The sequence below is a fragment of the Bufo bufo genome, chromosome 10 (assembly GCF_905171765.1).
Source record: "Bufo bufo chromosome 10, aBufBuf1.1, whole genome shotgun sequence".
Taxonomy (NCBI): Eukaryota; Metazoa; Chordata; class Amphibia; order Anura; family Bufonidae; genus Bufo; species Bufo bufo.
In genome coordinates this window covers 128,532,065-128,604,153 of record NC_053398.1, presented here as the reverse complement: position 1 = coordinate 128,604,153, position 72,089 = coordinate 128,532,065, and the positions used below count along the sequence as shown (strand labels likewise).

The window sequence follows — 72,089 nt, the reverse complement described above, 5'->3', positions numbered from 1 at the left end:
TTGATATATGCAAATGAGCCTCTAGGAGCAACGAGGGCATTGCCGTTACACCTAGAGGCTCTGCTCTCTCTGCAACTGCCGCGCCCTCTGCACTTTGACGGACAGGGCCAGGCGTGATCACATTTACAGAGAGAGCTGTGATCCTCTTACATCATCCTCTACAGCTCCCGAGATCTCACGCATGCACTGTGATAACCAGGGCATCGGCTCAGTTTGCAGCAGTGCGCATGCGCGCAAAGCTGATGCCCTCAGTGGTAATCGCAGCGGGCCCGGCTGTGAACTGTGAATGCGCGAGAGGATGACGTAATATGATTATAGGCCTGGCCAGACGAGGCTGGGGAGGAGTTAGGAGCGCAAGACGCCAAGGGGCCTGGGCACTTACAGCCATAACGCTGCCCCTGGGCACTTGTGAGCCCTCACTTGCATACCATTAAAACCTTGTTTTTGCAGCTTTAGAAAATCGGAACTGTTATGGTCGTTTATGTGTGTGTGCGAGAAGGCAATATAGGCAGTGTAGAACGTGAAAGTAGGGGCAGGCTCCCTTTAATAGTCCAAAATTGTGGTGACAGATTCCCTTTAAATGTAAGGTCTACAGAAAAAAATAAAAACGCATGGTATAGGAGAGCACAGGTGAAGCTGCCGGAAAGGGATCGCAATCCAATAAAAGGCTGAAATCTTCACCTAAGATGCCGCAAAAAACTACTTATCAGGAAGCGACGAGGAAATGGAGCCTGCTTGTCACCTTCATCTCCCGCCTGTCACTCTTCGCGCTCTCATCACTGCTGTCTGTACATCTATCTTTTAATCTCCGTGCCCTTGACAACTGTCACTGACGGATATTGTGCATTGTGTTTAGAGGACTAGACAGTTACAAGAAGAGCGCAGTCCACCCCCGATCTGGGCTTCACATGAGCGCACATCCTAGAGCCACAGGCGCCACCCTTCTTCCCCTCTCTGACCCGCCTGCTGCCATGCAGGACAGGGGCAGCTGAGCAGATGTTGCCTGCCACTGGCACTCTCTAGCCTGGGCATAGCCACATCACATCACATTATGCCAGAGCGGCGCACAGCATATTCTGTCTGTCCTCCACACCAGCTGAAGGATTCACGGTGCCCTGGGCACTAATACTACAAAGGGAGAGACAGGGCTGAAAAACAAATCTCTCCACCCGCCTCCCATTGCCATGATAATAAAATGAATGCATGCACTCACCTTGTATACATAACCTCTATATAGTAAAGGCAGTTCTTGGCTCTTCCTGTACCTGTAGTGCACCCGATCTGGAGCACCTCCTAAGCTTTATCCTTAGACTTCCAGACATCTCATTTCTTCTCAGTAGCAGCGTTTCCTGCATCATTTCGGTGCCAGTGTTCATCGTCCATAGTATATAACATGGACGTGCTTCCTATCTATATCACTTTAAGGGCACAATGCAGCGGATTCAGATGGCAGCCCTTCCTAAGGTCATAGCCATAGGGATGGCAAGATAATAATTGCGGCCAGCCCCTGACATCTAAGGGGCCCATCGTGTACCAAGTCTCATTAGAAAGCAATATGATCATGTTCTAAATATAAAATAAAGTAATATATGCATTATATAGATTGTATATGGCATGGCATGATTCGATCAGATGTGGTGGCATGAAGTCATGGGCAGCAAAGTGAGGGTATTCACACTGGAGTCCAGTGGACCTAAGCCAACAGGACGTCATCCTCAATATAAGAATGCAAGGCTTCTTCTAGGTCTAGGCGGACCTCTAGTTGTCAGGCCTTGTTTTACCTCTAGGTGTCGGCACTTCTATGAAAGCTCAGTGCCCAATGTCTCTATACATCTAGATGCAAGCACTCAGAGCTGTCCAGGATTAGAAAGGCATGGCGGGCTGCTTTCTTCCAAAACCAGTGCCACCCCTGTCTACAGGTTGTGTCTGGTATTGCAGCTCTGCCCCATTGACTCTAATAAAGCCAAGCTGCAATACCAAAAACAACCCAAGGACAGGTGTGGTGATGTTTTTGGAAGAAATCAGCCATGTTTTTCTCGCAGATCTCCTAAATATAGGCCCTTCCTGGACATGTGCGATCCCGATTTAGTATCTAGTGACAGTGCATCCTAGATTGTAGACATTGTTATTATGGCAAAATCCATTATTTATTTTAAAAATCCACTTTTTTGTGGCAAGACTTAGTAAAACGCTTAAATTTACTCATTTTATACATATTTTAAAAGGGATTTTCAAGGACTCGAAGGGCCTTTCCGGGATCTGGTCCCTTCTTAATTAGCTCCTGACTGGGTACAGCGTAAGGGCTCATGCACACGAATGTATTTTCTTTCCGTGTCCGTTCCGTTTTTTGAGGACCGTATGCGGAACCATTCACTTCAATGGGTCCGCAAAAAAAACAAAAAACAGAAGTTACTCCGTGTGCATTCCGTTTAGGTATGTCCGTTCTGCAAAAAAATAGAACATTCGGACAAGGATAGTACTATTCTATTAGGGGCCAGTGGTTCCGTTCCGCAAAATACGGAATGCACACGGACGTCATCCGTATTTTTTGCAGATCCATTTTTTGGCGGACCACAAAATACATACAGTCGTGTGCATGAGCCCTAAGGAAGGACACATCCTCACTTGTCACACGAGTCATTTTTAGGGTCCATTCACACGTCCGCAAAACACAGACACCGGCGGACCGCACATGCCAGGCACTTCAAATAGAAATGCCTTTTCTTGTCCGTGTCTGCGGACAAGAATAAGACATGTTCTATGTTTTTGCGGAACGGAAGTGCGGATGCGGACAGCTAACTGTGTGCTGTCCACATCTTTTCCAGCCCCTTTGGAAATGAATGGGTCCGCACCCGTTCTGCAAAATTCGGACCCGTTCATGCGGACGTGTGAATGGACCCTTAGGAGGATGCTCCAGGATTATTTTATGGAGAATACAAGTATTTGGGGACAGGTAGTTGTTAAGTGCATGGGTCTCATCTTCAGTACCAGATGCAGCCTTATGGGAGAAAGTGATGCTGCAACCCCAAATCCAAGATAACTGGGATACAAAATCTTGAGGAATAACCCTGCAATCACATTGTGCATATAAGACAAAGCAGGAACATCACTGTCTATGTATCACCGTCTAACGTTATGAGACCACCCATTTCAAAATAGGAGCCTTGGAGGTTTAAGGAGTGGGGGAAGGTGGTATGCTATTCTTATATCGTACTTATGCTGGTATGTATAGACATACAGATGAGGACGGTGCCCTAAGAAAAACAGGCAGAAGGGCATTAATGCCACCCCCCTTTACAAAGTACCAGAAGTATACCGTGTGTTGTCAAGGGAAAGAATCCTGTGAGGATAGGATGAGCTGCACATATAGCAGTAATAAAACCAGCCGAGCCTGGAATTTTTATCTGGCAATAAAAGATAATGTCAGCTATAAAGAAACTTGGAAGCCCAGCACCCCCCGGGCACACATTCCACCGTCTGCTGATTGCTGCAAACACAGCACGGGCAGAGCATAGGGAGTGTGCACAGCAGAATACAGGGAGCAGACAGCAATATAGCGGGCACACAGGACACAGGGCAAAACGCCACGGGAGCAAAGAGGGAGTGACCTCTGAGCCAAAAGTGTTCATTTTGACAGACAAGTAGGGCACAGGGCGCACAACGGGCATATAACGGAGTGAAGAGTGCAGGGCTATAGCCTGCAGAACACAATGCGACTCCACATGGGGGGGGGAGGCGGGTATATTGTAAAAGGATAAGCATGTCCACAACAAAAGACAAGCGTCACTAGCTTAAAAGAACATTACACCAGGAATGCTAATAGATACAGCAAGGGCAAACTAATGTCATCAATCAGGGCATGGACGTTGACGATTCACAAATGATAATGCCATGGCATGAAACAGGGGGCACTCGATGCCACACGCAACAATGGGCATGAAAGTCATGACGTCAACCATGCAATCTGTAGAAGGTTATTAAAAAAGGCACAAGAAAACCCGGTTGCATGTAATTTATTGTTCCCTGGAATCGGTCATTTCAAACCAGGAGAACCTGACATCTAGAAAAATGATCCTCCCCTAGGACCACATATTCAGTATTCGGACCCATTACTTAGGACTATGTTGAAGCCCATTTGGCACCTTCCAGCCTTCAGTCTTCTTGGGTATGTACGATGCCACAAGGTTTTACACCTTCATTTGGGGATTTTCTGCCATTGTTCTCTGAAGATCCTTTCAAGCTCTGTCAGGTTGGATGGGGACCGTCGGTGGACAGCCATTTTCAGGTCTCTCCAGAGAAGTTCAATTGGCTTCAAGTCGGGCCTCTGACCGAGCCACTCAAGGAATTTATAGAGTTGGCCCTAAGTCGCTCCTGTGTTGTCTTGGCTGTGTGCTTAGAGTTATAGTCTTGTTGGAAGGTAAACCTTCGGCCCAGTTTGAGGTCCAGAGCGCTCTGGATCAGGTTTTCATTAATAATATCTCTGTATTTTGCTGCTTTCAGCTTTTCCTCAACCCTGATCAGTCTCCCTGTCCGAGTCCTGAGAAACACCCCACAGCATGATGGTGCCTCCGCCATGCCTCATGGTAGGGATGGTATTGGGCAGGTGATAAACAGTGCCTGGTTACCTCCAGACATGACACTTAGAATTGACGCCAAAATGTTTAATCTTGGTTTTAGCAGACTAGAGAATCTCGTTTCTCACAGTCTGAGAGTCCTTTAACCCCTTAAGGACTCAGGGCGTACCAGTACGTCCTAAGTTTAAATCGCGATTGCGGCGCCGCGGGGGTTAATCCGAACAGGATGTCCGCTGAAATCATTCAGCGGGCATCCTGTCACATCCTGACCCCCCCCCCCCCCCCCCCCGCCCCGCCCCGGCGATCGCAGAAAACCGCAGGTCAATTCAGACCTGCGGTTTGCTGCGTTTCCGGTCCATTCGGGTCTCCGGTGACCCGGAAAAAGACTGTGATCGGTGGTGTGATTACACACCACCAATCACAGTACGAACATTTGGGAGAGGCGGTGCTGGCCGTGGTGCTGATGCCTGCTGTCCAGGGTGCTGATTGGTGCAGGGGAGAGAGGCGCGAGATTCAAACTTCCTGCGCTCCTCTCTCCCATCCTCTTCCTGTTCAGCACCTGCACCCTGCAGCACCGTCCTCACCAGGCTCCTGCTATCCCCCAATCGGCACCTATCACCCTCCAGGTAGGTTAGGGTCAGTGAGGGAGAGGCACCGTTAGGCAGGGATAGAAGGGAAAAGTTAGTTAGGAAAAAAAAAACTTTTATCTAAATTTACTAATTTACTGTTTTCCAGCTTTGAGACCATAGCAGAACTGATGCATGAAAAAAAGCTCATGTACACAGAGCCATTGAAATGAATGGGTCAGTATTCAGTGCGGGTGCTGCGTGTTCACGTCACGCATCGCATCCACGCGGAAAACTCTTCGTGTGAAAGAGGCCTAAAGGTGTTATCCCACGATTAATGGATCCAGAGATCTCCACATTCATTGCTCTGCTAGATTTCTATTGAGCTGACAGCTCAAGGGGGGTGTCTTATCTGCTCCAGCTCTGTCCTTATCACAGCACAGGAGGTAGTTGAAGGATGAAACTGAGCATGTGCGACCATCTCAGTGAGCAGGACAAAGAAATAAGAAAAGAACAAAGAGCAGGTGGCGCTATACAGGCACATTTTATTGAATAGCTTGGTGGCTATACTAAATTTTTAATTAAATGCAAGTACAAAAGTATTTAGATCCAGGAGCTGGTTTGAAAAATGCTGAATATTTTTCGTGGGTCTCTTTGCACAGGATAGGCTTCTTTTTGTCCTCTGTGCCATAAAGCCTTTGGGGCACGGCCAGAGACACCATTGGCCTGATTACTTAGTTTGGTGGGGCAGCCAGGTCTATGGAAAGTCCTGACTGTTCCCAACTTCTTCCATGTAAGAATTATGGAGGAACTTTGGGAAGTTTCAGCACAGCAGAAATTTTTTGTACCCTTCTCCAGATCTGTGGCTCAAGACAATCCTGTCTCTGAGCTCCAAAGGCAGTTCTTTCCTCCTCATGGCTTGGTTTTTGCTCGTATATGCATTGTCAGCTGTGAGACCTTATATATAGACAGGGGTGCGTGTTTCCAGTCAATATATTTACCACAGGTGACTCCAATCAGTGTGTTGAAACATCTCAGAGATGATCAAGAGAAATGGCAGACCCCAGAGCTAAATTTCAAGCGTTGAAGCAAAGGGTCTGAATACTTATGTCCATGTGAAATGTTAGTTTTTCCTTTTTAATAAATTTGCAAACATTTCTAAAATTCTGTTTTCACTTTCTCATTATGGGGTATTTTTTTTTGGGGGGGGGGGGGGGTATTTTTTTTTGGGGGGGGGGGGGGATTTTATCACAAGGAGCAACATAACAAAATGTTAGTCCTGTCGAAATCTGAAAGGTTTGGCCAATGTAAGACATCTGCTCCTCGGACCACTGAGCAGTGTTAATAAGAAAGTGAAGGTTGGACTGCACAGAGATATTGCAAAATTTCTGAAAATCTCCTTGTGCAATATAGGAAGACTGCAATCAATAGGCAGTACAAGTGATCAACAAAAGTCACAAAAATTTGGATCTGAGAATACAGAGACATCTGCTAGAATGATATGCCATCTTTAAGAAGTACAAAATCTTTTTGATGCAGATGTTTTACTTGTTTTCCCTAGTTTTTCAGTCCTATAGATCAGATAATGCATTAAATTGTGTCCAGGAAAGCAGAAGAGCGTTATACAAAGCCTGGGCGACTCTGTAACTATATGTGGCTCCTTTCTGCTGAAAATGGATGCTGTAAAATAGACAGTCCCTGAATCAAGTTTCTGGAGGGAGCATAAATGACTGACATTGGAAAAAAATACAGCCACAGACCGAGGTGAATCATCAGCAGCGCTACAGATTGTGGTTTTAGTTACCAGTCATGTGCTATAGGTCATCATTTTTTTGTCCACAAATTTTTTTTAAAGAGTTGTTCTCATCTGGGACATTGATGGGATATCACTAGGATACGCCACCAATGTCAGCAGCGTGTCTCAGTGGTGGGACCCGCACCTGTCTCCAGAAAGGGATCCCGAACGTTTCGAGAGAGTAGCACATACAAGGCCACCCCTCCGTTCACCGATATGGGAGTTCCGAAAATAGTGGAGCTCGAGTTCGGCTATTTTCCACAGTCCCATAAGCGGTGAATAGATAGGTGGTCACGCTTGGTTGGCTATTTTCAGAAGTCCCACCGCAATGGACGGAGAGCAAGCCACGCGTGCGCAGTGTGCTCTCCTTCACTTGCAGGACCCCGTTCTGGAATGGAAGTAGGTTCCAGAAGTGGGACCAACACCTACCTGACATTGATGGCATAGTCTAGTGATAGGTCATCAATGTCCCAGATGGGAATACCCCCATTGAATGCAACATACATTACTCATGGTGGGTTTTGAGACAATTTTGTCGCATTTCTTTGCACTTAGGTTATGCCTAATGCAGGGTGCGAGAGGGGCAGCAGATGGCAGGGATTCTTCCTTTGTATCCCTGTGCACCACGTAAGATCTGCATTAGACATGACACATTTTGCTTGGCGTGCTCCTTTAAAATTGGACAAAAAACAAAACAAAAAAAAACAGCTCAAGGACTTGGGAGAAGCTATTTCTATGCTGGAGACCTGAGGGTCCTATTGACTAGTGTATTACCAAGTCGAATTGCACTGTATTATGGGATTCACAGCCCTGGACGGTGCATGTCATTACTCTTGCAAGAATTAGTCCTGTCACTGGTCTAATGGGGGAAGTGGCATGTCACCAGTGCTGTGGCTAGGTCAGAAGGCTAATTGTAGCATGGAGGGCCAAACACTCCCACTTTAGATCCCATTTATCACAACTGATTCATCTGGAATTATACTAATGATTCGGACCCCCAACCCCCCCCCAACTCAAGAGACAAAGAAACGCACATATTCCCCATCATTACCTACGGCTGAACTGGCCCAGGGATGGATCGTTAGCAGCCGGCCGGCTATTTATTCCCTGCTGGGTCCTGCCTGTCACAAGAGCAGTTATGAATGAGCCTCTGCTGCTCCGTATTGATCAGGCTGCCAAGTCCAGGAGATGTCACCAAAATCAGGGCCACACTGGGGACCAAAGCCAGGGTATTAACTCTTTGCGGTGCTCAGGAAAGCAATGGATTAGTTATATGATGATATTTGCCATAATGAAGTATCCTTTTTTTTTTGGGAGCGGTGTTAGTCGTCTGGCACGACTTGTCTTGATCACACAGAATTACCTATGGTTTTACATAGGACTGCAGGTAAACCTACTGTCATCTTAGTCTAGAAAGCTAACACAATGCACAAAGGCATGTAATAGGACTGCGATTACAGCGCACTGCACGCTACATGTCTGATTTACGGCGTGTACATAATGTTCCATGTTACATGTTTTGTAATTGCAGAATAAAGCTTAATGGTACTTGTCGTATATATAAAAGATATGACAGCTTTGTGAATAATTCCAGCGCAAGTCTGGGATAATTACAGTACAGAAACGCTCTGCAGGTAATTAGGGTATAATGCGCTCCATGTTGTCCGGCTGCTCTGCAGATAATTACGGTATAATGTGCTCCATGTTATATGACTGCTCTGCAGGTAGCTATGGTATAGCAGACTCCCTGTTGTATGACAGCTCTGCAGGTAATTACAACATAATGTACACCATGTTATATAACTGTTCGGCAGTAATTACAGTGTAATGGCCTCGTGCTCTATAACTGTTCTTCAGATAATTACCATATAATGTACTCTATGGTATAGAACTGCTCTGCAGGTAATTATGGAATAATGCACCTCATGCTATATAACTGCTCAGCACATAATTACAATATGATAGAGACCATATTACATACCTGACCTCCAGATAATTATAATATATTATATAGACCATATTACATACCTGATCTCCAGATAATTATAATATATTATATAGACCATTTTACATACCTGATCTCCATATAATTATAATATATTATAGACCATATTACATACCTGATCTCCAGATAATTACAATATATTATAGACCATATTACATACCTGATCTCCAGATAATTACAATATAATATAGACCATATTACATACCTGATCCCCAGATAATTACAATATATTATAAACCATATTACATACCTGACCTCCAGATAATTATAATATATTATATAGACCATATTACATACCTGATCTCCAGATAATTACAATATATTATATAAACCATATTACATACCTGATCTCCAGATAATTACAATATATTATAGACCATATTACATACCTGATCTCCAGATAATTACAATATAATATAGACCATATTACATACCTGATCTCCAGATAATTACAATATGATAGACCATATTACATACCTGATCTCCAGATAATTATAATATATTATAGACCATATTACATACCTGATCTCCAGATAATTACAATATATTATAGACCATATTACATACCTGATCTCCAGATAATTATAATATATTATAGACCATATTACATACCTGATCTCCAGATAATTACAATATGATAGACCATACATAACTGCTCTGCAGATAATTACAATATAATATTCAGACCATATTATATAACTGCTCTGCAAGTAATTATGGTATAATGTACCCGATGCTATATAACTGCTCTGCATGTAATTACAATATAATGTACACCATATTACATAACTGTTGTGCAGGTAATTGCGTGATGTACTGCACTATTATATACCCTCTTTGTAGGTAATTATTGCATAATTTACTCTATGTTATACGACTGCTCGGCAGATAATTATAGTATAATTTACTGCATACGGTCTGCAAAAAAAACCTGAATAGACACGGAAAGAAAATAAGTTTGTGTGCATGAGCCCTTATTCACACGTCAGTGATTCTGAGCCAAAACCAGGTGCGGCTCTAAACACAGAACAGGTGCAGATCTTTCCCTTATACCTTGTGTCTGTGGAGGCTCCACTCCTGGTTTTGACTCACAATCACTGATGTGCGAATGAGGCATAAGACTTTTCCTGTCCCTATGTCAGACAGCAAGTCCCTATTGGGTTTGGGTTTTCTAATATGAGCAGCAAGGAAGAGTCAAAATCGGCACTCACCACTTATAAGCCCTGTCCCTTTATTCTTCACATCAAACCATTAGGCGCACATAGCATGCGGCATTGCAGCAGGGCCGAGGCGACGGCCGCTTAGTTTCCTTAGGCCGAAGGTGGCAGCAAATTTTCTGTTTCCTCCTATTTGAGATGATAACATGTGGACTGTTTTCTAATACAACTCAATGCAAATCAATAGTCTCTTAATTGCATGTGTACTTACATTGGCGTGTGATTTATATTTGTGGCTATAACCTAAAAGAATAGGCGGCTGAAGAGATAATGACAGAACACCTGTAGTCCCATCTGCATATTTCAAAATAGATCTCAAGGGGGGGGGGGGACAGGTTTTATTCAAACATGCCCTAATAATGGGCATTTCTGGGACGTCTAAAATATGAAAATATTTTGTGACCAGGGAGTCAAATGTTAGATCATATGAACTTGTATTGGATTACGGCTAGGGATGAGCGAACTTGTGTTTCAAGTTCGGCGTCCAAGGTTCGGGTTATCTAAGAATTCCATCATGAATGGTCCTTGGTAGCGGATTCCATAGATAACCCGAACCTTGGACGCCGAACTTGAAACACAAGTTCGCTCATCCCTAATTGCGGCTTTGTGAGCAAGGCCATAGGGCGCACGCACACGGCCATTGTCGTTTCTGCAGTCGGCAAATTGCAGAGCCGCAAAATAATGGCCACATGTGTTCCACATTTTGAAGAACGGAAAGTCCTGCCCTCTGTAGAACTGTCCGATCCTTGTCTGTAAAACAGACAAGAATAGGACATATTCTGTAATTTTGCGGGGCCATGGAACGGACATATGGATGTGGACAACGGAGTGCTGTTCACATCTTTTGCAGCCCCATTGAAGTGAATGGATCAACATCTGACCTGCAAAAAAAGTGGATCAGATCCAGACCAAAAATCTGTCCGTGTGCATGAGCCCTTATGCTGTATTATGCTAGAGGGTGGTCACCTGAAAATAATGGGGCACATTTACTACAGTGTCTGCGCCTTTTTTCAGGTGTTAAATGCTGATTCAGACTGTTATTTTTTAAGTCTCATTTACCCACCGATTTTGCATCTGTTTAGGTGGCATTTGCACCTTGTTCGTCTAATTCTTATTTTAAAACTAATCTTGGTCTTCGTTTTGCGCCTTTTTTCCGATGTATTTATGTCGAAGCACCTCTTTTGCGCCTGAATACAGTCTTTCTACTCCACTCCTGACCGGGCTTATTTTTCCCGTCTGTTTTGAAGGGGAACTTGCACAATTCTTTACACTGAACAAGACATGAGTTAGAGATGAGACTTTTTTTTTCCTGTCATTTGCGCATTTTTTTCATGCGCAAACCAATGTTTAAAAGTCTTAGTGAATATGAATCTAAAGAAAACAATCACTAGAGGTCAGACGTAAATCAAATACAATTTAAAGGATGTCATATTTTAACTCAAAATTACATTTTCATGTATGTTGTTGCTGCTGTGGTGATCATCCATAATCACCAATTATTGTGTTCACATACCACTTGTTTAATAAGATTCCGTCCATAGCAACCGCTCCTCACAAGACTTCTATCTGACTATCTTCTCATGATGGCCGCCGATGCCCTTACCCTGAGGCTAAGACCTCCCTCCCAAACTACCCAGAATTCATTCAGCTCATCTCGGGAACGTGCAGCCTCGCCCCAACCAATCGGCTTTCTCCAGACTTAAACACGCCCTCTTCCTCCTGAGTAATCGCAAATTTTTATCGCGAATATTCTAATTGAGAATTTTTATTCCAAATTTCGGCACTATCCCGGTCCGACGGGAGCGCGCGCGCAGCGATCGGGACTGCCCACTACCAGTGATGGCCAGTTCGCAGTATTCGCCAGCGAACACATGCGGGCTGCCATCTTGATTCACCCGTCCGGCGATGCAGAGGTAAGCCCTTACATGTGCCTGTGCGCGAGCCGGTCTGAAACAAATGCGGTCACCGGGAGCAGGCAGTTCCGAGAACACCCGCCGGGGGCGTTCATCTGGTTGTTCTCGGAACTGCCTGCTCCCGATGACCGCATTTGTTTCAGACCAGCTCCCGGCACAGGTAAGGACTTACCTGTGCATCGCCGGACTTGTGAGTTAAGATGGCAGCCCGCATGTGTTCGCTGGCCATCACTGCCCACTAGTACGTCCTCCGTCTTCTGTATATAGAAGATAGGAGACAGAGGAAAAAACGCTGTTTTAGCTGCACCACTGAAATGCCTGGGGGAGGGACGAACATGCTGCAATTACTAGGTAATTCAATACCTATACAAAAGTATTTACTAAGGTAAACTTAGTCAGACCAATCCAATTACATAAAAAATATATATATATATAAATATGACAGTTACCCTTTAAGGGGTTGTCTCATCTGAGACAATGGGGGAATATCACTCGGATATGCCCCTATTGTCTTAAGGGTGTGTGTCCCACCGCTAGGACCCGCACCTATCTCCTAAACGGAGCCACGAAAGTGGTGCACGCGCAGCCGTCCTCCATTCATTTCTATGGGGCCGCCAAAAATAGCGGCTATTTCCGATCGGACCCATAAAAGTGAATGGGAGTTGTGGCCGAGCATGCGCGGTGCACTCCCATTCACTTCTATGGGGAGAGCGCTTAGAGGTAGCCGGACCCAAGTTCTCCAGCCACCACTTTGTCCGCTCTGTTCTCGATATAGGTGCGGGTCAGAGCGGTGGGACCCGCACCTATCAGACAATGGGGGGTATATCCTAGCGCTATGCCCCCATTGTCTCAGATGGGAATACCCCTTTAAGCTGATTTATAAAGGGATCATAAATTTGAGACAATTTAAAGACACTGGCGTTTCAAATACACCAGTCTTTTTTTACTCCTGAAAAAAGGCGAGCTTAATAAATGTGCCCCGATGCCCAGTAATCAGCGGCAATCTGTGAAGTAACATAGCAGCAGGTGCTCAATTCCCCTGCAGGACCACCTCAGAGCACATGATGTATTGCATGCCCCCCATTGAAATCAATGCTGTCCATGTAATGCATTAATGTGCAGAGTGGCAGTCTCGCAGCCTTGGTCTTGTATTAGAGGGTCTCGAAGCCTTGGTCTTGTATTAGGGGGTCTCGCAGCCTTGGTCTTGTATTAGAGGGTCTCGCAGCCTTGGTCTTGTATTAGAGGGTCTCGAAGCCTTGGTCTTGTATTAGGGGGTCTCGCAGCCTTGGTCTTGTATTAGGGGGTCTCTTTGTGCCAAACCAACAGGAATGGAATTTCTCACGATACCAAAGTTTCTGAGCACAATTTCCTTCCCTCCGCACACAGTTGTAATAAGTACGGCTTCGCGTCTGTAAATGCTTAATGATGAACATATTTATTTTATTTTGCTAATATAGTCAACTATCATTTCAAATTAAATTTAATAAACTATGATCGGTCTCTTTATTATCATTTGTTTCTGCCATCTGTGTCTCTGATGTAAAATGTTCTGTCCCAGGGAATGGTGAGGACTGTGCGTGCATGGCATCACCCGCTCTGCTGGTGTACTCTTAAAGGGGCATTCCCACGCTGGACATTTACAGCATATCCACGGGGACATGCCATACACATCTGACAGATATGGGCCCCACTTCTTCAGACAGAGACCCCAATTCCCGTCCAAGCGTGCACCCACAGAAGTGAATGGAGAAAGCTGTGCACGTGTATGGCCCCCCTCTGCATGCATTCTCAGATTGGATGTGGCATCCAGCGAAAGAAGAGGGGCCGGTGGACTTATGTTCTAGAAACAAGTGTGGGTCCCAGAGGTGGGTCCCTTTTGTATCAGATAATTATAGCCTATAACCCGATCCACGTTTTTTGAAAATCGCACGTGGACCCTTTCATTTCTATGCGGAGAGCACAAGCATGTCATCCATGTGCTGTCCGCATCAGTGCCACCATCCCACCAATTATAGAGCATGTCCTATTCTTGTCCGTTTTGTGGACAGCAATAGGTATTTCTACAACAGTGCTTGTGGAAAGTGCGGGATGCACGCGGCCACTGTCCAAATTTTGCGGATCCGCGGTCTGCAAAATGGCAACAGCTGCATGTAGGAGGCATTACTAAGGCCTATGGGAACAGTGGAAACAGCAAAACAGTTTCCGGAATAAAAACAGCGAATACACTGTTAGGCATCTTTCACACGTCCCAGTCGGTGAGGACATCTGTGACAGGATGGTCAGTGGTTCATCTGTGAAGTTGTCTGAGAAAAATCCACGTGGCGTTTTCTGCTCTCAGTGTGTCGTCCCTATTCCACGGACACTGCTAGGCTAAATTTCCAAAGCATCTCCTACCAATGGTCCATGGTTTTCACGGACCAAGTACGGATGGCATCTGTGTTGCGTCTGTGGTTTTCATGGGCCCATAGGCTACAATGTAAATGAGGGATCCTTAAACCCATGGTCCGTATGTGCGAATACATATATTAACGTCAATGGGCACGAATGACATGTGAAAGAGGCATGAGGTGATGATAGGAAGGGAGTCAAAAACATGAAACAATTTCCAAATAATTTATAAAAGCTGTTTCCCTGCGATATTTAAAAAAAAAAAAAAGTTTAATTTCCAAAGAAAATTTTGAATATACTTACTTAAAGGGACACTTCCATAATTTTTTTTTATCACATACTTACAACCTATAAGTGAATATTCTATGACATTTGTTTGTTTTTTTGTAATAAAAACCAGCTGGATAAATTTCTGGATATAATTAGGTGAAATCTCTCCATGTATTCCACTTCCTGTCCTGGCTCTTTAGGTTCCTATTTGTTTTCACGGCTCATGCCCACGAACGTAAGAGCTCCATGCCCGTGCAATTCACGGGCACGACCATGGGGCAGCCGCACGCGGATCACAGACCCATTCACTTGAATAGGGTCCACATCGCAAAAAAGTTGTATATTGTGTTTAGATTTTTTTATATTTTTTACTTTCAAATAAAAGATGGGTTTCCAGGAATTAAATTTTTTTATAGACTACTTGAATTCAATTTGCAATCAGTGCAAACCCCTAAAAGGTCACATTCACGCAGTGATTATAACGGAGATCCAATACTGTGATTTGGGTCAAAGAAAAAAAAAAAAAAACAGATGGTAAGCTCATGTGCGGCAGACTGAATGCAGAAATTGATCTGTTCCATACATGTAAATAGATTAGTGTCGGCAGAATGTGCAATTTTCGGATTTCTGAAATTCCGATGAGTGGGACATTCCAGCCTTTGTTTTATATCTGCTCTATCTAGCATAGTAGTAAGATAGTGCAATGTGGCAGAGCACAGCTCCTTGAGAGAAGAGAACAAGTACAGCACTCAATATCTTGTCTGGGAGGTACAGATAAAGCAGAGCTGAGTCTGTCACTTGGCGCAGCTCTTGGTGATATCTTGATATGTTCCCAGTGGTGTTTCCAAAGGATTGCGGAGAAGCCTATGGTTTTATATTATCGCCGCGCAGGTGGTGGAATTGCAAGTTCAGCTCTGCTCCATCTGTATACTGTCTTTACAGTATTCTTTGTAGACCCATGTATACTTTCCTTGATGTGATCAGTGTGTGACAGATAGACTTGATGCGTGCGCTGTGTGTTCAGGCGGGTATATTCTGATCCCCCCTCCCTTCTCACTGTGGATAGAAGAGAGCCAGCAGTTGTTTTTTATTGATTTTTCCCATCTGGTTTCGGGGAATTTCTTCCACCCGGATGAGCTCGGCAGGAATGCAGTACGGGGCCATGACTGCCCTAAATAAGAGAAGAGAACAGGGCTTAGACACATGAATCACGTATGTGCTGGGTCTGACGTGTCTGTAGAAATACCGGAAACCTATGGCAAGCCACAAGAAAGCTGCTAATGTAAAAGTAAAAAAAAAGAGACATAATGAAACATATGAGTGAAACACCCAAAACAGTAACAGTCTTTAACGCGGGGCAAAAGGGGCAGCTGCCTCTTGAACCCCGCTGGCCACTGGTGATGTGGGGGGTGGCAGCAGGGCACAGAGAGATGAGCGCTTCCATTGTGGCAGCGCTCATCTCCATAGTCATCTGTATCGCCGTCCTCAGGACAGCGATACAGATGGAAGTGCTGCTGCGGGGCAGGGGAGGGAGAGGCGCCTCCCTTCCCTGTTCCTCTGATAGGCCTATCAGAGGGCAGTGCAGGCGGCGCGATGATGTCATCGCGCTACCTGAGCCGTACATCGCGGAACACAGGCCGGAAGAGTCCTGCATTGCATCGCTGCCAGCCTGATGGAGGTAAGTATAAGTGTTTATTATTTTTATATGGTACTACTACTGGCACATGATTGGGGGGCATCTATGGGCATACCTGTTACTGGCACATGATTTGGGGGCATCTATGGGGGCACCTGTTACTGGCAAATGATTGGGGGGCATGTATGGGGGCACCTGTTACTGGAACATGATTGGGGGGCATGTATGGGGGCACCTGTTACTGGAACATGATTGGGGGGCATGTATGGGGGCACCTGTTACTGGAACATGATTGGGGGGCATCTATGGGGCACCTGTTACTGGCACATGATTGGGGTCATCTATGGGGTACTTGTTACTGGCACATGATATGGGGGCACCTGTTACTGGCACATGATTGGGGGGCATCTATGGGGCACTTGTTACTGGCACATGATTGGGGGGCATCTATGGGGTACTTGTTACTGGCACATGATTGGGGGGCATCTATGGGGTACTTGTTACTGGCACATGATATGGGGGCACCTGTTACTGGCACATGATTGGGGGGCATCTATGGGGCACTTGTTACTGGCACATGATTGTGGGGCATCTATGGGGCACTTGTTACTGGCACATGATTGTGGGGCATCTATGGGGCACTTGTTACTGGCACATGATTAGGGGGCATCTATGGAGGCACTTGTTACTGGCACATAATTAGGGGGCATCTATGGGGCACTTGTTACTGGCACATGATTAGGGGGCATCTATGGGGTACTTGTTACTGGCACATGATATGGGGGCACCTGTTACTGGCACATGATTGGGGGGCATCTATGGGGCACTTGTTACTGGCACATGATTGTGGGGCATCTATGGGGCACTTGTTACTGGCACATGATTAGGGGCATCTATGGGGGCACTTGTTACTGGCACATGATTGGGGGGCATCTATGGGGTACTTGTTACTGGCACATGATTGGGGGCATCTATGGGGCACTTGTTACTGGCACATGATTGGGGGGAATCTATGGGGCACTTGTTACTGGCACATGATTGGGGGGGCATCTATGGGGACACTTGTTATTGGCACATGATTGGGGGCATCTATGGGGTACTTGTTACTGGCAAATGATTGGGGGGCATCTATGGGGGCACTTGTTACTGGCACATGATTTGGGGGCATCTATGGGGGCACTTGTTACTGGCACATTATTGGGGACACTATAGGGGCATCTACTGAAGCCACAAAGAAGGGATATTTTATATAGGGGGGTCTGTATAGGGGTATTTTATACTGGGGTACATTATGGTGGGTACTATAGGGAAGGGGGAGAGGAGTACTATGGGCTCATCTATGGGGGGCACTAAGAAGGGGTATTTTATACTTGCAAATTATGGGGGACACTGAGGGCATCTACTGGGGCACTATATATGGGGCATTTTATACTGGTACATTATGGGGGCACTAGGAAGAAGGGGGAGAGGAGCACTATGGGGGCATTTACTGGGGGCACTATATAGGGGTATTTTATACTGGCACATTATGGGGGCACTAAAGGGACATTAAAAGGGGGTATTTTTTGCACTGGCACATTATAAGCAGAATTATTACTCCTGGGGGGGCATTATGATGGGTTTTATTACTACTGGGGGTCTATGGGGAACATGATTACTAGTATGGGCACTATGGGAGCATTATTACTTCTGGGGCACAGTGGGGGCATGTTGGGGACACTGTAGGAGCACTATTACTACCATGTGTGCGCTAGCAGAGAATTATTCCTATTGGTGGGACTTTTGGGAGCACTATTACTGTGGGGGCCCCTTGGCACAGTCAACTTACCACAATTATTTTTTGGGGACGTTATGATTACACTATTAGTGTCAGGGGCACTATTTGCTGGGCGCAGTTATTTTAGGGCACTGTGTGCCAATAATTATTGAAGGGCAATATCTGCATGGTACTACTATTATCAGGGGGTTTATCTGTTTCTGCAGTATAGTATTGGGGAGCACGGCGGCACAGTATTGGGGGTGGTAGGATGATTTGTCCAGAAGATGGGAGGATGATGGAAAAGTAGTAAACTAAGATTTTGTTTGTCAAACTGCAGAGACGAGAAATGGCTGAAAAAAGGTGTCTGGTCTGAAGGTCTGAAAGGAGAAGATGAGGAAAGAGATCATCTACATCAAAGAGACGTCACTGGATGTAAGAGGTATGGGGCGCTATATTACCCTGTATCTAGGGGTGGATGGAGGGGTTAGTAGTACAGTACTATCTGCACATTGTAAAAAAAAAAGTAATCTGCAAAATACTATATATTTGTGTCAGAAGTTGTGCTTTTTAAATTTTTAGAATAATGATACAGCTGTTTTATTTGATACTTTTGTGCTGATTCTTTTTTTCCCTCTATATTAAGGGACACTATGGTCACCAGAACTACAACAGCTAAACGTGGTAGTTCTGGTGTCTATAGCATGTCTCTGCCAAGGAAACGCCTCTAGTGGCCACGCATCATTATTAAAGTTTACTACTCTACAAGGTGTGTGGATTATTTTTTGTGTGTGTGTTGTGATGGAGGGCGTGATTGCATGCTAGGGTGTGGGATGGCGGGATCCAGGGGGCCCAAGTAAATTCTTGCCCAGGGTCCAATCAATATTAAAGACGGCCCTGGTAACAGCTGCTGCAGGACTACAAGTCTCAGCAAAATCACATTTTGTCTAATGCCAAGTATACTTCACCCAATTCCACTGCTCATTCAGGCAATGCACCTGGTAAAACGCAAAGGTCGCAAAACAGATTATGTACGAGAGATGTGCAGCAGCTTTCAGAGGTTGGGAGATGAAGAGCTCAACTGTTCACAAATTCATCCGTCTTGATGCATAGATTCACTATTGGACATGGCTGGTATTTTGTGATGCTGAGACTATAGGCAAGCTGCAGGGGGGTGACAACTAACATGTCCATTCTTAGGGCTCATGCACACCAACGTATTTTCTGTCCGCTTCCGTTCAGGTTTTTTTTGCGGACCGTATGCAGAACCATTCACTTCAATGGGTCCGTAAAAACAACGTAAGGCACTCCATGTGCATTCCGTTTCTGTATTTCCGTTCCGCAAAAAAGTAGTGCATGTCCTATTATTGTCCGCAAATCGCGGTCCGAGGCCCTATTCAAGATAATGGGTTCGCAAAAAATACAGAACGCACACGGAACACATCCGTATTTCATCCGAATTTTGCGGACCCATACTGTAGAAATGCTATGCCCAGCCCATATTGCTCATGTGTTTGGTGATTAATAAGTTACTGTTTCAGTTTCCGATCCGCAAAAAAACGGATCGCATACGGAAACCATACCGATATGTTTTGTGGAATAACGGAATGGAAGAGGACTTAAATCAGAAAAAAAAAAAAACCTCAGATACGGAACAAGGGATCCGTGAAAAACGGACCGCAAAAAAACAACGGTCGTGTACATGAGCCCTTAAAGTGGTTTCTGGGTGGAAACCGCGGCCGGAGACCACACTCTGATTAGCCCCATTAAAGGTGCTTAATCAATGCAGTTCAATGATATGTAAAAATGTTAATCCGCTGCAGACTTTTTCCGCCATGTGAACATAACCTTAGCACTCTGCATTTTCGTTTCTATGCACGATGCTAAATGCACTTGTAAAGGTCAATTACTGACAAGACTCCTTACCAGTGTAAGGGTACTTTCACACTTGCGTTAAACTTTTCCGGTATTGAGTTCCGTCCTAGGAGCTCAATACCGGAAAAAAACTGATCAGTTTTATCCTAATGCATTCTGAATGAAGAGCAATCCGTTCAGGATGCATCAGGATGTCTTCAGTTCAGTCACTGTACGGTTTTTGGACGGAGAAAATACCGCAGCATGCTGCGGTATTTTCTCCAGGCAAAATTCTGGAACACTTGCCTGAATTAATTTCCATTGAAATGTATTAATGCCAGATCCGGTAAAATCAAGTGTTCCGGTAAAACAGATCCGATTTCCAGGTCTGTGCATGCGCAGACCTTTAAAAATGTGAAAAATAATAAATACTGGATCCGTTTTTCCAGAAAAACAGATCCGGAATTGCAATGAATTTGTCACACTGATCGGGATCCTGATCAGTCTGCAAATGACATGCATTTGCATACCGTTTTTTCCGATCAGGCAGGCAGTTCAGGCAACTGAACTGCCTGCCGGAATCAAACAACGCAAGTGTGAAAGTACCCTTAGGATAGATAGTGACAGGAGTAACAAGCAGGGATACTGAAAGAATACAGAGCGAGATGGGTTCTGCAGAGCAATGTCCCCAATAAAGAAAATGAGATTACCTAGAAAATAAGCATAAGTTTCAAATCATTTTATCCCTTCCCGATCTGTGGTTAATAGAACAAAAGATGCAGCCACAATGAAAAGATGTTGAGGTGTTTGGCGAATATTTGTTCCACGAGTCTTTTCATACAGTGAATGTAATAGCAATAATGCTTTTTACCAGTCACCAATGAGGATTTATAGGAACGCCAATGAAACAATATAAGGAATTGGCAGAAAAGAACACATCCCTTTAAATATCACACCTTCTTCCCCACCTCATTATCTACTCACCTTCCCCATTCCTTCAGTTTCTTCAAGGACAGTGTATGCCCATCCCGTAGTTTCACAATGGCTGATACACGCTGCCCCCATGTTGAATCTGGAGCTCCGATCACAGCCACATCTAGGAACAGAAGAAGGAAATTTCATTTTAAAAAGTTTGCTGAACTCCCGTAAAGAGGTATTCCTGTATCGTGAGGGGCTCCCCTGTCCCCGTTCTGCCTGGATGCATCGGCCAGAGGTGGTCAGGACTATGGAAATAGCTACTTTTATAGTTGGGCAGGCTATGATATGCAATTTCTGTAGCCAAGCAGGCTATGCTCCTCTACTTCTGTAGCTGAGCAGACTATGATATGCAATTTCTGTAGCCGAGCAGGCTATGCTCCTCTACTTCTGTAGCTGAGCAGGTTATGCTAATTCTGTAGCCAAGCAGGCTATGTCATGCTATTTATCTTGCTGTGCAGGCTATGCCACTATTTCTGTAGTTCCCACACAAAGGAATGGGAGTTACAACGTAGTAGAATGAGCTTAAAAGTTTCCACCTTGTCAGAGCTGAAAACGTGTCAACCTCCTCTTGCTATTGCATCCAGGCAGGACAATGTCAGAGGTGGAGATCGGCAATGGTCCCATCGGTGTGAGTCACATCTATCACACATCAATGGATCTGCCGTGAATGTTTGAGATGAGAATACCAGAAACTACTAGGCATAGTTTACACACCTGCAATGCTAGGATGAGCCAAGAGGTGGCGTTCTACTTCTAAGGCGCTGATCTTATACCCTCCACTCTTTATGATGTCTACGGAGGTTCGGCCAAGAATCCAGTAAGAATTATCCTTATAGACGGCCGTGTCACCTGAGAAGAAACACATACAAACGTATAAATTACAGACTGTATTCAAAAAGGGATTACACCTGCAATCTGACAAAATAAAGCATCTGCTCTCTCTTAAAGGGATTCTGTCACCTCTTTTTACCCGATAGAGGTGCGGACATGCACGGCTAGATCATAAACTATGAATGGGTGGCTATAGTTTTAAATGATGTCTGAGTCGCATGAACAGCTACTGTACCAGTGTAAGGCGGTATCTCCAGTATACACACTAACCCCTTGCACAGCTACGGTACGGGTTTAGGACTTCCTGGCACAGCTACTATTGTAGATATCCTTTATTGTACCAGGACAGATAGTGTCACCCTCACTGCTACCATGGCACACACTGGTAAAATAACCGTACCAGTGACAGATGACACCATCTGCACCGCTGCCGATGTCTTTGTGTACTGTGTTGTTACTATATGCACAGATGACATCAGCTGGCAATAAGTAAATAAATATCCTGTTTATATAATGACAACCACCTTCCTAGCTATGAAAGACCATTTTGGAGAGATCATTATGTGACCGCCCCATTCAATACCGCTGACTAACCCTAGCTATCAGGTTAAGGCCCTTTTCAGACGAGGGAGTTCCACACTCCAGACTCGTAGCGTAAGTATGGTTATAAGGGAAAATAATAGCATTCTTAATACAGAATGCAAAGTAAAATAGGGCTGGAGAGTTTAAAAAAATAATAATAATTTAACTCGCCTTAAACCACTCGTTCGCGCAGCCGGCATCTCTTCTGTCTTCATCTTTGCTGTGCAGTAGGAAAAGGACATGTGGTGACGTCACTGCGCTCATCACATGGTCCGTCACATGATCCATCACCATGTTGATGGATCATGTGATGGACCATGTGATGAGTGCAGTGATGTCATCAAAGGTCCTTTAACAGGTCCTGAAGAAAGAAGAGAAGCCGGGCTGCGCGAACAAGTGGATTAAGGTGAGTGAAATTTATTTATTTTATAACCCCTCCAGCGCTATTGTACTTTGCATTCTGTATTAAGAATGCTATTATTTTCCCTTATAACCATGTTATAAGGGAAAATAATACAATCTACACAACACCTAACCCAAACCCGAACTTCTGTGAAGAAGTTCGGGTTTGGGTACCAAACATGCCGACTTTTCTCACGCGCGTGCAAAACGCATTAAAATGTTTTGCACTCGCGCAGAAAAATCGTGCATTTTCCCGCGACGCACCCGCATCTTATCCATGACGCCCGTGTGAAAAAGGCCTTACAGTTCTGAAATGTATATTGACAGCATTATGTCAGTGTTATCCAATACATTCCAGAACTCTATAGCCACTTTCACACGGGTGTCGCGTGTGAAAGCCGAATAGGATGCGGGTGCGTCACTGGAAAATGCACGATTTTTCCGCACGAGTGCAAAGCGTTTTAATGAATTTTGCACGCGCGTGAGAAGAAAATCGGCATGTTTGGTACCCAGACCCGAACCCGGACTTCTTCACCATGGTGATGGATCATGTGATGGACCATGTGATGAGTGCAGTGACGTCACCAAAGGTCCTTTTCCTCCCAGGTCATTAAAGAAGAAGAATGAACAGAAGTCGAGCTGCGCGAACAAGAGGATGAGGTGAGTTTAATTTTAATTTTATATTTTTTAACCCCTCCATCCCTATTTTACTAAGCATTTCTGTATTAAGAATGCTATTATTTTCCCTTATAACCATGTTATAAGGGAAAATAATAAAGATTGGGTCCCCATCCCGATCGTCACCTAGCAACCATGTGTGAAAATCGCACCGCATCCGCACTTGCTTGCGATTTTCACGCAGCCCCATTCACTTCTAAGGGGCCTGCGTTGCGTGAAAAATGCACAATATAGAACATGCAGCGATTTTCACGCAACGCACAAGTGATGCGTGAAAATCACCGCTCATGTGCACAGCCCCATAGTAATGAATGGGTCCGGATTCAGTGTGGGTGCAATGCGTTCACCTCACGCATTGCACCCGCGCGGAAAACTCCCTAAGGGTCACATAGCATCAGAAATCAATATAATGCTATGCGACCCCATTAGTGCTGGAAGGTCAGGACGGGAGCTGTCTCATACTCATGCTGCAAGTCCAGAGCATGGAACTCACTCATCTGAAAGGGGCCTAAAGGTGTCCATACACCTTCAACAGCTGTTTGACCAGCTATGGGTGGACCCCATGCGTAATAGATCAGCGGTATCAACCAATGATAATTAGATGTGTATGGGGGCCTTGAGAAATATAGGCGGGAATTTATCATTCCCCTTAAAGGGAACCTGTCACCTGGATTTTGGGTATAGAGCTGAGGACATGGGCTGCTAGATCGCCGCTAGCACATCCGCAATATCCAGTCCCCATAGCTCTGTGTGCATTGTGTCAAAAAAACGATTTTATAGATATGTAAATGAACCTTAGATGAGTCCTGTCTCCTCCATGCTTGAGAGATGAGTCCAGCGTTCTGACTCTGAACCCAGCCACGCCCACTGTGAAGGAGCCCAGCACCGCCCGCATCTTCCAAATCTCTTACTTGCTCCCCGACGTCATGCGCAGTTCGTTCCCTGAGGCTGATGCCAGCACAGGGAAGGAACACTATGCCGACACTGTGCATGCACTAGCTTGCACATTGCGAGATTACGGCGCTCTAGCTTTGTGACGTCGGGGAGCATGGAGGAGATTCGGAGTATGCGGGGCAGTGCTGGGCTCCTTCACAGTGAGCGTGGCTGGGCTTCGGAAACGTTAGTAGCCTCAATTACATATCTATAAAATCGTTTTTTTGACACACTAAAAGCACAGAGAGCTATGGGGACTGGATATTGCGGATGTGCTAGCGGCGATCTAGCAGCCCATGTCCTCAGCTCTATACCCAAAATGCAGGTGACAGGTTCCCTTTAAGCCAGTTTTCTGGCGTAAAAACAGTTGCAAACCTAGTGTCTGCAACTTTTTAAACGCCATTGCGCCTATGTCACCCTATGCGCCTATGTCGCCATTCTATGCCGCCCTCACTACGCTACCAAAAAGAATCCGCGGCGCAGCCCCTGCAAATTTATCTTCTTTTATGTCAAAAGATGAAGGAGGATGCGCCTCGTCATAAATTAGGGGCATCCTCCAACAGCGCAGGTAATACGCCGGTTTATGATAAATTCCCCTCCATAGCTCCTGATCAAGATCATTCCTCTCCAAAATGGTGAATTCACCAGGGAGGACAGAAAAAATAAAAAATAAAAACACTAAAAGAGTGAATGCAGATGAAATATGTTAAACTGGTGTAAACTGCCAAAAAGTGCGGACAGCACACGGTGTGCTGCCCGAACCCATATGTCTGAATGTCCGTCTCACAATAAAATAGAACATGTCCTATTCTACTATGTTCTTACACCTGTTACAAAGGCAAGAATAGGCATTTTGACAATGGGGCCAGCAGAAATTGAGGAAAGCACGCGGCTGGTATCCGTATTTTGAGGATCTGCAAAACAGTCGTGTGCATGAGACTTAATGCAGGACAGAACAGGTCTTCCGAAAAAAAAAAAACACTCCTTGTAACCACTCTGGCTAATATATGAGGGCCCTGAACGGTGCATTTGAAAATGGGTTTTCTAATACTACACATTAACAGGGCTGTCCAGCCTCCGTGCAGCATGTGACCCCATCCAGAAGTGTACAGGCCGTGGATCGGAAGGAGTGCTGATTGGACCCTCTGCATTGGAACACAGCGGCAGGGTGCAGGTGAGCGCATTTTTTATTTTTTTATTACAGAGCAGATATGGCCAAATTTAAAAAACGTTATATGGGTCCATTCACACATCCGTGCGTGTTTTGTGGATCCGCAAAACACGGACAGCGGCAATGTGCGTTGCGCATTTTGCGGACCGCACATTGCCGGCACTAATAGAATATGCCTATTTTTGTCCGCATGTTCTATTTTTTTCGGGATCGGAATTGCGGACCTGGAAGTGCGGGTCTGCAACTCCGGATCCAGGCCGCACATCGTGCGCCCCATAGAAATTAATGGGTCCGCAATTCCGTTCCGCAAAATGAGGAGCGGAATTGCAGATGTGTGAATGGAGCCTAAAGCTGAACAACCACTTTAAACAATACTGACAAGTTTCTTAGAGGCCCATACAAAAAGCAACTACATCAACTTAAAGAGGACCTTTCACCGTTCCCGACATGCTTGTTTTAATAGTCTCTATGTTGTGCCTTTATTATTTCTACTAGAAGTTATGAATGAATTGCCATTAGCCTTCAGTAAGGGTACAGAGGGAGGTAACCAGTTGGGGGCGTGTACCTGCACAGTCTGAAAATGGCAGCACTGATTGGATAGAGCGAGTCTGTGCAGGGACACACCCCCAACTGGTTGCCGCCCCTCTGTACCCTTACTGCAGACTGCTAGCAATTCATTCATAACTTCTAGTGCTTATGGCTCTATGTTGTGCCGTTCCTTTATTATTTGCACTAGAAGTTATGAATCAGTGCTGCCATTTTCAGACTGTGCAGGTACACCCCCCAACTGGTTACCTCCCCTCTGTACCCTTACTGCAGACTGCTAGCAATTCATTCATAACTTCTAGTAGAAATAATAAAGGAACGGCACAACACAGAGTCATAAGAACAGATGCTCCAGAACTGTTGCTACGTGGGGAATGCATGAAGCTATTAAAACAGAAATGTCATGAGGGGTGAAAGGACTTCTTTAAGTCAATTAAAACCAGATGGTGACACACATTGTTAGTTCTAATCTGGTTTATTATGATTCTGATTGTAGATTTTAATTTTATTTTCTGGACATGTATATGGGGGTGGCCATCTTGTCTGAGCAGCATTTAGAGTTATGCTTTACAGCAGCCACCACAGGCCACAGAAACAACAGACTAGAGCAGGCTCATTGACTCCTATGGGAGAGTTTTCTAGGCATGCTCTGTGACCTGTGCAGAGGTCATTGTGCAGGTAAGGGAGTAGATAAGCTCTGACGCCACCTAATGTGAATGGTGGATTCTGTTACATACAGTATATAGGTGTTATATGGCTTAGGGCCAGTGCGAAAACTGCAGGACTTTATTTTTATATATATTGACATGGGAACTGAAGAAATTCTTTAAAATATATATATATACTAGCAGAAGGACCCGGCTTCCCACGGGTATTTTTCATGTAATGTTTCTGTGTGTCGTTAAAAGATATCGACAATATCCCCCATAAGAGTGACTGCTACAGTACCCCGACCCTTAACAGTGAACTCCACAGTGCCTCACTCCTTATTACTGACCCCCCACAGTGCGCCGCCTCCTTAAAATGGGACCTCCACAGCAGCCCATCCCCTTAACTTTGACCTTCACAGCTGCCCGCCCCTTTAACAGTGAGTTTCACAGCACCCCACTCCCATGACATTGACCTCCTCAGGGGCACGCCCCCTTAACAGTGACCTATACAGCACCCTGCCTCTTAACACGGACCTCCATAGGGGACTGTCCCCTTATCTGTGACCTCAACTGTTCTCTGCTCCTTAAAAGAGACCTCCACAGCACCCGTTCCCTTAACAGTGACCTCCACAGTACCCCGCTCCCTTAACAGTGACCTCACAGTACCCCGCTCCCTTAACAGTGACCTCACAGTACCCTGCTGACTTAACAGTGACCTCCACAGCAGCTGCCCCTTTAATAGTGGCCCCTGCCCCCTTAATAGTGATCTCCACATTGCCCGCCCCTTTAACAGTGACCTCTACAGCGGCCTGCCCCCTTAACAGTAACATCCACAGTGCCCACCCCTTTAACAGTGACCTCCACAGCTCCCTGCCCCTTTAAGGCTAGAGCTACATGACGACATGTGTCGCACAACATTTTGTCGTACAACAATATTTATAATGATAGGCTATGGTGTTGCGCTGCGACACGACAGTCGCCAAAAATCCATCCAAGATGGACGCATGTAGCAGTGTAGTTGTGCCCTATGTGTCGTGCGACTTATTGTCGTCGTGTAGTTCTAGCCTAAAGCTGACCTACAGCAGTGAAGAAAAATGGCTGGGTTGTTATGAAAACCTGAAGTAAAACTGTGTGTATGTGGAGACTAAGGGCCTGTGAGCTTCTATTGGCTGATAAGGGACATGTGACTGTGTGTATGGCAGTTGGGATATGAGTGAAAGACTTGCAGGCTTCTATTGGCTAATGCAGGTCATTTTTTGGGAATAGCTCAAGAACTGTACGTCCTAGAGAGCCGAGACCCGGTCTAAAACCCTCCCGGACACCTGATGTACCTGTGTGCCAAATTTGGTGAAGATCAGTCCAGTTGTTTGGTCGCACATAAAGAACAGACAGACAGATGGACAGAAACTCATTTTTATTCATTGTGGGGATTCGCTCTGGTAGGCAGGTTAGCGGATGCAGTACATAGGCAAAAACAAAGTCTTTGACTTAAACAGTGCAGTGTTTATTCACACATAAACAAAAATGACAGTTCGTCGTCTTGGTGCTCATTCACACCATGGCAAGTCCACAGAACAAAAAGCATTCACCTTGTCAGCGGTTTTGGCAGTAGCAGTCCCCAACAGGCTTTAGGGCCTGCTTCCCAGCAAAGCAGCTCTCAGTCCTTTAGTACGGCACACATCATGTAGATCTCAAACCACAGAGACCCCACAGATTCACTGTGAAATGGAGGATAATCCACACCCAGCTGAGATTGCTGGCTGGGTTTTATATCCCTATTCAAAACCCGGCCTGGAACATGGGGAACAGCCACCCACTCTGCATTTTGGCTGCTCCCAGTAAGAGCCGGCCCGGATCAGCTTTACAGCCACACTAAATAACCAATAGTGTCAGTCAGCTCTAGCTGACTGACACTTAAAATTACCGGCTCTTACCTCACCGAGGCCTGGTGACACATACCCTCCGTCAATGACGGCCCCTTGCGCTTTCCTACAATACGCTGGTATCCGTCTCTGTATGTGCTACCAAGTGACATTTGTGCCCGGCTTTCCAGTTTACAGCAATTGCTTCCAGTCTACCCTGTAATGTACACGACTATCCATCCCAGCCTGTAAAAGGCATTGAGATAATCTATCCCCAGCCTCCAGAATGAGGTCTCTGAGGCAGTAAACACAGCAGTCCTCCCCAGGGCAGCAGGGAGGGAGGGGGTTCAGAATGAATTAAGAGACTTTCACATCATCTATTTCCCGGAGTAGTCCGTGTAACTGGGGACTGGTGATGCAGCCGCTGGAATGGATCTGGAGAAAAAAAAAATCTGATTTAGGGCCCATTTACACGTCCGCAAGTGTTTTGCGGTCCGCAAACTGCGGATCCGCAAAACACGGACACCAGCCATGTGCGTTTACGCATTTTGCGGACCACACATGGCCGGCACTTTAAATAGAAATGCCTTTTCTTGTCCGTGTCTGCAGACAAGAATAGGACATGTTCTATTTTTTTGCGGAACGGAAGTGCAGATGCGGAATGGAAGTGCGGATGCGGACAGAACACGGTGTGCTGTCCGCATCTTTTGCGGCCCTATTGAAAATGAAGGAGTCCGGATCTGTTCTGCAACGTTGCGGAACGGATCCGGACTCATTTTGCAGACGTGTGAATGGACCCTAACTGTAGTTTGAGCAGAAAACACTGGACAGAGATATGAAGAATAGATGGGAAACGAGCGGTGAGTCCAATGGCATGTTACTGACTGACACCACGGGCACAGAGAAGACTTGAGCACAAAATGAACATAACTTTATGTTGTTTACAAGTAAATGAATGGGAATCGACAGAATAGTTCAGAGGGGTCATTTATCAGCAGCATCGTTTATATGGTTTAGATGATATTTGATTCAGGTTGTTGGTGGCACCTTAAACGGGTTGTCATGAGTATCTGATCGGTGGGGTCCGCCTGCCTAGGTCAGTGACATCACGCTCACCGGTCACATGGCCTACACACAGCTCAGCCCCATTCAAGTGAATGGGGCTACCAAACACAGTCACCATAATACAGTGCTGTGCTTGGTAAGCTGAGAGCAGGCCGCAGCCCCTTCAAACAGCTGATCAGTGGAGATACCGGGTGTCGGACCCCCACTGATCAGATACTGACGTCCTATCCTGAGGGTGGGTCATCAGTATTAAACACTTGGACAACCCCTTTAAAAAATGAAAAAGGAACTTTGTCAGACCTTAAAGGGGTATTCCAGAAGGTACACGTTATCCTCTATCCACAGAATATGGGATAGCTATCAGATCGGTGGGGATCCTACTGATCACGAGAACGGGGGGCCCTGTACTATCTGCAGGCCCCTTGCTGCTCCCCTAAAATGACCGGAGTGGGCGGTTGCTCCATTCATCTCTATGGGACTTCCGGAGATAGCCGAGTACAGCGCTCATCTATCTCCATAACTCCTATAGAAATGAATGGAGTGGCTACACGCTTGGCCACTCCAGTCATTTTAGGGGAGGAGCAAGGGGCCTGTAGGGGGCATGGGGCCCTTGTTCTCGTGATTGGTGGAGGTCCCAGCGGTTAGACCACCACCAATCGGATAGGGGATAGCTTGTACATACCAGAATACCTCTTTATGGCAGATGTAGCCTGAACAGAATTGATAGATCCGTGCAATACCAGACAGGGAGAGGTGTGGCACATTTTCTGGAAGAAAGAGGCTATGCTTTTCTAATCCACGACAACCCCATTAAATCACATAGATTGAGTGGCATTGTTGGAAACTATAAAAAAAATAAAAAAATAAAAAAAAAAAAGGGTGAAAATTAACATGTCCCCACGAGCCTCGCTGATGAAGACCCATCCATAGAGACGAGACAAAATTGCCAAATGTGCTGCTGTGGACAAGGAGGTATCAGGTTATGTCTCATAACTGAACCGAGGACCATTTTGTAGCGATTGATTTCCAGTTACATAAAAAATCCATCCCGCCGTTATTGCCCTTGTATGTTTCAATACTGCAACAATTTGGCCATATCCCCATGGCACAACGGATAGATAAATGTGCCACATTTCTGCTCATTCACACGCTGGAAGTCATTGGCAACACTGGATGGCCATGGTCTACTGCCAACATGAATATTAAAGGAAGTTCCTGGTTAGACAACATTAGGGGTTCCTGAAACAACTGAAGGGGGTCTCCCCCTTTACCAGTCACTTTGGAGCACTCATCACGTCCATGCATTGCACAGACTTACAATGGGCGCTGTGCAAGGAGTCATCTAGAGGGGGGTCTCTTTCTGGGAAGCTTCCCAGCCCCTCCTCCCTGCTCTCCTGATTAGATACTAGAGCTGTCAATCAGCACAGAGGGGCGGGGCTGTGAAGCAGCTCTGTGCAGAGAGCACTTAACAGTGAAGCTCCGCCTCCAGGACACTTGCAGGGGCAGAATCTGGCAGACTAAAACTTCATATTCACAATACTGATAATAAAAGCTCCACAAAACGTATGTATGTCCTGCTCTCCCCAGCCCCTACCTGGTGCTGCCAATAGGTTTGCATGGTCAACACTACTGACAGTCTCCACTTAAAGAGGACCTTTCATGGGTCCAGACATTATGAAATAACTAGCAGGTTATGTATGGCATAGTGCAGGGATGTAATATTGCTTACTAATTTGTCTGGGCACCGCTCCGTTTGCCCCCCGTTCACTATTCCTGCCTGGAATGCTAATGAATAGCATCGGTACAGGGAGGAGGAGACTGCCCTGTTTCTCAATGGGCGTCTCCTTCTGCCTGGCTGTGGTGCTGTCCAATCGCAGCGGAGAACGTCACAGCCGGGGAGAAGGAGACGCCCATTGATAAACAGGGCAGTCTCCTCCTCCCTGTACCGATGCTATTCATTAGCATTCCAGGCAGGAATAGTGAAGGCCTCAAGTACACGACTGTTGGTTGGGTCCACATCTGAGCCGCATTTTTTGTGGCTCAGATGCGGAGCCATTCACTTGAAGGGGCCACAAAAGATGCGGACAGCACTTCGTGTGTTGTCCCCATCCGTTGCTCCGTTCCGTGGCCCCCCGCAAAAAAAGATAGAACATGTCCTATTCTTTTCCATTTTGTGGACGAGAATAGGCCTTTCTATAATGGGCAGCCCGTTCTGCACATAAGCAGCATCCTTGTTTTGTGGATCTGCAATTTGTGGACCGCAAAACGCGGTGCGGTCGTGTGCATGTACCCTAACGTTGTCTCTGCCCTGTACAGAGTTCATTGCATCCCAGATGATGACTGTGACTGGATTTCTCATTCTGCAATTCTCGTGGATGTAAACAGAAACTATCCCAAGTTAAAAATCCTATAAAAGCACCAAAAAGTGCAGCAACTATAAAAAAAAAAAAATGGTAAGAATTATTGCTATCAATGATGACAACCGTAATGATGCAGCATTTTCTGGAATTATGAATTATTTACCCTACACCCAGGTGTACTTTACTGATGCATTGTATAAGAACATATCTGGTTTCCGTGTTTTTGTTTTCCTTTTTTAATTCACCGATTGGTGATAGACAATTTTTTTTTCTCTCTTTAATTCGGGAATACACTAAGGGGGTTCTCGCCCTCTGTGTCTTCACAGTGGGGACTGTGTCTATCTCGAGTGTGTGGTATCCCCCCACGATTCACCCCCCTCCCCTCTCACACACATAAGGAGCCGCATCAATAGTCCTCCATCTGCTCGCATACATCACACTCTTCATCTCAGTTTATTAGCCGGAATAAATCATAAATATTTCATTGTACATCAGCGAGGCCCGGCGGGGGGAGACAAGCCATCCATCTCACACCCGCTCCCGGAGACCTGCCACCCGCCAATAACCCTTTCACTCTATTAAACAAGATTGATACAGTGCTGGAATCTGCTCGTAGGGGGACACGGGGGGCCAGAGCTCTGGGGACCCCGGCCGACCAACTCTGTACAGGAATTCACATAGGAGAGAAGTGAGCAGCGGCTGTTTAAAGTGTGTGAAAAGGCAGAGCGCAGGTGAAGAGAGCAAGAATAACGCACTCAATAGAATACCGTAGAAGGGAAAGAGATCCAGTAAGGCCTTACTATGAACTTAAAGGGATAATCCAAGAAAGACTACTTATCGGCTACAATATTCACAGGATAGGTTATACAATGTGTCTGATCGCTAGCGGTCCAGCTGCAGAGGGAACGGTCGGGCGGTCGAGCATGAGCACTGTCATTCCGTTCAAGCCGAGTAAAGTGCTCCATTATCTCTGGCAGTCCTAAAGAGTTTGAATGGGGCAGCAGCACCCATACTCAACTGCTGCTCCATTCAAACGGTGAACCGAGACCCCCTTTCTTCTGATCAATGAGGGTCCCCCTCTGATCAGACAGGTATCACCTATACTGTGAATACCTGTCATTCTGGGAGTGCCGGAATATGACAACATTTGAAACAAAGGTGTATGAGTAAATTAAAATATTATGTAAATAAAGTTTTAAAAAAATGTCAATATACATTTGGTATTCATTCCTCACAGATTTCCAGATCTCTGCTTGCAGTCATCCAGTAGAAACCTTCAAACTTCCAGCGGGTATAAATCTGTCCTGGTCATGTGATGGACACACAAGTAAAAGCTGTATTGTAATGAGTCGGGCACCTGTGTGTCTATGAAATGACCAGGACAGATTTGTACCCGCTGGAAGTATGCAATGAAGGGTCCTACTGGATGGCAGCGAGCAGAGATCTTGAGAGCTGTGAGGACTTGATACGTAAAGCATATAGGGATATTGGATAGCATTTCATTAAGCAAGGAATTGCCATTATTTGCTGAAACTATTAATCTAAACTAGTAAGAGTACTTTCACACTAGCGGCAGGACGGATCCGACAGGCTGTTCACCCTGTTGGATCCGTCCTGCCGCTATTTTGCCGTGCCGCCGGACTACCGCTCCGCCCCCCATTGACTACAATGGGGACGGGGGCGGAGCTCCGGCGCAGCACGGCAGCGCACGTCGAGAGGCCGCCGGACTAAAAGTCCTGCATGTCCGACTTTTTAGTCCGGCGGCCTCTCACCGTGCACTGCCGTGCTGCGCCGGAGCGGCGGCACGGCGAAATAGCAGCAGGACAGATCCGACAGGGTGAACAGCCTGTCTGATCCGTCCTGCCACTAGTGTGAAAGTATCCTAAACTGTCTCTTTCAGTTCATTTTACAAAAATAAAAAATTTAAAATAGCGAAAAATGTGAATTTTTCCTATACAGCTCAATGTACAGATCACTTTGTTGTAATCTAGATAATATGCTGCAGTATAATAAATGAAATGAAGAAATGTTACACGGACCTAAAAGATGAACTTTACACCTCATTAATGTCCCCAGCAGACAGTAATTACAGTTCATATGATGCATTAAGACCCTCTGGAGTCAATTCTTCTCGCACTGCAGCTCGACTGGCTGCATCACGAAACAAAATGACATGCATCTACAGCAGGGGTGCACAACCTTTTTTGGTCTGGGGGCCGCATTGTCACGTCGCTCTATTTCAAGGGGCCGCAAAAACAAAAAATGTTGATCGCCGCTCATCTGCCTATTACACAAGCCAGTGCAAAGTGACTGGGGAGGAGTGATCGCCGCCTTCATTTAGATTACACAGGGAGATGTGCTGCGGATAATCGGACATCTTTCATCCTGATAAAATGAGCAATTCCTTGTTTATCGACTGATCAGCTGCACGATTATACCGGCCAGATATAAGATATGAGCGCTCCTATGAACACTAGATCCCAGTCATTGTCCCAAATATCGTGCTGCAGCATAGCCCCTGAAACCGAAGAGTTATACTTACCTGCTCCCCACCGCTCCCGCTGTTTACACCTGGCAGTGCATGGACATGGTCATACACCACTCCAGACAATGACTGGCTTAGGCGGTGATGTGGCCACAAGCAGCGTGTCACTGCTGAAGCCAGTCATTGACTGGAGCCGTGCAAGTGACCATGGCCATGCACTGCCAGGTGTAAACAGAGCAGGATCCAGAAGATGGAGGCAGCGGGGGCAGCGCAGAGGACCAGAGGGGAGTGGAGCAGGTAAGTATGAATCTTCTATTTCAGAGGCCATGCTGCAGGAACTTGTTAAAAATATATTTTACCAGAAAAGTGCCGACATTTCCTTCCATCCTGCCTCAGCGTTTTCCTTCACTGCAGTTATAGGCGCCCTGCAGTAACCAGTAAGCACATTACCTTGCTGGTGGGGAAGGCGCCTATTGGTTAACGCTTGAATGACCAGTCCCGAAAAGGCCTTAATGACCAGATACTTTTTTGTGATTTAGCGCGCGTGGTGGTTCAAATGGTTGTAACTATCTTATTTGTTGGACTACCAAAATAATTTTTGCAACAATTTTTATTTAGGGGAAACTGTACAAAACGTTTTTAAAAAGTATATTTTTTTCAAACTATAGCTCCTTATTCTTTAAATATGCAAACTGACACCAAAATAAATTATTATAATTAGTTCCCTATTTTGTGTAGGCCGTTTTGTTATATAATATGAAAAGTTTCACGTGAATGGGGCAGTAATGGTGACGGCTTTGATTGGTGTGGGTGTTTTTTATTTTATGTATTTTTTTTTTAACTTAATTTTTTATATATTTCTACTACATAATATGTCCCCCAAGAGGTCATAAAAAGACCTTGGGGGACACTGTTACCTTTGTAAATTTTGCACTTTTTCCTTTTATTGTAATTTTTTTATAATTTTATAATTATTTTATTTTTATTTTCTATTATTTTATTAACCACTTCACATCCGCCCATAGGATATAAACGTCCTATGGGTGGATATTTCTCTCCGAATGGACATTCTGGAATGTCCATTCAGAGATGGCAGCTGTGGTATTTTTTCCGGCCAAAATCCCAGAACAATACCGCACTTGCCGGATCCGGCATTAATTTCCATAGAGATGTATTAATGCCGGATCCGGTACCAAGTGTTCCGGAAATTGCCGCGTCGCTGGATCCGGTTTTCCGGTCTGCGCATGCGCCGGGATATAGGAGGAGCAGGTTTCTCTTTTGATCTTTGAATTTTTGTTTAATACCGGATCCGTTATTGCGGATGATACCGAATGAGACGGATCCGTAAAAAAAAGCTTACTGTTTGTACACGGCTTGCCGTATGCAGCAGGCAGTTCCGTTGCCGGAATAAAAAAACGCTAGTGTGAAAGTACCCTAAGCCAACCAATACTTGGTATAGAGTTAGACAAAAGTCTCTAGCCATGCACCACATTTATCATTCAGCCACGGCAGTGAATCTGGCGCAGGCTTAGACAGCCGGTCTAAGTTTACGCCTTCTATAGGACTAGTAAATCTGGGCCAGAGTGTTTTGGAAAAAGTGTTTTTCATGCAGGTTTTTTTTTTTTTTTAGTTTTTTTTAGCCAAAGCCAGAAGTGGATTAAAATGGGATGGAAAATATAAGGGAAGGACTCAGGACTCGTTTCTTTTGGTGATTCCTGTGTTCAGGGTCTTCATTTGTAAGCCAGTGTGAAATGCAGCTATAAAGGAGGCAGCACATCTGTGCGTTACTCTGAAAGCCCATTGATTTCAGTGGGAACTGTGTAATGCTTCAAGGGGAGTGAACACTTGCTGCTGGGTCCCTTGATACGCTGTAGTTGATTGCTGGGGGACAACCTGTGATTATCTTCTAGTTGAACAACCCGACTTACAAAAGGTGATTGTCCTCAGCAATTCAATCACTGCAACTTGCTAAAATAGAGTGGCCCACATTTACTGATGTATTTGCACCAAAAATCCATCTACAAAAAAAGTGGTGCATCTAGGGTTGCTACGTCTTTTTCTGTCTTGCTTGAACAGGGGCAGGGCTTAATGGAAAGTAGGCAGGGCTTCAAAAGTAAGGGGCAGGGCTTAATGGAAAGTAGGCGGGGCTTCAAAAGGAAGGGGCATGGCTTAATGGAAAGTAGGCGGGGCTTCAAAAGGAAGGGGCAGGCTAAAAAAATGACTTTTTTGAACCACAATTAAAAAAATCTGTCTCAAACTAAGCCAACCAAGAGTTGGTACAGAGTCAGAGAAAAGTGTCTATCCCTGCACCAGATTTATCATCCTCCTGCCTGAGCTCCTGGGAGTGCAGGTCTAGACCGCCCGCCTGAGCTCCTGGGAGTGCAGGTCTAGACCGCCCGCCTGAGCTCCTGGGAGTGCAGGTCTAGACCGCCCGCCTGAGCTCCTGTAAGTGCAGGTCTAGACCGCCCGCCTGAGCTCCTGGGAGTGCAGGTCTAGACCGCCCGCCTGAGCTCCTGGGAGTGCAGGTCTAGACCGCCCACCTGAGCTCCTGGGAGTGCAGGTCTAGACCGCCCACCTGAGCTCCTGGGAGTGCAGGTCTAGACCGCCCGCCTGAGCTCCTGGGAGTGCAGGTCTAGACCGCCCGCCTGAGCTCCTGGGAGTGCAGGTCTAGACCGCCCGCCTGAGCTCCTGTGAGTGCAGGTCTAGACCGCCCGCCTGAGCTCCTGGGAGTGCAGGTCTAGACCGCCCGCCTGAGCTCCTGGGAGTGCAGGTCTAGACCGCCCGCCTGAGCTCCTGGGAGTGCAGGTCTAGACCGCCCACCTGAGCTCCTGGGAGTGCAGGTCTAGACCGCCCGCCTGAGCTCCTGGGAGTGCAGGTCTAGACCGCCCGCCTGAGCTCCTGGGAGTGCAGGTCTAGACCGCCCGCCTGAGCTCCTGGGAGTGCAGGTCTAGACCGCCCGCCTGAGCTCCTGGGAGTGCAGGTCTAGACCGCCCGCCTGAGCTCCTGGGAGTGCAGGTCTAGACCGCCCGCCTGAGCTCCTGGGAGTGCAGGTCTAGACCGCCCACCTGAGCTCCTGGGAGTGCAGGTCTAGACCGCCCGCCTGAGCTCCTGGGAGTGCAGGTCTAGACCGCCCGCCTGAGCTCCTGGGAGTGCAGGTCTAGACCGCCCGCCTGAGCTCCTGGGAGTGCAGGTCTAGACCGCCCACCTGAGCTTACGCCACCATTACGATTAGTAAATCTGGGCCAATGTGTTTTCAAGGGAATCTGTCTCCACGATCTTGGAGTATTGTCTCTAGTAATACATAACTAGTACTAAATTTTTCATTTTCATACCCAAGGTTGGGAATATACAATTTGGACTGCTGTGTTGCATTAACACAATGGAGAAGTCTCCTGTGCATGCGCACACCAGTCCTGACAACTCATTTCAGAGCAGCTTTGAGAGCTGACTGTAGGAAAAAAATAGTGATCTGGACTCCTTATCTTCAAGACTACTCATGTAGTGATGTATATAACAGTGTAAGATTGTGGTGACATCACCAGTGTCAAGATCTCTGCTAGTCAGGGCCGATCCTAGGGTCAAAGGCGCCTGGGTGCAGAAATATTTCTGGCGCCCCCACATGGGCGTGGTTATCTTACTAACTCCTCCCCTTTACAATGTAGTGGTAATAGAGTCTCAAGGGTCTATAAAAGCAGCTACACTATTTTTACAAAGCATTGAAACTCTATTAACACTACTATCAACATAAGGTCATCTAGAGAAACCGTAGGTTTTTATTTATTTTTTCTTTCTCTTTAGGTGTTAAAACATAACTTTAATTAGATTGCTCTAACACCTAAATGGGAAAAATAAGAATTTTAAAAACCTGCTTTTTCTAGTCTAGATGACCTTATGTTAATAGTTAATAGTAGTGTTAATAGAGTCTCAAAGGTCTGTAAAAATAGTGTAGCTGCTTTTATAGACCATTGAGACTCTATTACCACTACCATAAACATAAGGTCATCTAGAGAAACAGCAGGTTTTTAAAATAATTTGGGGGATCTGTGGATGACACATTGTTATGGGGGACCTGTGGATGACACATTGTTATGGGAGATCTGTGGATGACACATTGTTATGGGGGACCTGTGGATAACACACACTGTTATGGGGGACATTATACAGGGGTAATATAACTGAGGGGTATCAGGTAAATTATACAGGGGGTAATATAACTAAGGGGTATCAGGGTACACTATACAGGGGTAATATAAGTTATATTACCCCTGTATAATAATGTCCCCTGATACCCCTTAGTTATATTACCCCTGTATAATAATGTACACTGATACCCCTTAGTTATATTACCCCGCCCTGTATATTTTAACCTGATACCCCTCAGTTATATTATATAACTGAGGGGTATCAGGGTACATTATACAGAGGTAATATAACTAAGGGGTTATCTATCAGGGTACATTATACTGGGGTAATATAAGTGAGGAGGGCTATATCAGGGACATAATACAGGGGTGAGGGGTAAGATAAGTTATATTACCCCTGTATAATGTCTGATAGTAGCCTAGCCCTCCTCAGTTATATTACCCCTCATGTACCCTGATACCCCTAGTTATATTACCCCCTGTATAATTTACCCTGATACCCCTCAGATTATATATTATATAACTGATGGGTATCAGGGTAATACAGGGGACAACAGAGGATTCGTAGCACTGTGGGACAGGGGGGGGTACATACTTCTTTTTTTATATGCCCTCACCTCACCAGCTAGCAGGCGGCCAGGCGCGCAGGGTACTCAGATGTAGCGTAACGTGACGTGACGTGACGTGACCTCAGCCTGCGCCGCACAGCACGCACTCCCTCTCTGCCTCCGGCGGGTCCAAAACTCCGCCCCCCTATTTGAATACTAGCCACCGCCCACCGGCAGCCCACAGCCAGGTATTGTAAATGAACTGACCGTGCGGCGGGCGGCGTCAGCCAGCAAAACAGCGGGGGAATCAGCTGGGGGCCGGCACAGCTGAGTGAGCGGGCATTATAAAATAAATTTAAAAAAAAGTCAAAAAAAAAAAAGTCCCGGCGGCTCGCTCGGCGCCTTTCGGGTGACAGCGCTGGGGTGCGGGGCACCCACTGCACCCCGTGTAGGATCGGCCCTGCTGCTAGTTGTCAGTGAACAGGAACCTTCTTGGTTACATCCATAACCCAAAAGCTCATTGTGATCACATCCAGATGAGACAGGTGCAGGACTCTTCACAAGATTGATTTGCATGAAAAAGGTAGAACCTCATTGCTGATTGGCTGCATCAAGTATCAATCACTAGAGGTCAACCTTAAAGGGGTTGTTTCACTTCAGCAAATGGCATTTATAATGTAGAGAAAGTTAATACTACAAGACACTCACTGATGTATTGCGATTTGTACATATTGCTTCATTTGCTGGCTAGATTAATTTTTTCATCACATTATACACTGCAGGTTTCCATGGTTACGACCACCTTGTAATCCAGCAGCAGTGGTCGTGCATGCACACTATAGGAAAAAGCATCGGCCTATGCTCACTCCCGCAGTCGCAGCCACCAGAGAGGCAAGCCTGGTCACCACTGCTGGAATCCAAGGTGGTCGTAACCATAGAAACAAGCAGTGTATAATGTGATGGAAAAATGAATCAAGCCAGCAAAGGCAGCAATATGGACAATCACAATACATTAGTAAGTGGCTTGTATTAACTTTCTCTACATGATATGCAGTGGTCGGGTTTGGGGTGGCCCCAACGCTATGCTGGATCCCCCAGACACCGTCGAGGTGTCACCACGTGTTGCTGCTCTCCGGAAGGGATGGTAAGGCGTGGTGCACCCCAATGGGAAATAAGTCCAGAGAGTCAGGGTCTTCAGTAAACCAGGGTGCTTCTTTATTGGGGGAATTCAGATACAAAACAATACAGGCGAGGCAATGGGCTGACTTCTCCAGTCTCCTCCCTGGCAGAAGAAGGGTTTGATGGTGAAGAAAGGCCTGAGCTAGCTGTCCCTCTTTCTCTTCAGAAGGCTGGTAACCTTGTCCAAGGCTGGTGATCCAGGGTCTGTGGCAGGGTATCCCCGTCTCAGCCTCTTCTTCTGGTCACTCAGTAGTCTGGCAGAGTCTCCTCCCTGGCAGAAGAAGGGTTTGATGCTGAGGAAAGGCCTGAGCTAGCTGTCCCTCTCTCTCTCAGAAGGCTGGCATCCTGGTCAAGGGCCCACGGTCTGTAGCTCAGTAGTCCAGGTGGCTCCTTGGTCACAGGGCTGGTGACCCATGGTCTGTGGCTCAGTGTCCCCATCTCAGAGTCTTCTCCTGGTCTCTCATGCAGGCTGGCATGAGTCTCCCCTCCCTAACTGCAGCACACTAGGGGCTCTGACTGCTCTCCTTATATACAGTTTTTGCTAGACTAGAACCTTCTAGTGGGAGGAGTGGAGTGGAGAAACTCAGCACAAACAGATACAATGTTTCAGCTCCCGTCCGATATAGACTTACATTAGAGCCTCAATGAAACTCAATGACACAGCAGATTTTCCAGACAAAAACAAGTTTCCAGACATAACAACAGAGCTAAAACCAGACATTTAAAAGGCCAGGCTGTCTTCTTTTTGGTGGTAAACAAGTCTGGGTTTTTTCCCCTCCAAAAACATGGCCTTCTTTACACCCTATGGCAGCTATGGAAAATTACCAGCTTCTCAATCAAAGCCCTAACAGTCTCTCAGTATTCATTAACCCTTTCCACAGAGCCATGTAAATTCAGTGATAATGAACAGAATATATATCACAACACATAAAATGCAGGTACACAGTATTAAACAGTATAAGTTAACCCTTTCAAGAGAAATAAAGTAAGAAGTTTTAACTTTGCATAGGGGATATAGGCAAATGTCCACAAACGTCCAAATGTCAAAGTACTCCCTGCTCTAGGGCACTACAGATACATGCCACTTGCTGAAGTGAGACAACCCCTTTCACTTATATATATACCGCCAATCATTTCTCCTACCTGTTCTGAACCAGCCATCTGGAGTGAAAGCCTCTCTGGTCTCTTGAGGTTTGTTCCAGTACTCGTTGAACACAGCCGGACCCCGTACCTGCAGTTCTCCTTCTCTGTCCTCAAAACCCGGGAAGACCTTAAAAAAGCAACACCTGAAATTAACCAATGCCGGATAAGACAACTACGCCGCCCCACCCCTAAAGAAAAAATACTCCTTCTGTGCAGCTGGTGTTGACCTTGCATGATTTCTACAGTTTTGGTAACGCTCCCACATCTTTAGGAAAACATCTGCTGTGCGCGGCATCTGCCAGTTGGGAGTCTTGGCACAGGCTGGCGCCAGTTGGCAGAAGGAGAAGGGTGAGGGTGGAAGGAGGGGGTTTGAATAGAAAAGGCGAGAAAACAATAATGCAAAACTTGCATCCTGTATGTCTGCTTGGTTGTGTTGGCGTGATAAACCCAGTCAATGCCAGTGCAAAAAAAAAAAAAAAAAAAAAAAAAAAATGTAAAAAAAAAATTAACTGGAGGTTTCTGTTTGTTTCTTATTGTCTACATCTAAGAGTCTATGCAAAATGAATGATCACAAATTTTTTTTTTTGTGCATATTGGTTTTTGCAAACTATAAATACGATCGACAATTTGATTTTGATCTTGTAATAAATTTCTGCAGGGAGGGGGTAAAATAAATCAACAAGTTGCGGTGGTGTCATTTCATTTTAAGCCATCTGTTGAAAGAATAAATAAAATCAGGACGCGATATCATTCCCTGCTGATTTTTACACGCCTTGTGAAGTTACAGGAAATGTGGAATGAAGGAAAAATAACTGACGGAGAAAAAATAATTACAGAATATTCATCTCTCCTGAGAAACTGTTTGGTATTAACCTCAGCTGAGCTCTTTGTTTCATAACCTGCTATTTCATCCACAAGTTTGCAGAAAGTGATCAGGTGATTACAGGAGGAGAGATCGGACAGACCACAGACGATGCGCCGTTACCTCTGTGCCAGCGGCACCTCCTTCAGCGTGGACAGTATAGGAGCTTTCTTCTTTCTGAGGGATCTCAGTGGCTATACGGACATCTACGCCTGGAAAAGGGTTACCCACTGAACCTGGCAAAAAGATTAAAAGCTGAATTTTAACACCTATCGTCTAGATTTGGAACCTTGGGTGTAAAACCGGCCATAGACATCAGGTGACCATTGATCGAAACAGCTCTCCCATACACACGCATGCTCGGCTGACACACCTCTCTAGTGGGCGGCTTATCTCCTGAGAACAAAAAGGATCGGGCATGTTGAAATCCAAAATGCCTGACCCTTCTGTCTCCCGACATCTGCCATCAGGGGAGAGTCAGAAGGCCTCCACACACATTAGATGGACAGTTGCTCACCGACATACATCTAATGTGTATGGCCTGCTTAATGAATTAAATATTAAAAGGGTTATCCAGTACTATAAAAATGTCCCCCATGTGCCGGGCCCCTCACAGTGAATCTACTTACCTGGCTCCCAGCACCGCCACAGCTGCTTCTCCCCGTGTGAAAACATCTGGTGTCAGGGGGGGAGCAGCCAAAGGCAGGCGGGGACTGGGATGAGTCTCCCTAGCGTCACCCGCAATGCTACAGAGGCTCATCCCCGTGAGCGCCTGCCATTGGCTGCTCCTCCTCCCCCGACACCAGATGTTTTCATCCACGCATGGGGATAAGCAGTAGCGGTGATCAGGAGCGGCGCAGGGAGCGAGGAGCCAAGTACGTATATTCAGTGTGAGGGGCCCGGCATATGGGGGACATTTATATAGTATTGGATAACCCCTTTAACGACCTATCCTCAGGTCTGATCGGTGGGAGTCAGACTCCTGGCACCACCACCGATCAGCTGTTTGAAGGGACTGCAGCGCTTGGACAAATGCTACAGCCTCTTTATAGTAAACCATGCACAGCGCCGTACATTGTATAGTGGCTGGGCTCAGTACTGCAGATCAACCCTATTCAGTTAAATGATGAACGAGGACCTTCAAATTCAGATCAACAGGGGTGCGGGGGTTCAAACTTCAAACGTCCGGAGGACTTATAGATTTTACTATTGAGACCTATGAGTTTAGCCGTCCATGTCAGGCCTCTTTCACACTACAGTATGTCGATTTCAGTGTTTTGCGTTCCGTTTTCACGGATCCGTTGTTCCGTTTTTTTGTTTCCGCTGTGTTTCCGTATGGCATATACAGTATACAGTAATTACATAGAGAAAATTGGGCTGGGCATAACATTTTCAATAGAGGGTTCCGCAAAAAACGGAACGGATACGGAAGACATACGGATGCATTTCCGTATGCATTCCGTTTTTTTTGCGGACCCATTGACTTTAATGGAGCCACGGAACGTGATTTGCGGCCAAATATAGGACATGTTCTATCTTTCAACGGAACGGAAAAACGGAAATACGGAAATGGAATGCATACGGAGCACATTCCGTTTTTTTTGCGGACCCATTGAAATGAATGGTTCCGTATACGGAACGCAAAAAACGGCCCGCAAAACGGAAACAAAAAACGGTAGTGTGAAAGAGGCCTCATCCGTATGTTGCTAATGTGAATCCAAGTGCAATTGAAAATGCAGTGGTCACACCTCAGTATGGATATCATAAGCTAAGGCAAGAGTGACTGCTGTGGTGGTGCATAAAATCTAATCAGGCTGGGACCTGCCGCACCTTTCATCCACATGCTTCATACGGATCTATCACCTAACTGTTTGGCCAGATAAAGCGCAGATTACATTAGCAGCAAATCTTCTGTTTCTGACAGATCCACGAGGACGGCTAGGTCAAACTATGACTCCCAGCATGCTCCATTCATTTCTATGGAGTTCTGAGAAGCAACATCTTGGGAGTCATAGTTTTACCACAGCTGGAGCGCCGGAGGTTAGCCATCACAGCTATACAGTGTACAGTGTCGTTTTCGGCACTGGCATACTGCAGCTCAGCTCTCATTCACTGTACTGGGAGCTAAGCTGCAGTACCCCTGCGTGGGCACAGCACGGTGTACAGAGCCGTCCGCCTCCTGCTCCACACACTGGATAGTTTCCAGCATGGCAGCTGATCAGAGTGGGTTGCGGATGATGGACCCCCAAGGATTTGATATTGATCACCTATCCTAAGAATAGGTCATTAATATCCATAGCCCGGACAAGCCATTTAAGTCACTTCACAAACATAATACTCTTAAAGTATAAGTACAATTAGTGTCTTATTTTAAGGTTTCTTTCTCTCCTTCTTAGCCTTGCCAAGTAAGGCCCCATTCACATAAAAAAGTATACCAAACGGCGCACAGTTTTTCACTGTATACAGTTGTTTTGAATAGTCTAGTATGCTATTCCATACCTTTTTTATTTGTAAATTACACTTTTTGTACAACCAGATACAAGTTATGATCTTCTTATTTTTACAATGTAAACAAATAGAAGAAACATTCAAGTACTTTGACAACTTTATATCCCGCCTGCCATACCTCCCTCCCACCATTCCTCCACCACTGGGGGGCTCATTTGGATCCAGTTAAATGCTATCAGTTTCCTGGCTACGTATAGTAGCCTCCCTATTGCTATCCTACCTGCCTCGGCCGCTCAAATCTCAGCCATATATCCTAAAATACATATTTAAGGTTCTCGAGGAGCCCGGACTGAGAAGACTCTCTGGATTAGTTCTAAAACCCCTCATCCAAAACACATCCAGTCTTGGACATTGCCATATCATGTGCAGTAAGTCCGCCGGTTCCATCTGACATCTCGGACATTTGGCATCTGCTCTGCGTTTTGTAAACCCTGTGTATAATGAACAGCTGTGATAATTTCCCATTTTCACTTAACGACGTTTTCGGTACTGCCCATTGCTCTTTTGATATCTCCCCTACATCTCTCTCCCATGCTCTCATTCTGGATAGTGGGGGGGAATCCAGAAATTTATCTAAAAGCATTTGATAAATTGTAGATATTATTCTTTTTTTCATCCCCTCCCGAGACCATTAGGTGTAGAGTGGCGGCCCTAGAGATCACATCCCTACTGGTTTTAATCATGGAGTTGTATGCATGTCTTATCTGCAGATGTTGGTAGACTCTTCCTCTTGGTACGCAGTAGACCTCCTGTAGGTTAGTGAATGTATTCCATACCTTTTATTTGGTACACCGACCCGATAGAGGCTAAAGGGACAACTCTTTTGGCCTCCGTCAAGTGAATGGAACCAGTGGATATGTTTAGCATGTTTGACTGGGACTCATAAGGCTAAGTGTATGGCCGTACGGGGCAGGATTTCCACTGAGGATTTTGCAGCAGGATTTCACTATCTGCAATGCAAATCGCGGAAATCCACAGCATAAATTGACGTGCCGCAGATTCAAAATCAGCACCACAGGTCAATTTATTCTGCAGAATTTTTTTTTGCAGCGTTCAGATGAGATTTCCTAAAATGTAATCCACATAGCTGGTCCAAATCTGGCGTCTTTACGCCCTGTGTGTGCTTTACTAACATTAACAGGCATCGAGCCGTCCACATTTTACATTGACATAAGTTGACAAAGAAGGGAACATGGTTATATGAACATGTTATAATGCATGTGGACAGAAAAAAAAAAAAAATAGAATCTGGAAGCACGTCGTTCATATACTCTAAGTAAACACAGCCCTTGATGCACGCAGCCCCCCAGCCCCAATACGGAGGCTGCTTGTGAGAGCGGAGCTGTGTAATTGAGGATGCTGCATGCGCCGGGCTCAGGGGGGTCCACATGCTGCTGTGTACGGAGGGGCCCTGGGAGGATTGAGACAGGCCGGTGATAAGACACACTGCGATCCGCCTGTCACAATGCGCCAGGTCCCCGCTGGAGCAGCCATTAGCCAACTGTGATCTAAACCTCCAATTAAAGCACTGATTAGACCCGGCGAGGCGTGAGCTACCCATGAATAATTCATAGCTATGTGCGTGAAAAAGGAGAGAGAAGAAACTCAAATGCAGCAGAATTAACCCTTTCTGCATCTCACTTAAAGGAAGCAGCTGAAAGAGCTATTGTATCCTTTTTTTTTTTTTGAGTATCCCCAACATGGTGACTGGTGATGTACAAAGATATGCCCCCCACAACCATCATGTGACAGGCTGGCATCATGAAAGGGTCCATGCAAGAATTTTTGTGCAAGCGCCAGTATGTGCAAAAATTTGCTACTTTTTCTCCCCCCTTTAAGGGGGTTTTCTGAGATTTTTTTTTAACTGATGATCTACCCTCTAGATGGGTCATGAGTATCTTACTGGTGGGGGTCCGACACCCGGGACCCCCCACTGATCAGCTGCTTGAAAAGGCAGCGGCACTCAAGTGGGCGCCGCGGCCTTCTCTCTGCTTTTCCTAGGCCAGTGACAACACATTCATTGATCACGTGGCCCCGGAGCAGCACAGCCCCATTCAAGTGCAATACCAAGCACAGCCGCTATAGAATGTCAGTCGCTGTGCTTGGTGAGCTGCGAGACGGCAGTGAGGCTCAAAGGAGCGCTGCTACCTTCTCAAAACAGCTGATCGTCGGGGGTCCCGGTGTCAGAGCCCCACCAATCAGATACTGATGACCTATCATGAGGATAGGTTATCAGAATAAAATTTCTGGAAAACCCTTTTAAATTACAAATTACACTGTAAATTACTCCTGACATCTACACCAGCTCTTACCCACCATAGATTTCAGATTCTGGCATATGGACCTTCTGAGCTGTGCCAAACCTATTAAGGGTAACATAGTAACATAGTGCATAAGGCCGAAAAAAGACATTTGTCCATCCAGTTCGGCCTGTTATCTTGCAAGTTGATCCAGAGGAAGGTGAAAAACCCTGTGAGGTAGAAGCCAATTTTCCCCACTTTAGGGGAATAAAAAATTCCTTCCCGACTCCAATCAGGCAATCAGAATAACTCCCTGGATCAACGACCCCTCTCTAGTATCTATAGCCTGTAATATTATTACACTCCAGAAATACATCCAGGCCCCTCTTGAATTCCTTTATTGTACTCACCATCACCACCTCCTCAGGCAGAGAGTTCCATAGTCTCACTGCTCTTACCGTAAAGAATCCTCCTCTGTTTGTGTACAAACCTTCTTTCCTCCAGACGCAGAGGATGTCCCCTCGTCACAGTCCTGGGGATAAATAGATGATGGGAGAGATCTCTGTACTGACCCCTGATATATTTATACATAGTAATTAGATCTCCCCTCAGTCGTCTTTTTTCTAAAGTGAATAACCCTAATTTTGATAATCTTTCAGGGTACTGTAGTTGCCCCATTCCAGGTATTACTTTAGTTGCCCTCCTCCGGACCCTCTCCATCTCTGCTATGTCTGCCTTGTTCACAGGAGCCCAGAACTGTACACAGTACTCCATGTGTGGTCTGACTAGCGATTTGTAAAGTGGTAGGACTATGTTCTTATCACGGGCATCTGTGCCCCTTCTGATGCAACCCATTATCTTATTGGCCTTGGCAGCAGCTGCCTGACACTGGTTTTTGCTGGTTAGTTTGCCGTTCATTAAAATTCCTAGATCCTTCTCCATGTCAGTGTTACCGAGTGTTTTACCATTTAGTATGTACGGGTGACTTGCATTATTCCTTCCCATGTGCATAACTTTACATTTGTCAGTGGTAAACCTCATCTGCCACTTATCTGCCCAAGCCTCCAATCTATCCAGATCCCTCTGTAGCGGTATACTCCCCTCTGTAGTATATATACAGTATACTGTCCTCTGTAGTATATATATATATATATATATATATATGCAGTATACTGTCCTCTTCAGTGTTAATTACTTTACACAGTTTAGTGTCATCTGCGAAAATTTATATTTTACTATGCAAGCCTTCTACAAGATCATTAATAAATATATTGGAGAATAGGGCCCAATACTGACCTTTAAGGTACCCCACTAGTGACAGTGACCCAATCTGAGTATGTACCATTAATAACCACCCTCTGTTTTCTATCACTGACCCAGTTACTTACCCACATACAGACGTTTTTTCCCAGTCCGAGCATTCTCATTTTATATACTAACCTTTTATGCGGTACAGTGTCAAATGCTTTGGAGAAGTCCAGATATACGACATCCATTGATTCGCCGCTGTCAAGTCTAGGACTTACCTCCTCATAGAAACTGATTAAATTAGTTTGGCATGACTGATCCCTCATGAAGCCATGCTAATATGGCGTTATTTGCTTATTTCCGTTGAGATGCTCTAAGATAGCATCTCTCAGAAAACCTTCAAACAGTTTACCCACAACAGATGTTAAACTTACCGGCCTATAGTTTCCAGGCTCTGTTTTTGGACCCTTTTTGAATATTGCCACCACATTTGCTATGTGCCAATCCTGTGGGACATTCCCTGTCAGTATAGAGTCCTTAAATATCAGAAATAAGGGTCTGGCTATGACATTACTTAATTCTCTTAGGATACGGGGTGTATGCCATCTGGTCCCGACGATTTGTCTATTTTAATCTTTTTAAGTGGCTGTTGTACTTCTTCCTGGGTCAGACAGGACACTTTTAATGGGGAATTTATTTTTACATTCTGCATTTCATCTGACAGTTTATTTTTCTCAGTAAATACATTGGAGAAAAAAATATTTAACAGCTTTGCTTTCTCCTCGTCGCTCTCTGCGACTTCCCCCTCATTACTCTTTAAAGGGCCGACACCTTCAGATTTATACTTTTTAACATTTATATAATTGAAGAACATTTTAGGGTTAGTTTTACTCTCTTTGGCAATTAATCTCTCGGTCTCTAGTTTGGCCGCTTTTATTTGTTTTTTACATGTTCGGTACTTTCACACTTGCGACAGAGTGATCCGGCAATCTGCATGCAAACGGACAGCATTTGTAGACGGATCTGGATGCGTCTCACAAATGCATTGCAAGAACGGATCCATCTGTCCGTTTGTCATACGGACAAACTGATCCGTTTCTATTTTTTTTACATTTTTAAAAGGTCTGCGCATGCGAAGACCGGAAGGACGAATCCAGCATTGTGGTATTTTTAATGCCGGATCCGGCACTAATACATTTCTATGGAAAAGAAAAAATGACCGATCCGGCATTCAGGCTCCGTTTTTTTTATGGTCGGAGATAAAACCGTAGCATGCTGCAGTATTATCTCCGTCCTGAACAGTCAAAAAGACTGAACTGAAGACATCCTGATGCATCCTGAACGGATTGCTCTCCATTCAGAATGCATGGGGATAAAACTGATCAGTTCTTTTCCGGTATTGAGCCCCTAGGATGGAACTCTATGCCGGAAAAGAAAAACACTAGTGTGAAAGTACCCTTAGGCCAGGCTACACGGCGAAGTGTGTTGCACGACATTTCACGTAATGTATTTCAATGGTGTCGCAATGTGACGCGACAGTCGCAGTGTGTCGCATTGCAAAACCATTTAAATACATGAAATGTCACTGTGTAGCCGTATCCTTTTTTTGTCACGAGACACATGTTGCTGTGTAGCCCCAGCCTTAGAGGCATGCATATCTTAACAATTTTGGTGCACCTCACAAAACTGCAAATCAGAAATGTCAGTCTTGATCGATTCCCCCCTTAAATCTATGGCCGTGGATTTGTCCAAGATCTGCCTAGAATTTAATATCCATGAGGCCCTTTAAACTTGCACCATCAAGGGGAACAAGGATTAGAAAGATGGATTTTCCTTCTCTGATTCTTTCTTTTTTTTTTTCTAGAAACAAGCATCACTAGGTGAGTATGACAGTTATCAGCTGCAATCTGTGGAGGAATCTGACAGTAAGGGCTCATTCAGACGGCCGTATGCTGTCCGCAAAAATACTGAATGCTATCCGTTTTTTTGCGGATCCGCAAAAAAAATGAAACATGTCCTATACTTGTCCGTGAAAATCAGGACATGGCCCCATTGAAGTCTATGGGTCTGCAAAAATACTGAATGCTATCCGTTTTTTTGCAGATCCGTTTTTTTGCGGATCCGCAAAAAAACGGATAGCATTCAGTATTTTTGCGGACAGCATACGGTCGTCTGAATGAGCCCTAAGTGTTACATTCCCCTGCAGTGCCCCCACAGGGGAAATGAAGAAGTACACAGTCCCCATTCAAATCAATGGGATATCTGTATAACATATGACAGATCTTTCAAAGTAAGAGGTGCTCATTTAATCCACTCTACTCTCTGTCCAAAAGATAAGAATCCTGAACCGAGGAGCCCTCTCTATTAACTCAGAACTCCCTATCAGTCTGGTTTACCTACAGTCAACTTTATTTACTGAAATGTTGAAAAGGGATTCTGTCACCAGGATTAACGTAACATCAGGTAAGGTAACATAAGATAAGGTAAGATAAGATAAGGTAACATCAATTAGGAGTCCCTTGGCGACTAACTTGTTTGAAATTTCCGGTTTCCTCCCACACTCCAGACTGATAGGGACCTTAGATTGTGAGCCCCATTGGGGACAGTGTGATGCTAATGTCTGTAAAATGCTGCGGAATATAGCAGCGCTATATAAGTGCAAATAATAAATAAATAAATGTAATAAAAGTTTATAGTTTTAAAAAAAATAAGAAAAAGCTAGTGACCATTTCGGTTTGAGCAGGTCGTCTTTAACTTTTAAATCTTCACCTTTAGAGTGATTTGGAGCTCTGTATCAGAAAACTGGTGCTGGTGCTGGTATAATGATATATTGAGAAATTAGTCAGCAAAGAATTCTGGACCTACTGTAAAAATAATAGGAGAATAAAACTTTAAGACACCTGAACGATTATTTGGAAAGATCTGGAACTTAAATACTTAAATTCCTTAAATACAGTTGTACTGATGATAAGGGAGGTAAACTACAGTAAATGTTAAAGGGGTATTCCCATCTGGATAGTTACGACACATCCTCTGGGACCGGCTCCTATCTCAAGAACAGGGCTCCCTCTTGCGCCGCCATGAATGGAGAGGAGGCTGCACACATGCGGCTCTCTTCATTTACTGCTACAGGATATACTTGGCATCCTCTCCATTCATGGTGGTGCAAGATGAGGCCAGGTAGGAGGGGATCCCAGAGGTGGACATTTATGGCGTATTCTGTGACTATGCCCAAAATGTCCAGAAGGAACAACCCCATTTAATAAAGACTGGTTCTGAACGAAGCAGGTGATGAACCACGTTTCAGTAAAGAGGAAACCAGGAGGATGCGATTAAATACATATTACAGCCTTCCATATGACAAGATATGATGTTCTAGTTGGTTACCTGGCACACGCGGTCCATTGAGTGGGTTTGTAAGTGCCATGCCAATTTCAGTCATGCCGTATCTCTCCAGAAGAGTGTGACCAGTGATATCTCTCCATCGCTCTAAAGTCGGAACAGGGAGAGCCGACGACCCAGACACCATCAACCTGAAGGTAACATCCAAACACAGAAGAACGTTAACACATTCAGAAACAATTCTAAAAGGGGAGTCTGAACAGGTAGGGACCCCGCACCTCTTAGATTCCCATGACAAGAATGGGGTTCAGCCCCTACTCTCTCCTTCTCACACCCTGTCTTCAGCTTGTAAACAGAGGTTCCCATAAACCATCAGCAGATATTTACGCCATATATGTCTACGGTTGGATTCACTTAAATTTCATTTGTCATAGCCTGTACCATTACCTGATCTTCTGCTGGCACATTGCCTTCACAAAGTCCTTAATGCCTGGCTTAGCCAGGTGACTCTCATAGTAATCAATCAGTTTGCTGTAGATGGTGGGTACGGCCATAAAGACGTTGATAGAGCGCGAGTCCGTGCTTAGAAAGTGCTCCCAGACCTAAAGAAAAGACGACAACTTACTCACTGTGGGAAGAGTAACAGCTTACAGGTACAGGTACACTACAAAACTCGGAACACCAGATGAAAGCGGGCTGTAGTCTTTATCTAATACTCCAACAATGGTATCCTGTACAGGATAAGGAAATTTATATATATATTTTTTTTTTACAAAAAATTGTTTAAAAGCCATGGTAATTAAGGGCTAAGGAGGTTGTCTTAAAGACAGTTCTGTATCTATAGCATTACATACATCTGTTATGTTGCAGTACTGAGTGGAGACATCGCAAACATTTAAGGTATTTTGCAAAGGATCACTATTTTTCACTAAAAACTTTTCCACACTTTTCCTTGATGTTGGTGTTCAGGTGGTTAATACATTTGTATATACAAATCAGAATTGAAAGATGGCATGTCCACCTCCTTTTATCCAGGCCGGATATAGAGTGGCATCAATGATGACGCATAAACATTTACCCTGACTGACCTTCCTCCCAAAACATATCTATTTCCTATGCAATTGAGTGGGTTAAAATGTCTAGGCACAATGAGGCAGAATCCTAAAGATGGCTACTTGTATGGTTATGGATATATGTCTGCCCCCGTGTTGAACTAAGGACAGATCACTTCACTAAACCCGGATGCGCCAAATCGTGCAATTAATGCCGGAATCCCCCTAAACTGTGGGAGGCTGAGCATAGCGCTTTAGTCATTTCTATGGGACTGCTAGAAGTAGCCGAAGTAGCTCCATTCATTATCATAGCACATGCTATGGGCCCCTGTTCTAGTGATCAGTAGGGGTCCCAGCAGAGGGACACCCACCTGGTTAACAGTTATGCCCTATGCTCTGGATAGGGGGATACCCCTTTAATGTGCCATTATAGGTTGTCCGCTATCTTCCGATCTGCTTTGGCTCTAATATGGTAAAACTATGGGGGCATCATATTTATGTGTGGGCGTCAGTACTGTGTGCAGAGCATTGTTACCAAGAAGGTGAGGGGGCTAATAGGACATTCTTAAGAGCTCATGCACGCGAACATGTTCCGGCCGTATATACGGGCCCTGGACGTTTTCACTTGAATGGGTCCGCAATCCGGAAGGTGCGGTGAGGAACGGAGGCACGAAACCCCACAAAAGCACTGTGGAGCCTCAGCATCGCACATGTTCTATTTTTTTGCGGTGTGCACAGATCCCGGACCCATTCAAGTTGAATGCGTCTGCATCCTTCTGCGGAAACCGCACACATGTGGCCCATGCATTGGGGACCGCAAATTGTGGTCCTCAATGTACGGAACGGCCATGTGCATGAGCCCTTATACTGTGCAAACCCTTTAAACGCTGGAGAATAGGAGCACGTTCAGTTTTTGTAGTTTTACTTCATCCGCTATGGAGGCACAGCAGGTACAAAAAGTCTCTGCCGCCATGAGCACAAATTACTGTACTACTAATGCGCACAAGGACTAAACATCTAACGGAACCAGGACAATAGACTGAAGATAATGCAGAGGAGATACCTGCAGTAATGACAGGACTGCGCTGGCTTTACCTGTACGGTATACGGCTGCTGTATATGTACAAGCTGACTAAATATATTTAGTGCATTTATACACTCCCTGGTGCTCCCATGGCTGCTAACAGAGGCTGACAGGCCGCCCCATTCCTGCCCTGTGCCATGAGCAGAAGTCTTCACAGGGACTGATTAAAGGTGAATCTCTCCCCGCCGCAGCACACGGACGCCCTCAGTGTTCTTGTACATAACTCCAGGCTTTCTATTCCCCAGGGCGGTTTATAGTCTCCGCTTCCCTCCTGACCCTCCATCACCTCCTCCTCCTCCTTGTTCTTCACACCGCTGCTCCAGAACAATTCTCTTTAAAGCACTGCAAGTATTAACGTGCTTTACTGCAGCTGAGAGAGACATCAAAACCGACGAGAAATCTTCTAATTCAGCGCAGCTGGACGAGAAGACGGATGCTGGAAAATGTGCGCTGAGTGTTTAGACCGCGCGGCCGGGTCCACACATAATGGTCATCTCTCAGACCGAGGGCAGCCAGAGACTTTTAAGTGACAGAATAAGTAAAATATGCCCTGCCGTTCAAGGCTGTACTCTCAAGGGCCATTTTTGCTGCTTTTAAAAAAAAAAATTGCTGTGATTTAAGTAATACTGTCAAAGTGGTACATGTGAATAAGCCCTTACTAAGTAAAGATATACAGTTAAAGGGGTTGTCTGCTTTTTATTATTGATGACCTATCCTCAGCATAGGATCATTTCTCCTAGCACCAACGCAATTGTGATTGAGTAGTGCGGACCCCAACTTTGTTTCCCTATCCACAGGATAGGTCATCAATAGCAGGCTGGTGGGGGTCCGACTCTTGGCATCCCCGCTGATCAGTTATTCGAAGAGAAGGCCGCGCTCATATGAGCGCTGCCTTCTCTGCTGGGTTTACCTGCTCGCTGCAGCAATTGCAGTGGTGAACAAGTGTAATTACAAGTATGGCGCCCTCATTCACTTCAGAGGGACGGCCCTGTCTGTTCAAGTGAATAGGACGGATCCATCCCATGGAAGTGAATGGAGACCCCATACTTGTAATGACACCTGTTCACCACTGCAATGACTGTGGCAAGCAGGAAAACAGAGCAGAGAAGGCGGCGCTTGGAACGAACACGGCCTTCTCTTCAAACAGCTGATCGGCGGGGGTGCCGGGAGTTGGACCCCCGCCACAATCGGATATTGATGACCTATCATCAATAGTAAAAAGCAGCCAACCCCTTTAATGAACATTTGAGTTTAATACTTTTAAGCGATGGTTATGGGCCCCACCGATCGGCGGTCATGTGTGGCTGTTACACATGCACGTTGTCACGCCATTCAAAGTCTATGAGACTGACGGATATAGCAGAGCGAAGCGCTTAGCCATCTTCATTAGCCCTATAGACTAAATGGAGCGGCAATGCTCATGGGACACACTAAACCTCCACCTCTTGTGACAGATGAGGCCTCCATGATTACTGATCCCTTATCCTGTGAATACATGTAAATCTGAAAATATTCCTTTAAAGCGATTATCCAGTGTGGTGACATCACCCTACAGTGATCCCATCAGTAGTCATTGTGCATTCTCTCCAGTGGAAATATGGAGAGGGGTCATAGTCTGCAACCACATTGCTTGCAACTTCTGTAGCCTACGCTGCAGAAAAATACCATGAAGAAGGAGTCACTCGGTCTCTCAAAACAGGGCACCTCATAGTTGGCCGCGACCACAAAAAATGTTAAAGTCCTTACAAGTGCTGTCTCTACTTTGTGATTAGTCTATAACTATGCTCTGCAAAGTCTATGGGGTTGTTTACACTGCGTTTCTTTCCGGCAGAATTTTAAAGCAGACACCGCACCAAAATTTTGTTAGCGGCCGTGTCGTTTCTGCCTCCTAATCTTTTCTCTAATCTGAAGATTGTGGAGCTTGTCCCTTCTCGGCGCGGCTTTAAACTGCTGAAAAGAATGGGAAGCAGAAAACAACCAGCTGCTGCAGAATCAGTGGGGGTCCGACGATCAGTTGTTTTAAGAGACTGTGGCACTCGGGTGAGCACCGCAGCCTCTTCACAGCTTACCAAATGCTGTGCCGTCTACTGTATAGTGGATGTGTATGGTACTGTAGCTTAGCCCTATTAATGGAACTTGGCTGCGTCTAGGCTAGGGGTGGGCAACCTGCGGCACTCCAGCTGTTGTGAATATACAACTCCCAGCATGCATACTTGCTCTGCTCGCCTCAGAACTTTCATAGAAATAAATAAAGCATGCTGGGAATTGTAGTTGCACAACAGCTGGAGAGCCGCAAGTTGACCACCCCTGTAGGCCATATGACCGATGAAGATGATGTCACTGGCCTAGGAAGAGGCTGCAGCACTCACCAGCTGAGCAGCGGGGGCGCCATGAGTCGGACCCCCACCAATCAGATGCCGATGACCTATCCTGACAAAAGGTCATCAGCTTTACACACTCAGACAACGCCTTTAATAGAATTTTTTACATCTGTTACACTTAAAATACATAAAATGTTTTATGAGAAAATTCTGGTACGTTATTTTATTGAAATTAGTCTGTATGGAATAATTAAAGACTATAGACACCTTTGGGGCATTGTTTTAGTGCAATGCATGTATTTTTGTCTGAAAAGCATTTTTTTGCAATAGGGTTTTATTAAAGATTTTGTACCGTTTGGCTTCTGCAGCTTCTATGCACGTACAGTACATAGCAAGCTGCAGAATACCCTTCACCGTGAAATCCGTCACAGTTGGCTCGGTCCAGTTGACCTTTGATTTGGTCATAAATTAATTTACAAGACCAATCAGGAGAGAGGACCTGGAAAGCTGTCAGACAAGCTCTCTGATAGATTTCACTGTGAACAGCACTTTGCAGCTTGCGTGTACTGTAGTGTGATACACAGCAGCTGCAGAAGCCAAAAGGTACAACATTTTTATTAAAACCCTAATACAAAAATTATTTTCAGCATCAAAAGTATGCATTTAAAAGGTGTATTCCAGTGGTTTGAAGTTATTCCCAATCCATGGGATAACTGTTAAATCCCTACCGCTGGGACCCCCACCATCACAAAAATGGGGACCTGTACTCTGTGGAACCCCCCAAAATGCACAGAGCGGGCAGTTGGACATTCGCTCCATTCATTTCTAAGGGAGTTGTGGTTATAGCTATCTCTGGAGCTCCCACAGAAACAAATGGATCAGCGGTGAGCATGCCTGACCGGACGCTCTGTTCATGTCAAGGCACTGCACGGGTATAGTGTCTCCATTCTCATGATCAATGGGGTTAACAGCAGTAGGACCCCCACCGATCTAATAGCTATCCCCTAACTGCAAACAACCAAAATACTCAAAAAAAAAGAAAGAAAGAAATGTTCATAGCCTTTAATGATCTATTCACATGGAGCAGTATTCAAACATGTATTTACATATACAAAAGGTTCCCTGGTAAATGTAACAGCTGGCCGAACCTGCAAAAAATGGTAATACATAATCTGTCACTAATTATTATTATGCCCTTCACAGTTCCGGCATTTCAATGTGCAATGCTGGCAGTTTTGAATTTGCACCCGCTGCAATGCTTCATCCACCTGACTATTATGGGGACGTATGTGGCTACATGACCTTATTATCGGCATTCTGATCAGCTCAGAGAAGGGGAGACGTTATGTAACCTCTCTGTCGGACATTCCCTCCACAAATACTACAGTCACTCTCTCCCGAGCCTGACACGGCTGACAACAGAGAACAACAGAGTGGATGGATGTAGATGACGCGGTTCAGGTTTACGCTCCCTATAAACACAGTGATTATTTAATAAAGGTTCAGTATAAAATCTCAGGCCGCCCTCGACTCCAAGATCTCCTTACCTCCTTTGGAGAGAATTCAGGGAGCATGACACAAGTCGCCCCCACCCAAAGAGGACAGAGCAATTTGTTGACCACTCCGTGCACATGATGAAGCGGCAGAACGTGCAAAATACAATCCGATTTAGTCCACGACCATTCATCGATCAGAGCGGTTACCTGTGTGGAAGAAAAGAGCAGATTAACAACGAGTGACGAGGGGCTGAAGTGGGGAAGGTCATTCTAGTAGTAAAATACAATCAGAGCGTGGAGTAACGATAATCCAAAGCAGGGGTGCACAACCTTTTCCAGTCTGAGGGCCACGTTGTCACACAGCCGACTCCCAAGGGCCCAGAATCAAACATAAAGGGGCATTACTGCCTGAGACTTACTTGACACATTAGGATTTTATCCAATAAATGTCTGAAAGGTTCAGATTCCACTTCCAGGATGCTGAAGAAAATGGGGGACACCTTATATCTGATCGGTGGGGATCAGTGGTCACGATTACTGAACAGTTAAGGAAGTTGAAGATGAAATGATCTCTCAGAGGCATAAAGTTAAAGATGACACATTGGGCACCCTGCATGGTTAGTACCTAGTAGCACCCGCTTTGGCAAGTATCACAGCTTGTAAACGCTTTTTGTAGCCAGCCAAGAGTTTTTCAATTCTTTCAACATCATTGAAAATCTGACGATAGACCTCAAAAAGAGCAGTACATGCAAGACAGCCCAGGAATCTCACAGAATTGGAAGACTTCTGCAAGAAAAAAGGAAGAATAGACGAGAATCCATTAAATAAGAATTGAAAGGCTTTTGGCTGCTACTAGGAACTAACCATGCAGGGTGCCCGAAGTTTTGCTTCGGCCCTTTTCGTTATTTTGAAAATGTAAAAGATGAAAATACTTTTGCATGCCACTGTATATGCAGCTCAATCCCATTCAATTGAATAGGCCTGGGTTGCAATACCAAGCACGGCCACTATACAATGTACAGCGCTGTGCTTAGTAATATATTAGGAGACCTCTTCTAACAGCTGATCAGTGGCAATGCCAGGAGTTGGACCCCTACCAATCCGATACTGATGTCCTATCCTGAGGATAGGTCACCAAATTTCTACTTCCACAAAACTCCTTTAAAGGGGTTGTCCAAACCGCAACTCAAACTGAATAAATAGCTGAAATGTGTTTAACAAAGAAAAAAAAAAAAAATACTCACTTCTTGAAAGCAGCTGATGGTCCAATCCGTGGTCACATGCACAGATGCAGTCGTTCACTGGTCTTAGCTGTGACGTATCCCTGAGGGGGCTCAGTGGTCACGTGGCTGAAGCCAGCGAATGGATGCAGTAGTGCACATAACCACAGACAGGACACCACACTTCCAGGTCACAGGGGACCAGAAGCAGCGGGCACAAGACCCTCGCTGCTGGAACAATGCTGCATGCAAGAGGTGAGCTGACTTTTTACCATTACTTTAAGCACATTCCAGCCAATAATTAACTTCGGGTTAGGGGGTTAGACAACCCCTGTCTGACTGCTGCAGCTGAATTTGCAGACGGATGCCTTCACGGGACCCTGCAGTGGTCTAATTTGTGGTCATGTATTACTGAGTGAAACTCTGGCTCATAGAAGGCAGACTTCCCCTCTATAATGTTCATATGCCAGAATAGTGGACAACTATGGAACATCATATAATAAAAAGATACTCCAACTAAACAATTGTGATCGCAAGCTACCTGAAGGAGAAAATATACACAGGGAATGGTGCCAAAAGCAGTCCTCCACCCTGGCGTGAGCCCCGGTATTAAAGGATCATTCCAGTAGATAAAAGTTATCGCCTATTCACAGGATAGGGGATAACCATCAGATCGGTGGGGGTCCTAGAGGTAGGATCACGAGAACAGGTGCCCCATACCCCCAGCAGGGCCCCTGCTGCTGCACTGAAATGACCGGGTAGCCAGTCGCGAGGCCGCTCCATTCATTTCTATGGGAGTTCCGGAGACAGCCAAGCCCTCTACTACTGTGACCGGCCGCTCCGGTCATCCGCAGCGCCTCCCAGTAATTTATCCACCCATTCCACCACATGCTGAACCCTGGCACCAGGAAGACAGTAAACCATTCGGCTGGGGCGGTCTTGGCGTGAAATTATATCAGTCTTCCTGATTATAGAATCCCCTATAACCACTAACTGTCTAGGCCTAACTGCACTACCATCCCCCCCGACTACTAGCCGGGCTGTTCTCCCGGCTGTTAGGGACAACAGTATCCGCCAGGGCTACCATTTCTGAAACTGACAGCCGTGCACCATCGTCCAACTTGGCCATTTTGCTTGGAAGCACAGAAAGAGGATTGGCCTTCCTCTTCTGGGATCCCTTTCTACTCCCTCTAAGTACATTAACCAGTTCCTTGCCCGTTCCTGCTGATCCACCACCTGATCTCCAACTTCCATATTCACCCCACTAACTGCTTGCTCAGTGAGCAGCATGCTCCTCTCAAGACTGTCAGTCGCCCTCAGTATTGCTTTTTCCTCTTCCAGATGGGCAAGGCGCTCACATCTTTCACAGCGGTACTCACCCTGGAACACCTGCTCCAGTTGTGCACACATGTGGCAGACTGCGCACTTACGGAAACCTCCAATGTTGCTAGCCATTATCCCATATAAAAAAAACAATGAAGATGAATAAAGTAGACGACTTACGGGTTCTTTGCTCCTTGTCTTAAACTCCGGTTCTTTAACTCCACTTATTCATAAGCCACTTAGTGCAGCAAGCTCAGAACTCTCACTTCAGCAAATGGCATTTATCACGTAGACCAGGGGTGGGGAACCTTTTTGCTGCCGAGGGCCATTTGGATATTTGTAAAATCGTTCGGGGGCAATAGAAAATTCTCAACTTAAAATTTTGACGGCTATATTTGGTCAAAACATATATCTGATGCGCACATAGATTTCTTTCTTCTTACCATTGCACTCAGGTTTTGGTGGGTGCTGAGGACACCTTTTGGTCTTCCAGTAGTTCCACTGGTATAAATAATCATGGCCCCCCTTTCTTTCCAATCCAGGTTTAAATGATGGTCTTCTACATTGAAAATGTCTTCTGTAGGGCTGTTTTGTGGAAAATCAGGCACCGTAAGGTTTTCTATCCCCAACTTGTCCGCTAAAGGTGCAATTACACCTGCGTATGTCGCCTCCGCAAGAACCACTGCACTCTGCGAATCCTTCAAAATGTACTCCAGCTCAAGGGGTGGGTGATTTTTATAAAGCGGGACGGCAATGGCACCGTTCATCCATGCCGCCCACTGACACACCACATAGGAGGAGTCATTTGGGCAAAGGAAAGCCACTCTTTCTGGGGGAAAGTCATTTCTAGGGTTACCCAGGACACAAGCAATTTCTTTAGACAGAGCGAAGCTTCTGCAATATAAATCCTGGTAACTGTGAGGTCCATGTTGATCGACCAATGCTGTTCTGTTACCATAGGCTGGAGCCTTATAAAACACTGGGGTATGCGGCTGGCTCGGACTGGGTACTGGAGTATGAAGGGAGCAGGAAAGGGTGCGGAGACAGTGCAGTCTTACTGTGGAGAGTAAGCGGTGACATCTTCCTGCCATTTCCTCTCACTTGTGACAGTAGAACAGCAGAGCATGAGGATCCGATGTCCACTCTTAAAGGCAAGTTCATTTCACCTATAAACCATGATGACTAAATGAAGTTAGGCGATTTATTCGCACTGCAAAAAAAACAAAAAAAAACTTTAGATTGCAATACTTAGTGTTGAGCGAACTTGTGTTTTAAGTTCAGCGTCTAAAGTTCGGGTTATCGAAGAATCGCGTTAAGGATTCCGCTACCACGGACCACAACGGAATTTAGAATCCATAACGCGATTCTTCGATAACCCGAACTTTAGACGCCGAACTTAAAACACAAGTTCGCTCAACACTATTAGTAACCTCATACAATCAATCTGGTCTCTAGATCTGCACATTATTTCATCTGTCGAAGCAGCAGCCTGTGCTCCAGAGCTGCTCCTCCTAATGTCAACTGCAACCATAGTCAACCATTACGGTCGCCGCAAGAACAGCCTTCTAGTTACCCACACTAATTCATGTCTGTTCTCTTTCTTCCCCCCTCCCACATCCATTTCTACCAATCTTGTATATTCTACTTCCATATTTACATGAGATAATACACATCATTTTATCAGTATTTCATTCATATTTACAAATGTGGTATGACCATACTGATGTTAAAGGGCATCTGTCAGCAGATTTGTACCTATGAAACTTGCAGCTGAAGGAATCTCTGTTGGTCCCATGTTCATATGAGCCCGCATTACTGAGAAAAGTGATGATTTAATGTATGCAAATGATCCTCTAGGAGCAATGGGGGCGTTGCCATTACACCTAGAGGCTCAGCTCTCTCTACAGCTGCTCCGCCCTCTGCGCAGGACCAGGCAGTGTTTCAATCATCATTACACCTACTCCTGTCAATCACAGTGCAGGGGCGCAGCCTCTAGTTCTCATGTATGTCCCAATGAGCTACAGTCATCTACCTTCAATGTGATCAAAAGTGACCTGGAGTAAGCACAACATTTATTAACCCCTTAAGGACGGGCTCATTTTCACCTTCAGGACCAGGCCATTCTTTGCAAATCTGACCAGTGTCACTTTATGTGGTTATAACTTTAAAACGCTTTGACTTATCCAGGCCATTCTGAGATTGTTTTTTTCGTCACATATTGTACTTCATGACACTGGTAAAATGGAGTAAAAAAAAATCATTTTTATTTATAAAAAAAAAATACAAAATTTGCCAAAAATTTGGAAAAATTTGCAAATTTCCAAGTTTCAATTTCTCTACTTCTATAATACATATTAATACCTACAAAAATAGTTATTACTTTACATTTCCCATATGTCTACTTCATGTTTGGATCATTTTGGGAATGACATTTTATTTTTGGGGGACGTTACAAGGCTTAGAAGTTTAGAAGTAAATCTTGAAATTTCTCAGAAATGTTCAAAAACCAACTTTTTAAAGGACCAGTTCAGGTCTGAAGTCACTTTGCGAGGTTTACATAATAGAAACCACCCAAAAATGACCCCATTCTAGAAACTACACCCCTCAAGGTATTAAAAACTGATTTTACAAACTTTGTTAACCCTTTAGGTGTTGCACAAGATTTAATGGAAAATAGAGATACAATTTCAAAATTTCACTTTTTTGGCAGATTTTCCATTTTAATATTTTTTTTCCAGTTACAAAGCAAGGGTTAACAGTCAAACAAAACTCAATATTTATGGCCCGGATTCTGTAGCTTACAGAAACACCCCATATGTGGTTGTAAACTGCTGTACGAGCACACGGCAGGGCGCAGAAGGAAAGGAATGCCATACGGTTTTTGGAAGGCAGATTTTGCTGGACTGTTTTTTTTTACACCATGTCCCATTTGAAGCCCCCCTGATGCACCCCTAGAGTAGAAACTCCATAAAAGTGACCCCATCTAAGAAACTACACCCCTCAAGGTATTCAAAACTGATTTTACAAACGTCGTTAACCCTTTAGGTGTTCCACAAGAATTAATGGAAAATAGAGATACAATTTCAAAATTTCACTTTTTTGGCAGATTTTTCATTTTAATATTTTTTTTTCCAGTTACAAAGCAAGGGTTAACAGCCAAACAAAACTCAATATTTATGGCTCCGATTCTGTAGTTTAAAGAAACACCCGAGGGGCGTGTCTGGACACCGCAGGAGATGGCCGATAGAATGACCGGCAATTAACTGGCCAGCAGCCCTCCAACACCAGCCCACATGGGGAAGAAAACTGGACCCAAGAGAACCCCTCTCCCTCCTCGGTCCCCCTCACCTGCCAGGACCATCCATCAGTGCTGGGAGCGAACGCCCGGATCGGCGCTCCCGCCGCACCACACCAGGACACAGAGGGCCACCCGCCATTCCTCCCTCCCTCCTCCTGTCTCCCGCGCTTCAGACAGTGAGTGCAGATCGGTACAGCAGTGGTCCTCTGCTAGTTTTACAAAGGAGTCTGAAGCCTTACCCGCGGCTTCCCCGTGTGGAATATCGGCTCTGCAGCTCCCCCCTGCTGCCCTGGAGTCTCTGCCGCCCGCCGATAACAGCGTGGACACTGTCATGGCGGCCCCTGGATCCGTTCCACGTAAAGAGGCAGAGCGCACAGGTACCGGGTCTCCCCTTAGGGTTTGGGATCCTACCCCTGTGGCCCACACACCTAGCCATATTGGGGCTCCCCTGCAAAAACCCCGGCCTGACAAGCCTCCTCCGTTCCCTCCCTGTGCTGGATCAAGGGGATAGCAGCTCCCCTCTGACATGTGGGCCAGATCACCAAGCCCTCCACCACTCACTGTTACGGGCCCATCAGCCTCACCTGAGCCCCCACAACCTTGGGCGAGCTACTTTTGCAGTTTTCCTACAAAGGAGGATTTTTCGGCCCTTTATCTCTGAAGTTACAGAAGCCTGCAGGGCCGAGAGGGCAGCGGTCCGCACTGATATCAAACTAGTGGTGGATTGGGTGGACTCTCTGGAAAAAGCCCATGATGACACCAGGCAGTACGTTTCTGTTCTTCATGAATCTATCTCTGCCCAAACAGCTGTACTTCGGGGCATGGGACGGCACTTGGAGGACTTAGATAACCGGGGCCGTCGCAATAATATCAGGATATGCGGCCTACCAGAAGCATCCGGAGAGGAAGACCTCTTTGCCACGCTAGAAGCCATGTTTAATATGGTCCTGGGGCACCTACCCTCGCATAAAATCAAGCTGGACAGGGCGAACAGGGCACTCAAGCCCAAGGGCTCCGCTGCCCACCCCAGGGACGTAATTTGCTGCGTCCACGACTTTGCCCTTAAAGAAGCCATCATGGCTAAAGCACAATCTCTGCGCAACCTTGACTTTTATGGCGCTCCTGTGCAGCTGTTTCCTGACCTATCCTGATTTACGCTCCAGAAAATGAGACACCTCCAACCTCTTCTTGCATCACTCAGGAACCGCCAGATCGCCTATCGCTGGGGATTCCCATTTGCCCTGGTGGTCCGGCATCAGGGAAGGACAGAGACTCTCCGTTCCTTCACCCTTTTTGCAAGTCGCCGGAAATCCCTATACCTGACATATCTGATTGGGAGTTTGAGTCCCCAGCGCCTCCGCCACCATGCACTTGGTCACCTGTCGCCAGGAAAAGAAAACCAGGTTCAAGTACGTCCTCTTCCCCACGGTCTCCTCTGTCATCAGGACTACGTCCGCCTGCCTGACCTCTCCTGGCCTGGAGGAAATGGCTGTCCTGAGCCATGCTCTTACCCCCTCTAGGTTCACAGGGACATTGGACTCTGATGAATCAGTATATGAGTCGTCTATCAGTATTGTTTAGCCAGTTGCTGACTACTTTCTTTTTTTCCTGCTCCTTTACGGTGCGGGCTCTCCGTAGGGCCCTTATAGTTCTTCGTTTACTATATACGTTTTCTGAGATTTACTCTCTAGCCGGCCTTGACCTGCTGGTCTCTGACACTCTTACCCCCTGAGGGGATTTTTTTGTTTTCCCCTGGCAGGGACTCCCTCCCTGGGAATAGTTATTTACTGTTACTTATTTGTCTGATTTTGTGTTGTCTTGTCCTGTCTCCCTCCCCCTCCTTGTTTCTTCCATTTTTCTCCTATTATAGGTGCCTGAACTCCCTTGTCTGTGGGGATCGTACACCTCAATTTAACCCGTGACCTGTTGCTCCGTTAGTGTGACACCGCTGACGCACACGGAATATATGCAAGATACAGCTCACCGGAATAATATATACCATCACATATCCTCATGGTGAAGTGCGTAACTCTCAATGTCAGGGGGCTCAGCTCCAATGCCAACGGGAAGCTCTTGCTTTTGGAACTGAAATCCCTTAAAGCAGACGACGTGTTCCTGCAGGAAACACACTTTGATGGCGGCTCCTCCTTCCGTTTTGCCTCTCACTTGTACCCTATTGCTTACTCGGCTACTCATTGCCGTAGGAAGGCGGGGGTCACCATCTTGATATCCACGCAGTGTCCCCTCAGAGTTGAATCTTCAACGCTGGACCCCCAGGGGCGTTATATTATTCTCCGCGGTCACTTAGCAGATAAACCCATCACTTTATGTAACATTTATGCCCCAAATACTTTGCAGATCCGCTTTCTCTGCGGAATTTTCTGCAAGGTTTTTGTTGAAGGAGCGGACTCTCCGGAGCCTTTGGTACTTCTGGGCGGGGACTTTAATGCCGTTTTCTCTGACTCAATGGATCGCCTGGCTTTACAGGGTAGGCCGGTGCACGCGACACAGCAGCGCTTGGCTAGGGACTTTCGTAATGTAGTGTGGAAGTATTCCCTGTATGACCTCTGGCGTCTCTCCCACCCAACTGACAGATCCTTCTCCTTTACTCTGCCCCACACGGATCCAACACCCGTATCGACAATTGTTTTGGTACAATCTCGACCCTTCGGTTATTGGAGGGTGCGGATATGGGCCAAATCACCTGGTCCGATCACGCCCCAGTAATGATCGACATTAGTAGTGGATCGGGTCATGTCCGCCAATGCCACTGGAGACTTAATGACTCCCTTTTGAAGCAGAACATTACTAGGGAGTAACTTCGAGAACATTTGAAGTCCTACTTTGCTTTAAATGAGGGGTCAGTGGGAGATGTTTGTCCTCTGTGGGAGGCCCATAAGGCGGTCATGAGGGGTCATTGTATTGGGATAAGCTCCAGACTAAAGAGGGACTCGGTTGCCCTGGTCAAGACTCCTACCTCCCGCCTGCGAACCCTAGAGGGCAAGATGGCTACTTCTCCCTCACGCTCCACACTCAGACGAATTGTCGACACTAGAGCCCAACTAAAGAGTCTAGCTTTAGGTCGTGTCAACAAGCTATTGCTTTACACGCGACATCGTTACTATGCCTGGGGGAACAAACCACACACGCTACTGGCCAGACAACTCAGGAACTGCACTCCCCAAGCGAGTCCGAGTGCTATTAAGGGGGCAGATGGAACAATTCACTATGACCCTAGGGTGATAGCGGAGAGGTTCTCGACCTACTACACTGCCCTGTACAATCTACCCTCCGACCTCCCCTCCGATGAGGGACTCCAGTACACTCCAGTACCTAGCCTCCTGTCACCTTCCTACCCTGACAGCCTCCGATCTCTCCATCCTTAATGGTCCGGTCACTCCTGAAGAGATAGGGGAAATAGTAGACCAGTTGCCTGAAGGTAAATCCCCAGGACCTGACGGCTTTTCATCTGAATACTATAAGGCCCCTTTCACACGAGCGAGTTTTCCGCGCAGGTGCAATGCGTGACGTGAACGCATAGCACCCGCACTGAATCCTGACCCATCCATTTCAATGGGTCTGTGTACATGAGCGGTGATTTTCACGCATCAGTTCTGCGTTGCGTAAAAATCGCAGCATGTTCTATATTCTGCGTTTTTCACACAGCCCTGGCCCCATAGAAGTGAATGGGGCTGCGTGAAAAACGCATTGCATCCGCAAGCAAGTGCGGGTGCGATGCGTTTTTCACTGATGGTTGCTAAGAGATGTTGTTTGTAAACCTTCCGTTTTTTATCACGCGCGTGAAAAACGCATCAAAACGCATTGCACCCGCGCGGAAAAAACTGAACAACTGAACGCAATCGCAGACAAAACTGACTGAATTTGCTTGCAAAATAGTGCGAGTTTCACTGAACGCACCCTCAACGCATCCGGCCCAAAAACATGATGCCCGTGTGAAAGAGGCCTAAGGCTTTCAAGACCGAACTAACCCCTCACTTAGTGACCCTTTTTAACCATTTCCTAGCCGGCAATGCGGTACCTGCGCAGATGTCCCACTCTTATCTCACGATGATCCCGAAACCTGGGAAAGATCCCCACGAATGCCAAAATAACAGGCCCATTGCCCTACTTAACTCAGACATTAAGATCTATACCAAAGTCCTGGCCTCCCGACTAAATGTTTTCCTCCCCGCCCTGATCCATAAAGACCAGGTGGGGTTTGTCCCAGGCCACCAGGGAGCTGACAACACCCGCAGAAGCATTGACCTGATAGATGTTGTATCTCGATCGGGGGAGGAGGCGCTACTTTTTAGTTTAGACGCCGAAAAGGCGTTTGACCATTTAAGCTGGCCATTCCTCTTTGCTACACTGCAAGCATACGGTCTTTCTGGCCCCTTCGTTCACGCCATACGTAGCTTATACTCCTCCCCCGCAGCGACAATCAAACTCTCTCATGCCCAGTCTCGCCCCATACGCATTGCCAACGGGACGGTGCATGGTTGCCCCTTGTCTCCTCTTTTATTTGCTATGTGTATCGAGGCCATGGCGGCCAAAATCAGATCCTGCCCGGATGTCAGAGGGGTTAAGGTTAGGGACAAGGAATTCAAATTGTCTCTATACGCGGACGGCATCCTCCTTACCCTTACCAAGGATGAGGTGACGGTTAGATTGGCACTATTTTGGTGGGCGTACGCCTTTTTGATCACTTGCTGTTGTACTTTTTGTGATGTAAGGTGACAATTTTTTTTTTATTTAGCACATTTTTTTTTTTTTACGGTGTTCATCTGAGGGGTTAGGTCATGTGATATGTTTATAGAGCCGGTCGATACGGACGCGACGATACCTAATATGTCTATATGTCTTTTCCCTATTTTAAAAAAATATATTACTTTCTTTTTGGAAAAGGACGCTTTTTTTTTTTTACTTGAAACTTTTAATTTAATTTTATTAACTCTTTTTTTTTTTCACTTTATTATTTGTCCCACTCTGGGACTTCAACATTACAGGGTCTGATCCCTGTTTCAATGCAGCACGATACATCTGTATTGTGCTGTATTGAACTGTTAGTGTCTTAGGGCTCTTTCACACTTGCGTTGTCCGGATCCGGCATGTACTCCACTTGCCGGAATTACACTCCGGATCCGGAAAAACATGGGGCGATCACATGATCCATGCGCTTGGGGCGCCCTGACGTCACTCTGGAGCGCCCCAGGAGCCGCACGGACGGTAAGTATGCTGCTCCCCCGCTACACTTTACCATGGCTGCCAGGACTTTAGCATCCCGGCAGCCATGGTAACCATTCAGAAAAAGCTAAATGTCGGCTCCGGCAATGCGCCGAAACGACGTTTAGCTTAAGGCCAGATCCGGATCAATGCCTTTCAATGGGCATTAATTCCGGATCCGGCATTGCGGCAAGTGTTCCGGATTTTTGGCCGGAGCAAAAAGTGCAGCATGCTGCGGTATTTTCTCCGGCCAAAAAACGTTCCGTTCAGGAACTGAAGACATCCTGATGCATCCTGAACGGATTTCTCTCCATTCAGAATGCATGGGGATAATCCTGATGAGGATTCTTCCGGCATAGAGCCCCGACGACGGAACTCTATGCCGGAAGACAAGAACGCAAGTGTGAAAGAGCCCTTACACTGTAAGGCTACTTTCACATTACCGTTTTTCTTTTCCGGCATAGAGTTCCGTCACAGGGGCTCTATACCGGAAATGAACTGATCAGGCATATCCCCATGCATTCTAAATGGAGAGTAATCTGTTCAGGATGCATCAGGATGTCTTCAGTTCAGTCATTTTGACTGATCAGGCAAAAGAGAAAACCGTAGCATGCTACGGTTTTATCTCCGGCGAAAAAAACTCAAGACTTGCCTGAATGCCGGATCTGGCATTTTTTTCCATAGGAATGTATTAGTGCCGGACCCGTCGTTCCAGTCTGCGCATGCGCAGACCTTTAAAAATGAGAGAAAAATAAATACCGGATCCATTTTGCCTGATGACACCAGAAAAATGGATCTGGTATTGCAATGCATTTTTCAGACTGATCAGGCATTTTTCAAACTGATCAGGATCCTGATCTTAGCTGCCACTGAGGAAGGGGTAAGAGGTCCCCGAAACGCGTCTGGCGTAACCAGCTGATAAACTCCCACTTCGACCAAGGCCTTCTTATAGATGACACAGAATGATACAAAGTCTGTGAACAATCTTCTTTAAAATCTGGAGTGCTCCAGTGAAAATCTTCTTCATACAGGATCCGCCGAGCACAGTTCCCGCGATACTTTGTCATAACCACAGACCAGAAGCACGTCAGTTCCCACGATACCTCGCTACAGTCTCGGACCAGAGGTACGTCACAGACCACGTGAGACGCGGGCGCTCTGGGATACAAACAACTCGTTGCAAACCAAGCCAGAAGTACGCCATAGACCGCGCCACTTCGGCGTCTAGCTTCACCAACGCGGGACTACGCTCACTATAGGAGTCAAGTAAGCGGGAGTCACCCTGACCTTGAACCACTATTCGGGCTAAGGCAAGACCCATCTCTCTTACCTCGGAGCACATAGCACTTTATTCACTCATTGAAGTAGGTTGCGACCAAAGGCATTTTGGTCTGTGTTCAAACTGTGGACAGGACCCACAACTACAGAACCAAGCGGTTTTTAGCTCTCTCTATACAGACACTGTCGAGAGAAAGGACAATATTTTGTTTTGTCTCCTATTCACGGAACTATACGCAGAAAGAATATTCTTGAACCTATTTGACTATTAGAACCTAATATGATTGGGACATTCTTATGAAGTACTATACATCATCGATATTATATGATATTTGATCACTAGAACCCAATATGATTGAAACATCTTTATGAAATATTACATGTCAGTGCTGCTATAAATTTTTAGCTATTTTTATCACAGATTTTATTTTTTATCGTGTGTATTTTATTGTAGTTTTTTGTGAATTAAATTGTGTGATCACCTTACATTGTATTTTAGTCTATTTTTTATCCATATTCTACCACACATACAGAGTGCCAGTCCAATCTATCTATTTATGTTGCAATGTAGTTGTGCCCTATGACACACGTCATCGTGTAGCCCCGGCCTCGCTGCGTGCCACAATCATGACCTCCCCTGGTACAGGGCATAGAAGGGATTAGTGCACGTAGATATCACAAGAAACAACCCAGTTTATAGGCGTCCATACACACAGCTGCCGCACAGCTCGGCAGTAACGCCGCCATGCTGTGGAGGATAGCTAGGTGTGAGGATGACTGGTCACTGTACACACAGCACAGACACGGCTGTATTATATCAATGCGACTCGTCCACACTATGTAACCCCAAGAAACGCTCTCACCTTGTGTCACTGGGGGACCGGTCCTTCCCTACACAGCTCCGCCGGAAACACGGAGGAGAACTCATGGTTCCGCCTGCCGAGGAATGCAGGTACTGCAAGGGCTAGCGTACAGTGGGATTCTCAGCTTGTCGTTTCAGTCTCCCTCTGCTGAGTTATTACAGCGTCTCTGCTCTTACATCTGCGCGGATAAAATGTGGTTGTTTTTTTTTCTTGTAATTTCATTTATTATTAATACTTTTGTTATTATTAGGTGCCGCGGTAACGCTAGGCCTCAGGCTGGTAAGGTGTTGCCCATAGCGGCCAATCAGATTGCCGCTATCATTTTCAAACCTGCTGTGGGAGAACTCGTATCTGATTGGTCGCCACAGGCGACAACTCTCCAGATCTTATACATAAGGCCCAATGGGGGAGATTGATCAAAAGTGGTGTAAAGGCAAAGCATAGCAGCCAATCAGATCCCACCTTTTCATTTGGAAAATGAAAGGTGGAATTTGATTGGTTGCTATGGGCAACTAAGCCAGTTTTCCTTTGCACCAGTTTTTTATAAATCTCAACCCAATGTGTCAGAGGGGAGGTTGTAGTTTTAATGATAGGATGACTCCTCATGATTATATATGTGAAAACAAAAAAATGTTGCCTACCTTAAAGGGGTGTGGTTTATTTTTTTAAAAAAAGTGATGTTTAGCCCAGAAAACGTGTTGGCAGACGATTTGCGCGCTGCACTCCCTTGGCCAGTATGCATTAAACTGCAGGATTGAGTAAAATATCCTCAGACCTCAGTCTATGATCTGGGCCCCATTTGCAGAGCATAGGCTGCTGTAAACTGCGATCCGTCGTCCAGTCTGCAGGCAGCGTGTCATAGAGCAGGAGGAGCTGAGCAGAACAATTCATAGTTTTATGGGAAATAATTCAGTATAACTCTTCATTTACTGATCTAAAACTCATTTTGGGCTCAGGAGTCCAGTGGGCGGTCCTAATCAGTGATTGACAGCCTTCTCTGTAGGAGTCTGTGCACAGGTAGCTGACAATCAGTAATTAGGACCGCCCACTTGACTCCTAAGCCCAAAATGAGCAGTTTTACATCAATAAATGACAAGTTAAGCCTCATGCAGACGTTCGTAGAACACTGTCCGTGAGACACCGGACTGGCATTGCAGGAGCGCACGGCGTCATAGCAACCAATGACGCTGTGCGCTCCTGCA

The 72,089-nt window shown here is 45.8% G+C and overlaps 1 protein-coding gene across 3 annotated transcripts; it reads right to left on the bottom strand.

Moving 5' to 3' along the window:
• Positions 1–15,100: 15,100 nt before the first annotated feature.
• On the bottom strand, positions 15,101–70,936 carry ACSF3 (acyl-CoA synthetase family member 3). 3 transcript variants are annotated; one of them, XM_040410036.1, is made up of 10 exons: positions 70,888–70,936; positions 60,669–61,391; positions 57,734–57,889; positions 52,177–52,331; positions 51,775–51,920; positions 42,515–42,627; positions 41,530–41,656; positions 21,667–21,801; positions 20,959–21,070; positions 15,101–15,899 (listed from the first exon to the last, which is right to left on the bottom strand). In XM_040410036.1, exons 2-10 carry the CDS (start codon positions 61,314–61,316, stop codon positions 15,782–15,784), a joined length of 1,710 nt encoding a protein of 569 aa, XP_040265970.1. In that variant the 5' UTR covers positions 61,317–61,391; positions 70,888–70,936; the 3' UTR covers positions 15,101–15,781. The 3 variants fall into 3 exon arrangements, with proteins under 3 accessions (XP_040265970.1, XP_040265971.1, XP_040265972.1); XM_040410037.1 differs by having other exon boundaries at positions 60,669–61,435; positions 70,888–70,918; XM_040410038.1 differs by lacking the exon at positions 70,888–70,936 and adding an exon at positions 61,981–62,019.
• Positions 70,937–72,089: the final 1,153 nt, after the last annotated feature.

Coding starts and splice junctions, on each gene's coding strand:
- ACSF3 (XM_040410036.1), bottom strand. CDS start 61,316: ATGGCAGGAAGATGTCACCGCTTACTCTCCACAGTAAGACTGCACTGT. Junction 41,657..42,514: donor GAGGTGCCGCTGGCACAGAG/GTAACGGCGCAT, acceptor TGCTTTTTTAAG/GTCTTCCCGGGTTTTGAGGA. Junction 15,900..20,958: donor AAACTGAAGGAATGGGGAAG/GTGAGTAGATAA, acceptor TCTCTTATTTAG/GGCAGTCATGGCCCCGTACT.